Source organism: Haliotis rubra, unplaced genomic scaffold, assembly GCF_003918875.1.
Source record: "Haliotis rubra isolate DU_JTF1 unplaced genomic scaffold, ASM391887v1 Scf1427, whole genome shotgun sequence".
NCBI lineage: Eukaryota > Metazoa > Mollusca > Gastropoda > Lepetellida > Haliotidae > Haliotis > Haliotis rubra.
Genome location: NW_025765367.1, coordinates 96,272 through 168,360, shown reverse-complemented (window position 1 = coordinate 168,360; position 72,089 = coordinate 96,272). Strand labels below are relative to the sequence as shown.

At 41.0% G+C, this 72,089-nt stretch overlaps 3 protein-coding genes across 3 annotated transcripts; 2 read left to right on the top strand and 1 right to left on the bottom strand.

The window, feature by feature from the left end:
• Window positions 1-5,143: 5,143 nt before the first annotated feature.
• LOC124269183 (multiple epidermal growth factor-like domains protein 10) lies at window positions 5,144-16,202 on the bottom strand. The gene is made up of 6 exons (XM_046704194.1): window positions 16,136-16,202; window positions 8,090-8,230; window positions 6,868-7,077; window positions 6,296-6,490; window positions 5,763-5,894; window positions 5,144-5,320 (listed from the first exon to the last, which is right to left on the bottom strand). The coding sequence occupies exons 1-6, from the start codon at window positions 16,200-16,202 to the stop codon at window positions 5,163-5,165; spliced, it is 903 nt and encodes a 300-aa protein (XP_046560150.1). The 3' UTR covers window positions 5,144-5,162.
• Window positions 16,203-21,237: 5,035 nt separating this feature from the next.
• On the top strand, window positions 21,238-44,873 carry LOC124269182 (platelet endothelial aggregation receptor 1-like). The gene is made up of 5 exons (XM_046704193.1): window positions 21,238-21,437; window positions 30,367-30,561; window positions 30,738-30,869; window positions 43,871-44,011; window positions 44,869-44,873. The coding sequence occupies exons 1-5, from the start codon at window positions 21,362-21,364 to the stop codon at window positions 44,871-44,873; spliced, it is 549 nt and encodes a 182-aa protein (XP_046560149.1). The 5' UTR covers window positions 21,238-21,361.
• A 61-nt stretch (window positions 44,874-44,934) lies between these two features.
• Window positions 44,935-63,296, top strand: LOC124269176. The gene is made up of 28 exons (XM_046704187.1): window positions 44,935-45,149; window positions 46,737-46,934; window positions 50,229-50,372; window positions 50,896-51,039; window positions 51,330-51,476; window positions 51,733-51,876; window positions 52,151-52,297; window positions 52,714-52,857; window positions 52,947-53,084; window positions 53,559-53,696; window positions 54,888-55,005; window positions 55,138-55,214; window positions 55,372-55,724; window positions 55,813-55,900; window positions 56,005-56,075; window positions 56,432-56,468; window positions 57,145-57,245; window positions 57,367-57,492; window positions 57,621-57,766; window positions 58,117-58,252; window positions 58,380-58,526; window positions 59,251-59,272; window positions 59,634-59,668; window positions 59,821-59,940; window positions 60,409-60,525; window positions 60,658-60,794; window positions 61,988-62,120; window positions 62,970-63,296. The coding sequence occupies exons 1-28, from the start codon at window positions 44,957-44,959 to the stop codon at window positions 63,039-63,041; spliced, it is 3,573 nt and encodes a 1,190-aa protein (XP_046560143.1). The 5' UTR covers window positions 44,935-44,956; the 3' UTR covers window positions 63,042-63,296.
• Window positions 63,297-72,089: the final 8,793 nt, after the last annotated feature.

Below are 72,089 nucleotides of genomic sequence, written 5' to 3'. Positions count from 1 at the left end.
GTTTGTCCTTCATGTGAACTTGGAACGCATGACCCGGACTTACAGTTCAGCAGCACTCGATGCGACCGTGACAGAAGAGAACCCAGGCAACGTCAGAGCCGTCAGCGAAAAGGTCATTATTCCAGAAGGAGTGTATTCCAGTCGCCAACTGGTCCAGAGACTGAACATCCTGCTTCAACACACCTGTGCACGGCTGTTTGAAAAGCATACGCAAGATGTTTACCAAGAGGATGGCAGAGGACGTTTCACCGTCACAGTGAACTACCCCAAAGAAGACCTCCGATTTGAAATGCGTGGCAAAACGCATGTTAACTTTTATGCTCCCACCCCGAAAGACATGTGCAGAGCCATCACGGGTTCCTCCTGCAAAACCGCAAGCCAACCTGACCACGATAGCATCAGGTCTGCCTACACCACCCAATTGGTGTTGCCTGCTCCTTTAGTACGTATGCTGGGATTCATACAACTCCCCATGGTGGACGAAGCAGAAGAAATAAGCCAAGTCTCTGCTCAGCCTGTCCAGGTGGCTGTGTTTGACCGTCCTCTCATCGTGGGTGAACAGGAAGCACACCATCTGGCTGGTTTTGATACTGTGTACGTCTACTCGGATGCAGTGGAAGATCAAATCGTGGGGATACCATGGCTCCCTTTACTGATGTATGTTCCGTGTCGCTAGCCAGATGATGGAAGACAGCGTCGTGATCAAACCCCTCAGCACCTACGCTACATGGGATTGCGTCAGGGAACCACGGATGCCATTCGAATCTATTTAACGGATGACGTGAGGACGTCTCGTGCCATTCCAGACTGGGAAGACCATCGCGGACACTTCATTTCCGTCCCCGTCGCCTGGGTACGCATTGAGACTGGTAGCATGGTAGGACACCAGTGTATCAGACACCGCAGCAGCAGCGGCTTGGTGGACAGCAGCGGGGGAGGCAGCTTTAACCGCGGTACCGGTGGATGCATTCATCAATGAGGGAGAGGTTTCGGTAACATCTTTGGGAAACTGGGACGTTCAGCACTCTCCATCCTCAAGACGGTGGGAAAATCAGCTCTCAAATCAGGCCAAGATGTTGCCGGGATTGGTGCAAGATATCAGTTCAGGACACCGAAGTGTGGGGGGACAGTTTGAAACATCATGGGAAACAAGCCTTACTTGCCACCTTGCAACAGCACCCACCACCACCACCACCATGATCACCCGCTCGCAAACGAAAACGGAAACAGCCTGTGGGATTCACCAAGAAACGCAAACCCTTGTTTTGAGAGAAAGAGATAAAGAACCACCCCGATGGGAAAGGAGTTCAGTTCAACACCAGACACCGTAGGGTCAAGACCTGTTGTGCAGACCTGTTGTCCAGATCAGTGGTCAAGATGATGCGCCGAGATGCCTGTGAATGCTCCAAGACCCAACTGGATCTCTTTTCTGTGCCCCCTGTGGTGACGTCCGTCCAAGAAGGTCAGTGGATTCGATACAGCCCTCTGGCACCCCCTTCGGTCGCAGGCCCCCTCCAATTTAACATTGCTAACCCTGTGAATGCTTACATCGATTTGAGCCAATGTTACCTCCGCATCTGCCTCAAAATCAAGAATACAGATGGTACGAATGCAGTTCATGATGGCGATGGCGCACTCGCCGTGTCCACGGTGAACAACATGATGCATTCCCTCTTTTCGGTGAAGTCGTGTGCAAGTGGGACACAACCAACTGGAAATTACTCCTTCCATGGGTACCTACCCCTACCGAGCCTATTTGGAAACGTTGCTGAGTTATGGGAAAGCAGCCAAAGGGACCCATCTCCAGTGTCCAGGATGGTACACCGATGAAGCTGGAAAAATGGAGCACTTTAATGCTGTCGCCCAGAATGCCAACGCAGGACTTGTCGCACGACGAGGGGTCATTCTACCCACCCGAGACATGGAACTGACAGGACATCTCCACTGTGACCTGTTTCTCCAAGACCGGTACCTGGTGGATGGAGTCCCCATGAAACTAGAACTGATTCGCAGCCCAAGTGATTTCTACTTGATGAGTGCTGGAGATGTCGAGTGCCAATTTGAACTGACCAAAGCCGAGTTTTACGTGCGCCAAGTCAACATTGATCCTGCCATACTGGAACAACAAGTGAAACACATGTCACCAGGAGTCACGGCCAAATATCCTTTGACCCGAGTCCAAGTCACAGCCCACGACATCACAGGAGGAGGACGCGATTTCCACAAAGATCAACTGATTGGAGGCCAACTGCCCAAACGAGTGGTGTTGGGATTGGTGGACAATGATGCTTTTGCTGGCAGCAAGGAAAAGAACCCCTACCATTTCAAGCACAACAACGTGACCAGCCTCAAGCTGAAACTCAATGGGCAAGAAGTGCATGGCACCGAAATCAAAAGCGACTTTCAAAACAACAGTGCCTCGCTCAAACAGTTGTACATGAACCTGTTCCGCAACACGGGACACCTGTGTAAGAACATCCCTGCAACCTCACCCTGGACGAATTCAGGAACGGATTCACCGTGTGGGTAGTGGATCTGACGGCAGATCTGGGCGCAGATGAAGGGTATAACTACCCACGACAAACGGGCAAGTTGGGACTTGAACTTCAGTTTGCAGAACCCCTACCACATCCCGTCACGCTCGTCTGCTACGAGGAATACGAAAGCGTTTTGGAAATTGATCGGTTCCGCAATGCTCTGATGGTCTAAGGATGGACAACGCCAGTGGCTTGACGACCAGACACTTGAACACCTACGTACGACAGGATCCCCTGCTGCAAGCCCTCTACCAGGGTACCTTTGCCCGAGATCACTTTGCCACCACTGTGCTGTGTGAACAGCAGGAGGGACAATATCCTAAAGCCTACATTGTCAACACGGACCCCAGTCATCTCCCAGGACAACAGTGGGTGTGCGTGTATCGCCCAGCACCAGGTGCCATGGACTACTTTGACAGTTATGGACTCCATCCCTATCAACAGCATCCAGACTTCCGGAATGTCATGACCTTCGCCGGATGGCTCCAACAACAGTGGAATGGTCAATCACTTCAACCCTGGTTCAGTGCCTCTTGTGGGATGTACTGTTTGTATGTACTGGCTCATCGTGCCCGTGGATGGTCTTTTGACGAAGTGATGGAACAGTTTGATCCCTACGATACCCTCGTCAATGAAGAACGTGTAAGACGTTGGTTTCAACCCACACGCCTGACAGACAACAACGCTGACCATGATCCACACCCCTGCCAAAGGACACAACCTTATCGTTCTGATGTGATGATGTTACAGTTCTGATGTTACAGTTATGATGTTACAGTTCATACCGTTTGTAAACAAAAGATCAGGGATGCCCCTAATCCTGTCTCTTTTGTCAAAGTGTTCTTGTTAGCGGGGTAAATAAAACGGTTGAAAAATGTCAACCTAGTGTTGTTATTATTGTTGTTGGCATTGAAACGAAGGCTGCTTTTGAGAGAGATGGATGGCCCTGAAAAGGGCCGTTTTTTTAGAGTGTACCTCACTCCAGGGACCAGAGTTGGCACCTACATTGGCAGGGATGAATGGCCATCTTTGTTTTCACGGGGCACTTGCTCCCATGAGTTAAACGCCTGATATAAGTGTCCTTCAAGACAGTGCCACAGTAGACACATTGAAAGGTGACATTGTATTCGATGGTGCCATTGGCGTAGACAGGTAGACAGCCATGACATCGATGGCACTGCCATGCCGGTAAGGGTGGTGATGCTGTCTCCAAGGACATGAGTTCCAGATCCCAGTTTTCTCCAGACATGATTGCTGGTTGTAACACTGCTTCCGCCACCCCTCTCATCATATATAGTGAGAGCTCAGCCAATCGAAGACCATGGGGGTGCCACCACCTCACGATCATGACGTCACCGGTGCCACGTCATTACCCTCACGCGCGACCATGACGTCATCGATACCACGTCAGCGATACCACGTCATCGACGACACGTCATCGCTGTCTCGTCGCCCATATATAAACTCCAGCATGGATCAGTGAGGGCTATCTCGATGCAACATGGATACAAAAAAGTGGAAGTCATGCGACCTGCGCCTTACAGGAAAAACTGTGGTAGACGACAATGTTTGCGGGTGCAGTCCTACCTTGCAAGGGAAGACTAACATCAAAATGGAAGAGGCAGCAACAACACCTGCAGAACTGATACCCACAACAGCAACAGAAGCAGCGGCAGCCTCACCACCACCACCACCTATGGCAGCAGCAGACACGGTAGTCCCACCACCACCACCACCTATGGCGGCAACAGACACGGTAGTCCCACCACCACCACCTATGGCAGCAGACACGGTAGTCCCACCACCACCAACAACAGCGAAAACATTACCCAAATGGTCATCCAAATGGCGACTGATTATCTGTCCTACCTGTTTTAAAGCGTATCCCTCAAATCGCTTTGATGTCGTGCCAGGAGCAGACTTCTACATATGTCTCTACTGTGGGGAAGGCATCATCAAGAGAGGGCAGCAGCAACACGATGATGTGTGCCCCGGAAAATTTATTTTTCGGGGTCTCCAGCTCCTCTGTGAATGCTAACTTGACTGGCTGGTTCACATACCAACGGCCCTTTTCAGGGCCACCCACCTCGCTCGAAAGAGAACCTGAGTGCCAAAAGCTTCACCCCCTCTCCCTCCCTCCCTCCCTCCCTCTCTCCTTTCCTCTCCTTCCCCTTCCCTCTCCGTCCCGTCCGCCGCTCGTCCGTTCCGCCATCTTGAAAGGCGTCTACGCTCGCGAGATCCCGCGAGAATACACGAGATCCCGCGAGATCTCACGCGATCTCACCGGATGGGCCCGCCCTCTTGAAACGCGTCCGCCATCTTGGCCCGGAGGTGACGTCATCGTCATGCGCGCACCCACCGGAACCGGACGTGACGTCATCGCCATGCGTGCGCACCCATCGGAACCGGAACCCGAGTGATCTCCCCCTGATGGCGGCACATCCGGTCCCCGTGGGGCGCCGCCATCTTGATCAAGATGGCGGCGCCCATGGGGGACCGGATGTGCCGCCATCTTGAAAAACACGCCAGGGTGACCCGGTACACTACTCATGACCGCTCTCTCAACCAACAAACGTTCTGAAATCTTTGTAAACGTCAAAGTACGAAAAAAATTTGAACTGAACGTCAGCATGTACCTTGTGAACAATCCACACCTCTCCAGCCAGGAAGACATCCCATGTCACATGACCCACTGCGGCGATCACATGACGAGTTGACATCAGAACACTTCCTGTCAGTACACGTGTTCACACAGTTGACTCCATAGTGATTTGCGTCACATTCTACAAGAAATTCACAGTTTGGGTATCTCATAGTTTAGATTTGAAGATAAGTTTAAATGCGGAACGTCAATATAATGTCATAAAGGAATCAGGAAAGACTGCTTTATAACTATCAGACAATACGACATACAGCACAACAAGCATTTCAAGCAGCCTACATCATTCATTTGGGACAAAAACCCGTGAAGAATTGGATTTCAGCAACCAATGATTGTTAAGACAGGGGACAAAGAGGAATGGGTTGTCAGGCTTCCCGACTTATGACATGCGTGTCAGCTTCATATCCCAAATGCTCAGATCCATGATAGTGACGGTAATCGCCGGACTGTCGGATACAAACATGATTATTTACAAACCGCAGCCATAAAACTGGAATATAACAGAGTCCGGCGTCAATCTCCTCACCTATCTTATATCAGTGTCTCTTACACCATGTCCTCACCTGTATCACACCTGTCTTCCTGCCACCCTGGTCTGCAGTCTCCAGGACAGAAACCACTAATGTGGTCACACGCCTTCTTAGCGCAGTGACAATATTGATTGCAGGCTTCACCAAACAATCCTGGGCTGCAAACTGAAAATAGGAGATATCGATACGGTTACGCAGTAGTAATGTAAAATTATATTACTTATATAAAGTTTGTCCATATTTAATATATGTCGAGACGTGAGAGGGTTATGTCCGATTATGGTAAACGTATGTGTGTGTCCTGCCATACAAGAATATTATCCATGACGGAAGTGAACACCCAGAGTGTGACTGTTTCTTCAAATGCCAGTCGATTGTGGTATGTTTTCAACACATGATTACATTTATCCATCATCAATCCCCGATTGGAACAGAAAACATGTTTGTGCATCTTATTGATACATTAAACTCATATGTGATTTTTCACAATTAAATCTTTTACGGATTGTTTGAGGCATTGAAACACATGAACACTGTGACCTAGTAGAAATCTAATACACTCCTACCATATATTTCGACCTCACAGAGATTGAGGTGTGTAGTGTTTGATATCGAGAAAAATCTTCCAATGCCATCACATGTTGCACTGTAGATCCCGCCGTTACTGACAGGGATGTCGTAAGGGAAGGCATAGCAAGGGAGGCCCGTGGAGGAGCTCGTGTTACTCAAGTAGAGCACACAAGACCGGATTCTTCCTGGTTCTAAAATAGATTTTTCCGATGTAAGACCGACTAGATATCATTTACACAGACGTGAGTTCATTTACAATGAATTGTTATGTTTGCCTTGGAATAAACCTTGTGTGTCTTTGTCACTGAACTAAAGTAACCAGTTACGTTAAGCACATTGTGTCAAATGCCTCCGTCTCGCCTTCCATGAAGAAATATGAATTAAGTTGATGTATCAGTATATCACAATTATGCAAATTCTTTGGCAGTGTAGGCATTGTCCCCAGTGAACCATCCTGAAACACATTTTGCTGTCTCATCGGATCGTTTGTAATCCATTTTGTCAAAACGTGAGATATAAATAAATAAATATTATTAGAGTAGTCAATGTCAGCTAGTCAAATCCTTACTGTGCGATGGCGGATATATCTTGACATCATGTATCCTGTACTGCTTTCCTAGGTCCACCTTCCACAAACCCCATGTATTATCAGCTGCGTGGAAACAGGAGCCGTTGTACACGTTCTGGTCCCTGTTCCCATCTACAGCTTTGTCCGCGCTCCATGCGTCTGTATACAGCCCAGTAGGGGAGGAGGCCGTTCTTCTGTAGGCAACATTTTCTGTGTCATGAAAATATTTCTCCAATGATTAAAGTGTAAATCATCAAATACAAAAATCCAAACATCTATATATGGTATCTTTAAAGGCAGACACGTCAATAGAACAGCGCGTCAGTTAGCCGTGAACGAGGATTGTGCATTTAGGTTACCGACATCGTTTGTTCCCTGCCTTAGATTTATCGTCGTTAAGAATTTAATTTAGCATCTTAAGAAAGAAATACAGATCGCTCTACCCCTATTTATAGTGTAATAAAGTACACTTTGGCAAGTATCCCGGGCTGTTTAAAGGGATCTCTGTGTCTTCAATGACAGAAGTCCATCAGTGGGTCCACAACACTTCATTCTGGATTCAATATGTATACCTACATGAAGTTACAACAATGACTAGGCGGCATGTCGGAGGCGATGGTCAGCCAACCTGCCTAGTCGCTGTCTCAGGGTCAAGTCTCGACTAACACAAAGCATTCTCAATTTATCCCTAAGGGTCTGATCAGACTGTAACGTGTCGCATTTACGACAGATGTGTGGTCAGCCTGCAGTATCCCGCACCTCATCCACAATGTCATAATTCAGTTGCCAACCAGCATTTGTCTAACTTTGATTATAGGCAGCTAATGACTCTATGGTGGTGGCCATGATAACAATGGTCAAGTTGTGTTGATTTCATTTCCATTGACAGCATGGTCATTACTTAGAGAGATATTCAATTTGCATAACTCAAGGAATATCATAATTATCCCTGATAAACACTGTTCAAACGTGCCTACGATACAAGGTTCTCGTCCTTTAACTATAGTAGTTCAGGGCAAAAGTGTACTTTATTACACTATACAAGGGCGTAGCGAACTGTATTTCTTAAATACAGCGAACTGTATTTCTTGAATACAGCCTTGACCATGTCGATGCTTATATTTCAAGGTCATTGTTAGATGTAGTTATTCAAAACGTATGAACAGTGATTTAGGCAGTCGAAAATATTAATTCAGGACATTAACAGATATTAACATGATACCTTTCTGACAGTTAGCACCATGTCCTCCAACCCAGCCATCGTCACAGCCGCCTCCACAAGCTCCAGTCTTCTGGTTACACGAGTCTCCACAGTGACAGGTGTAGAGGCAGGATTCACCAAACTTTCCTGGTGAGCACGTACCTTTAGGACATGCATGTTCGTGATTAGTAACGGCATATCTAAACATGCCGTAACTATTTCCGCGTAGACATATTCGATGATTCTTATTGCTTATATCTTGAAAACAAAGGGATGCATCTTGTGATGATGAAACGACGAAACAGAATAAGAAATATCTCACGCATCAGTGACAAAGCGATGTCCAATGCCATTCCCTATTTGAACTTGTACTATTCGTTTTCGTATATATTCAAGCGAACAATTGACTAGCATTCCCATGTGTTTATGACTGATGGGCAACTTGTCGTGGTGTTCATTACCACATGCACATGATATAGTAGGAATTGTACAAGCAGAGATTTCTTGTGGATGTAAAAAGCAGTTCTGACGTAGCAAAAATAGCGAAAGTGCAGTAAAAAAGTAAAAAGGCGTACATTAATTTAATGAAAATCACGTCATAAACTCTTTAAAAAGAAAAATAGAGTGTATCACGCGCGAATGATATTGGATGATAAATTTCCTGCTTTAGGAATATACACTGTGAGTAAATAAATTGACGAACGTACTACTTAGCTAAGTATTTAATTAACTCATTAATTAACGGCTAAATCCATTCATTTGTAGCTTCAAAGCCAAGTGCAGGGCATTTGCAAATATGGGAACACAAATTAACAAGCTAAAATTATTAGTCATTGAGACTATGATAGAACAGGCAATACTTTTAGACAGTGAAGTAATTTTCCGAAAAAGTTGAAACGACAATTGTCTTGGCATAACTTTCAAGGTGATTCTTTTAAAAATACTTTATAAGTGATTGCATTTCGCGGCAAGCCATTCCACCCGCCAGTAATACTCATTCCGCCCGCCGGGTAATTCTCATTTACTTAAGGGAAGCAACTCTAGTTTATGGAAACGAGAGGGGAGCGAGAATGGTTCTTATGTTCCAGCAATTTGACAGTCGGGGAAGGGAATCGAATCCGGGGTTTTGGCGTAAACAGCAACAGCTTTAACCACTAAGCCACTCCATCGACCATTGAAATTACTTTTGGCTTACGCCTGACAATGTCGCAATTTAAATATATTCATATTGTGCATGTAGAAAATGATAAAGTTATAACGTTTGTAACAAAAACCATTTCGAAAATGAATGTTCATTTCTGATATTGTCTTGTTCATAGCCACCGTACGCAAAGTTAAGGAAATAGCGTGACATAAACAAACAACAACAATAAAGTCAATAAAGTCAGTGATAATAATGCTCAACGAGCAGGAACTGTGGTGAAGCTTACGAGACAGACAAAAGCTAATATCCAGGGCCTATATTTTCGAAGCTCTCTTAGCGTTAAGATAGTCGTAAGTTAATGTTAATGTATGGCACTTACGACTATCTTAGCGCTAAGAGAGCTTCGAAAATATAGGCCCAGGGTGATATATTATCTTTCCTAAACAACTGGTCTACTGATGATAAGCGCTTGTCCCATTATGTAGTTCAATACCCGCTAGACAGTTACAGTTAAACACCACTGAAGAAACATACGTAAATATATCGAGTTATCCGAGGTTTGAAACAGCCACAAAGTTCGACAATAGGTGTTTGACTATTCTATGCTGTATAAGTCTACAGTATTTCAAGAAGATTCCAGATTGAATATTACTCCAGAAGCATCTAAATATAGTAACTCCAGCACCACTGATTACATTGTAATACATGCCTACATAGATTGCCTATCACAATATTGAGAACGTCTACTGAATCTTAACAGAAACAACATAATACAGTTACAACATTCAATCGCAATTGCATAACCGTATCATGAAACGATGCTTAACAACACACGTCTTTGCTTGAATTACAAGCAATACAAGTAAAATAACTGTACAGAGACACTACATCTACTTAAACAGCATCTTCATCATGATATATGTTCCCATGTTAGCAACTTTCTATTTCTTTAGTCATTTTCCTGATACAAATGTAAACATGTAATACTTTTAATCTTATTTTTAAATTGTCATCAGCAAATATAAACAGAAGCACACGAATAACATTTGGACGTACTCCGAAGTGAGTAATCATAGATAATGGCTGGTTTTACTGGTCCCGACTTATGCCGGTATTATGACTGTTGCCCACTGAGGTACCAAGCTCATTGACACCCAACTCCCTACACTCACTCCAGGCCGGCGATTCATTATAGTTATTCCATCAGCCCCTAGGCACGGTAGCAACAAGTATCTTGTACATCTGTTGTACTAGTGTGTGTGTGTGTGTGTGTGTGTGTGTGTGTGTGTGTGTGTGTGTGGTTGATTCTCAAATCCGCCATTTTGTTTTTATGACGTAACATAGGTGTGACCTTTGTGTGACCCATCCTCCTTCGGGAGTCCCCCTTCCGGTGTGTGTGTGACCTTCAGGTTGAGTCTCAAATCCGCCATTTTCTTTTTATGACGTATCAAAGGTGTAACCTTTGTGTGACCTAATCGATTGTTGAACCCCACCCTCCTTCAGGAGTCCCCTACCGGTGTGTGAGTGTCACCTTCAGGTTCACCTTAGTAGTCTGTGATTATTATTCAATTATCTTATGAGTGGTATGAGTTTGCCGACTCGAGTGTTCACACAGCAAACGTTAGACTAATGCTTAGTATCTGAATATATATAATTTTGATAGTAACAAACAAGCCCATTTAAATTGAAAAGGAGCCCTAAGGACACCAGAGATTCAGAACCTGAGGAAATCTAGACTTGCTTTATTTAGGGTTTTATCACTGCGGAGAGGGCATGTGGCAGTAGGGAAAATAATGTGGTTCAGGGACAATGAGACAGACATAGCATACGTGTTCAACGTAGAATTAATATCACACAATGAGGGGGAATTTAGCTGCTATTTATAAGGTCAAAATATCAGAGCGCATTTTGTTAAATTACTAACCAGATTCAAATACGCTGTCACACAAGGAACAAGTATTTATTTTACATATCTGTCAACAGTAAACGTTTGTAGCTGTTAAAATTCATGTGGGCCCGTATATGCGTGAATGGGGCGCAGTCTATGCACTGCTGTCAGTACTAACTGCAGAATCGCTTGCTCGCTGAGCCGTAACTGAAGAGACATGTGACCGCTGTGATTGGATGAAATAGTGTAAGGTGTTATGTTTGTTAAAATCCATCTAGTCATTAAAACAGACCACCATTTTAAGTATTTCATGCTGTCATTTTTATCACTTATGCTCATGTGTGTACAGATATGTTCAAGTAGGTGGCAGTTGGTGCAGGCTTCGGAGGGTTGATGTGTTTAGCTTCCTGTGTGTGGCATCCTGTGCTCGCAAAGTTAGCCGGTTCAAGTTGACCAGAAATTGTTTTATTGTAATTTTAAGGTCAGACTGTAATCATGTGTACATGGTTGTTGATTATTTTCAGCGTGATGTAGTGTCACAAATGGTCAGCTTCCGTTGTTTAAAGATAAGACTGTAATCATGAGTGCATGGCATGGATAATTTTCAATGTGATGTTGAATGTATGCTGACAAGTGGTCAGCTTCCGTTATGTAGGAAGTGTCTGACCGGAATTAAAGACAGGAAATAGTAAGCAGTTGAGGACTGATGGTCACTGAATATCTCAAGTAGTTGGTTGTACAGTGATGAAATGATTTAGCATTTGTCATATATACTGAGTCAAAAAAAGAAACTTCACATTATTTCTTCATGGCACTATAAAAGAACAAGAGATGGTAAGATTGTTAAATTGTTATTATTTCATTGCTGAGATATGTGTGATGTACTCGATACACTGACAGTGCCATAATCAGTTCCATTAGGCTACACCGCCGTTCCAAAACATGGGTATACAGAATGTCAAGTCACAAGAATATAAATGCGAAATTTCTCAGTCCAATAACGTGAATGGCCGCCCCGCGCAATCACCACTGCCAAACACCGTCTCCTCATCGACTGCCTGATGCTTGTGAACACATGGTTGGGGATTCTGCGCCATTGCTCTTGCAAGGCAGCGCCAAGTTCCTGCAAATTCTGAGGTTGGTTCCTAAGACGACGAAGCCTTCTCCCAAGTGCATCCCAAAGGTGCTCTATTGGATTAAGGTCAGGGGACCTCGATGGCCAGTCCATGACGTTGATTCCAGCGTTTTGAAGGAAATTTCGTGTCAACATCGCGGTATGCGGCCGAGCATTATCATGCTGGAACTGTAGACCTGGGCCATGAGCCGCCATGAAAGGAACGAGTTCAGGGGTGAGCACCTGGTCACGGTAAGCAGCAGCTGTGAGGTTTCCACGGATGACCAGAAGTCGGGAACGGTTGTTCTCACAGAAAGCACCCCACACCATGCAACTTCCGCCCCCGAATCTGTCGACTTCCTGTACACAACATTGGGCATACCGTTCACGACGTCGTCTCCAGACTCTATGCCTGCCGTCCGCGTACGTTACGTTGTGGTTTTATACTGTTTCACATCCTCTTCTGGGATCCATGAATTTTTAGACCATTGGAACCATTTTACTAACGCTTCTTTTCGTATATTTCTGGTCCTCATTTTGACAATGTCTTGAATTCTATACTCCTGATCAGGATTTTCTACCACTGCTTGTAGCTCTGATGAATAAAAAGGCAACTTCGATAGTATCACCACCCCAATCTTTCAATTTGTACAAGTCGTTACCTTGAGACCAATATCTTCTTATTACTGTAAAAATTTCACCAGACCATTTCTCTTGATATTCCCTGTCAAAAGTTCTCTTCAGATGACTCACTCTGACGTTATCCCCCACTTTGAAAGTAAACTCTTTTTTATTGTGTTTAACTTTTTGGGGGTTTAATCAAATACTGAGAGTCTCCCTTCCTTTTCATCTTTCTCAGTCACACTAGCAGGAGACTGTCCTAACATTCCATGTTTAGTGTGATTGTAACTCTTGACTACATCTGGTAAGATATCCACATACCTGTAGGTAAAGTGTTTCAACATGTATCGATACAATCTCATTTTAATAGTTTTAAGCACTCTCTCAGCATAGGGGGCCTTGGTTTCATTCAGTGTAAACAGCTGGGTTACCTTGTGCTTTTTCAAAGAGGCTTTTACCGACCGATTCTTAAATTCTGAACCCATGTTGGATTGAAAAATACCTGGCCTACGATCTTGTGTCTTCCATAAGTGGGTCAATGCTTTCACCACTTCTTGTCCCTTTGTAGATTTGAGTGGATACAACCATAGATATCGTTAAAATAGATCTATGATGACTAATAGGTATTTAACACCAGTGATACCATATCCATCAGATCGGATTGCCAGTGACTGTCTGAACCTTCCACCACATACTCATTTCTTGGAAATATTCTTCTGATTTGATGAGTCATAGTATAGTTCTCCTGACCTTTCAACCATTTCTTAATTCGATGTAAACCAATTTTAAACTGACCCTCTGCTTTCACAGCTTCGTACAACTTCTTTGGTCCAGCATAACTACCAATGGGTTTTGAATCGTAATAGATCCTATTTAGGTATTGTTCCCAAGGTGCTATCTCAAACAAGACTGAACATGTTTCACATACATCATGCTATTTAAACAAAACCCAAGACAAAAATACAATACAAGAATTGTATCTATATCAAGCACAATATTTACAACAACAACAACAACCTTTCACAGACAGGTTTTCCCCCGGCCATTTCCAGGGTTTGTCAATATCAGAATGAGAAACATCAATTCCTATCCCCCATCTTTTATCAAAGGGGCTAGCTTCAGCTAACGGTTTAGGGTAGGATTGAATCAATATCTGTTTCAAGTCACTGTTTTGGGAAAATTTAGCCATTAATGCCTAGTCATAACATCAAGACTGACAGTGTCCCACACTTTCTGAGTAAAGCCTTTCACACATCTCCCAAGACGTTTGCTTAGCAGGAACAGTCTCTTGTGAAATACGACTTGCGAGTGTATGATCACCAAAGTAAATTGCCTTAGAATACATGTAATATTGTTCAGTACAATTGAAGGTGCGATTATCTATGTGTAATGTGCATGAATGAAAATTACTGAAGGGGGACTTCCATCCATTGAAAAATAGTCAGTTACTCCAACATTCATAGTCATTGGGATTACAGAAGGAACACATCTGGTTTTGATGATCGTCCTGAAGGAGACAGGGAACCATGTCTTTGAGTTCGGGCACGAAATCTGTCATCACATCACAACAGTCTCTCAGTTTCTTCCACTGGTCCAGGGACAACAAGATATCCTTAACTGTAGGTACCACTCTTCCCAGTTGTTCATTTTTCTCCCACTGTCGTACATCCACACCACCATTTGGATCCAAAGTAGCATACATATTGGTTCCCACATGAGCATAATCATGGGTCCTTCCTTGATCGATGACCTCCAGAAGCTTGAAATGGACTCCACTAAGTTCCAACCAATGTTTCAAACTCAGGACAATACCACGTTTGGAAGGATAACTTCTCCCACCAGGATAAACATTGTACTTCCTTACATGAATGTTCAGTACATCATTCCACATCTTGGCCATCACAAATACGTCGTTGCCTAAGTCTATATGACAATGAGGATCCTGTAGCTCTGTCTTGTCTGTCTCTAATCCCAACATTGCATGGCCTGCATCTCTCCGCATTCCTCCAAAGCTTTACAGAAGAGGGTGTAGGCTTCTGGTCCCCGCCTGGGAAGGGTATCTAATAAGGCTCTGACCCGGTCAAAGGAGGTTTGTGGTTTTTCGATAATCTCTGCCTTAATGAAGATGGTAAGGACTTTAAAATGTAACAGTTTGTCGACCACCTCTTGTACATGCTGTATTGCTTGCACTAGGCAGGAGTAATTCTTCCTCAGGATATCACGGTGAACGGCTTCCATCTTCAAGGTAAACGGAATCAGTAGAGTCAAGAGCATGCGTGCATTGTCTCTGGCGACTGAATGACATGGGGACTGTTCGGGGGCCTTATATTGCCTGCACACGAGTCTAAAAATACCTCTGGGAAAGAACCACAGTGAGTTCATTGTGGAAAAGAGGTCTACCTGAAGGTCACACACACACACACACACACACACACACACACCGGAAGGGGACTCCCGAAGGAGGATGGGTCACACAAAGGTCACACCTATGTTACGTCATAGAAAGAAAATGGCGGATTTGAGACTCAACCCCCCTAGTACAACATACATCCATTGTTCAAGAGATCATATGTATTCCCTTCTCAGCAGGCGCATGCTTCATCAAGCCGTAATTAAAAGTTACCATCTTAGCACCCCTTTCTCCCTTTGTAAGTGCTATTATTATGGTTACCAGATAGACATGTTTGACCACACCTACACTATAATTAAAAAACCCTGTTGTTGGTAAAATCGGGATTTTCCTCTTAACATCTACTTCCTGCATGTACTTTGACAGCATAGAGCAGATAATACATCTTGAATTATTACATCAGAGAAATTGTCAATGTTAAACGGATACAACTGCGAGGTATAAAATCCTTGTTTTTGTCCACCTCAGACACGTTTGCTTGAATAAACCCAATAAACTAATTGCCTCTCTTGTTTCAATGCAAGCTCCCAGCTAATTCCCCAAATCGAGGCCTCACAGTAGTTTTACCTCACATGGAACAAGTGGTTGTCTTTGAAGGATAAGTCCATATCATCGAAGCAGCATGGATACGGCACATCGGTATTATATCAATGATATTAAACAACACATGTGCTTGTACATTTCAATGCGAATCGTCAAAATTTGACGCTCCAGCAGTTCTTAAACACATATTTGAAGCCTGAAGTTGACCAGGTCAAATTGACTGAAACCTATCTCGCGCTGCAACAGTGTTACCATGTGGTAAACGAAAACGTTTCTCATTAACAGTTGATTTATGAGACAAGTTGACATGCAGAAAACCACACACTGAAAACTAACTGATAACTTACCTGATATAAGCTGTATCAAGTAGGCTGACGACACAACACCGACTGTCAGTATCCGGACACCCGCCATGTTTGACAACCAGGAAGTTGTTTCCGCCTTGCTGTCAAGCTGGGATACATCTATTGCCACAGCAATATCCAAAACGCATGGATTTTTTTGGTCATTGACCATGTGAGTAAAACATCGAAGGCTCCAAATGCAACACAGCATCCGTTATGTCAACACTTCAAACAAAGTACATGTTGGGTGGTCTTCCACTTCTCAGAACATAAGTAATATTCAAGGGTATACAACGTTGGCATTTTTCACACGTTTATGGTCAATTAAGAAATCTTGTTGGTGTGTCATGGTTAGAGTGCCTAGATAAAGGTAGGGTAAGACTTCTGGATGTGACGAGGCTTACATGCTTCCTGAGTGTGCATCATTTCACAACACAACTTGTATAAACTTCATTGGCTGAACTGGTCTTTGATGTCAATGGCACTTTCATGCAGGATACCTACGTTGTGTGAAGCTCCTGGTCGGACTGTGTGTACATCTTGGACTGCAAAATCTGATAGGTTCGGATGATCTATGTTTCACATATTTTCACGAGTGGGACAAACTGACTTGTGGTGTAACATATTTTCCATAATTATGCCTTCAGGAGTAAGTGGGTTTACATGTTACACCGAAGGGGAAAATACTCAACTCGGCTGAAATATCCCAGGGGTACATAAAGAGGGCTGTAGACATCGAGCTGACACCCTGTTTGAGATAAAGTACAGGTAAAAGCAGCGCTGAACCGAACACCTAATCATTACTGCGCATGACTATAACTCCTTTTTCGTGACTCAAGTCAATCCAAAGAAGTCATTCTGGGGATGTAAGCTCTAATGACTATGTAATAATATAGACACACATAAGGTTTCTGACTAATACCTGGGGGTGATTTGGATATCAGACGTTACATTGTTATAGCATATACATGTATATATTATTCATGTACATATTGCTACAAAGTGATAAAAACCCATTGTGTTATTATGACGGGTGTCCCAACATTTATCCTTGTTCCTGCGCCTGGTGTCATCCAGTATACAGTATTTACTGCATTGTGGTTCATTCCAAACGAGTTTTTTTCTTATTCCTCGATACAATGTAAATGTCTCTTTTCAAGCCTTTCATAATGTGTGCACTGCATTTCAACACTGAAATACCACAATGAGTTTTAGTATAGATTCTGTGTGAATCCACAGTTTGACTAGCGACGTAAGCACATGCTTTCCCAAATCAGATACTGCTGGGTGTATTAGGGCAATCGTGTTCAAGTTGTATATTTCCTGTCACAAATGTGAATGTGAAATGTTGCTTTTGAAAACGAGCTTTTCACAAGTTACGGATTTACGAGGTCATATTCATAAGCATATCTCAGTTACACAATATGCTGATATGCTGATATGCTAATATGTATTTTGAGGGCATCCATATTTTCAATAGACTGACTGACTGACTGAGTTTGGTTTTACGCCGCTTTTAGCAATATTCCAGCAACATCACGGCGGGGGACACCAGAAAATGGGCTTCAAACACTGTACCCATATTTTCAATAGAAGCGACAAAACCCTTTCCACATTCATAAGAAATATCTGACAAAAGCAGAGTCTATTGTACAATTGTGACTATATCATGAACAGCACTGGTAACGAAAAGCTGAAATTATTTACTTTTATTTGTTTTGATTTCTGTTGAGAGGAAGGTCAAGCCGACATTTTGACTCGACCAAGCCTGTCGATAGATAATCACGCACATTTTCAGATTTTCTGTTTAGACAGATTTTCTATTTAGTCTCAATTTTGTTTCATGCATGCTATGTGAAACGACTGTGTAACTCTCTCAGTAATCAAATAATAAAAAATGTCGAAGTCTTAGGGCTGTTCGTCCGACCAAGGTTTTACAGAAGCAATGGGTTGAGATGCGAACGGTAGCCTAGTCGTCTGGGGTGACGCATATTTATCTACAGAGTTACCGAATCCTGTGATCAACAGTACACGTGTTTCTCCAAAAATACATGTCAAAGGTCTGCCTTACTACCGATACTACGCCAAGGATATGTAGGGATATTATTCATGTATACACTCGTTCATACAGACGCTGGGTACATGCATGAATTCGTGTTGTTGGAAGTGTAAATACATTAAGTAATGTTTATCTAGCTTTGTGACAGGCCGTGTTATTCTTTCCCTGTTAACGTTATTAGGACATTTCATAGTGGCCTAGACCCTTGTGAATTGCCTATGGAGTTGAACAGCCTCCCCGTAGTCACCAATGGTGAGTGTGTAGGTGACTTACTTTCAATGTGGTAGCATCAGTCTGCAGGTAAACGTCGGTTTTTGCATAAATAACCCTCTGTCAATAACTCCCTGCAATAGCGTTGTGATTTCTACCACCAGAGATGGTTGTGTAAATTCTAAAATCATACTGCACAGTAAGACCGCATTTGTTTGATACCTATGATTACTTCCAATCAACACCACAACGTATCACTCACAAAGCATATGCGTTCCCAATCTAACACACTTACAATAAAAGAATTATGGAAATTCTTTGACAATCCGCTCTTACAAAAAAATTCGAACTGTTTTCAAAGCTGTATACCATAATACACTTATCTCAACATGTGTTATGTTTGGGTACAACCACCGCGGCTTCCACGACTGAGCGGGTTATTCTAATGTTTATTCTAATGACAAGGCACAAAACTTGTCATGCTAAAACGTTCATCACTGTTGAAAAAAATACAAGGAAAAAACCTACAATTTGCTGGCAAATATGGATCTGAATCTAAATGCGTGGGTCGATTCTGAAAAGATTCAATGCGATTTGTATTCAAACTGACATTGAAACTTGTTAGTTGACACTGAATCTGTTCGAACCGACGACAACTCAATCACGAGGCTGGGCAAAACGTATTTATCATTTTTTACAACACCCAAGACGTTTTAAAACCACTATGGGAATTTTTGTGTTAGGTTTAGCGTAGTTAATACATAATATGTTTTCGTAAAGACTTCTGGGTTAACTGTTCGGTTTAATCATGAATCGACAATTAACACTATTAAACTTATTCCTAATAGATTAAGATTGACATAAACTAGACTATGTAATTACTGAAACGAAGTTCTTATCAGCTTAAATGAATTATGTTGAAAACTATATCAAAGCAACTGTTGTCAATATCTAAATAACAAGTTTCAGCTGGAACAATATTGTCTGTTGTTACAGTCGAAATGACTAATGATATCGGTTTGCATAAACATTGAAAAAGAGCAATATTCGCTAAAATGGTGTCACAACTGTTGAAAAAATATATTTTAATGATATATTTTCAGATGATCTTTGCCTTCAGTTTTGACAAATTGTCTTTAACCCCTGAAGATATATATGTGAGTAGCACAGTCGTTCTGATGAACACGTCTTGTGAACCGGTTGTCGCATATGGCCGACCAAATCGAGTTTTGTCATTAACGTTATTTGTCTGTCTCGAAATGGTGATTATAATTCACTAATTACCGTCTGATAAACGTTAAGAGCTCTTGCCAAAATATGTCCTGTTCCAACTTCAATTTTGCCAGTTGCACGTAACGTAACAGAGGCACCATCTCAAAAAACGTTTAACTGAGTTTCAATTCAACAGTCAGTCTGTTTTTTATCTCTGAAATGTACACGCAGCCACAATAACACGTTTCACGCGTGTACGAAATTGGCCTGTTTGCGCGAAATTCATAACACATTGTGAATGAAATGTTCCATGTATAAATTGTACAACTTGATTCCCAAATAGTATCCCCCCAAAATGGCATGTCCCCTGGTTCTTTCACTCTATATTTAGACGAATAAAAAAAACTCGTATTACGGGTTAGCTGTCATTTGAGGGCTTACAGAAATAATACACTATCGCATGACGTTATCACTCTTTGGTCATCCTCCATTTTAACATGATTCATGTTTATCAATTACCACTTTGTTTAAAGGTGGGTTCATTCTGTTACATGTTCAGTTCAGAAATAAAGTGATAGTGAGTCAGTCCACAACAATAGAGGATATCTGCCAATAGCAGAGTCGACTGTAAGATACGGACTACAACATTCACATGTTGTTTATGAATCTCTATGAAATAGTATTGATACCACTAGTTCGGAAAAGGTGAGCGTAATCGTGGCACTGGTCATGGCACATACGTGGCACATACATGCAAAGGCTAATCAATGGTTCACCTCGAAAAACACACGGAAATATATGGTACAAGTCAAAATAGGCAGTTCCATATGTTTCCATATGTCTACTATAAAACTTTTTGAAAGGTTTGAAGCATTTGAATGTTGTAACAGCATCTGAGCTAAAATGCTCTTTGAAATCCTGGTGAAAATAGCATACTCGATTGTACCTGCGCGGTCGTGAAACGTCAGTTGATGTATCACGTATAATGGGTCAAGCACTTAAGCAGACCAGCGGTTTAGGGGAGGTATTATATCACTCCTTATCAAGGATATCATGCCTTTGTCTGTTTCGGAGGTTTGACCACAGTTTCTGCTCGTTGAATGTTATTATCACTGACTTTACTGCTTTGTACCTACAAAGTTTTGAAAAGTCAGTTATTGATGTATTACGTTGTTTTGGAGGTATTATTTGCATTATTCATAACATATGCCTATACGACAAAAGCTATTTTCTAATTCTTCACATCACGAACATGTGTGTCACAAAGGAGAATGCCAACCAGGAAAGTTTGGTGAATCCTGCCTCTACCCCTGTCACTGTGGAGACTCATGTAACCATCAGACTGGAGCTTGTGGAGGCGGCTGTGATGCTGGCTGGGTTGGTGGACATGGAGCTAACTGTCAGAATGGTCTGAAGTTAATATCTATACATTTTACTGAATGAACAACACTGTAAACTTGTCGACTGTTAAAGCACTGCTTAAATGTTCAGAATAAGCACAATCAGAGCCACCTCTTTACTATATATTAAACAACAGAATGAGACGCCATGCCAAAAATATGATAACAATTGGTTGCAGAAATAGTTCATCTAATTTACTTTCCAAAAACGGAAAATATTGCCTACAGACGAAACGCCTCCTCCCCTACTAGGCTGTATACCAATTCATGGTCTGCGGACCAAGCTGTAGATGGGACCAGGGACCAGGATGTGCACCACGGCTCCTGTTTCAACGCAGCTGACAAGACATGGGGGGTTTGGGGACCATGGACCTGGGAATGCAGTACAGGATACATGATGTCAAGATATATCAGCCATTGCACGGTAAGGATTTACTAAATGATATTAACAACAACTATTTGTAAGATATTCACTTTTTGTATTTCTCTAATTTTGACAAAATAGGTTACAAATGATGCCTAAATAGTAGCATTTACATGATTCTGATACATTCTTATATCATCTTATCTAAATAAATGTTTCTTGGAAAATGTCAAAACTGAGACAATAGACACACTCTTAAACTTCACTATTTTCTTTCGTTTAATGTATGAATGCAAATATCACTAATTGTAAATGAGATTAAAAATGTATAAATAATAGCTGGTCGGTTTTACTCCGGAAATATCTTTTAAGATCCAGGAAGAATCCGGTCTTATGTGCTCTATTTGAGTAACAAATCCTCAGCGGGCCTTCCTTGCTATGCCTTCCCATCTGACGCCCCTGTCAATAGTATCGGGGTCTACAGTGCAACATGTGATGGCATTGGAAGATATTTCTCAATATCAAACACCTCATTCCTCAATATGTGTGAGGTCGAGATATACGGTAGGAGTCTACTGCGGTTCTATTTGGTTACTGTTCATATGTTTCATAGCCCCAAGCAATCTGTAAAATATCAATTTTCAAATAATTTATGAATTTAAGGCTGTAATCTATAAGGTCATGGTCTTTTCTGAGCCTTAACAGATAGATACAAGTTTAATAATTACGTATGTGTTGATGTATGTGAAGACATCGTCAGTGGACTGGGCGTACATCTGTGAACGATGCTACTTTTGTATTACAGGCCACATACATACTTTTGCCATAATCGGACATTTATCGACCATTTGCTAATGATAAAATGAGCTTGGCTTGATTGCGGTAGTTGTCCATGATATAGGTGAATTTACATCAGCAGGATATTGTGTTTTCAGGAAGTGTACATGTAAATGCAGTGTGTCTATTTTCGGCAAATTTACGAAGTTAGCAAATCGGCTATAACATTAAATGAAATGGAATACCTCCATGAAATTCAATTCATAGATGTGTTCATAATATTGTATTCATCAAATAACATTTACAGACGGCATATACAACTGAAGGAGTTAATTTTTTGAAGGTCGGTAATGTAGTCGGCATGGTATCTCAGTGGGCTAGCACTATAAAACCAGCTTAAGTCTGGGCTAGAACAAGCAACCGCACATACAAATACACACGCATGCACGTCGTCATATGAGCGAAATATTCTCAAGCGCGACGTTAAACCCAATTTCACCTCACCTCACGAACCTCAGCCTGAATTCATAGTACACGTGGTAGGAAGATGTCATCGATCACGGAAGCGCTGTAACCATTCACCTAAGGAGGCCAACTATCACGCGGAAATATATAGAGGTTGTGACAGATATGATTGACAGTATTAAACCAAAGAATACAAATGTCTGCAAAAGGAATAATTTTCTTAATTGCCAAAACATTAATAATAAACTCTGTCAAAAAAGAAACGCAACCCCTGTATTTTAGAGATTTTGATCTGAAGTTTTAGGACGACACGGCATTTTTATTATTTAAGACAGAAGTCTGAAATTTGGCAGAATAATAACCCAGATGGGCATGTTTAAAATTATCATTTCAAAGGTCATCTCACAGACACCAGTTTGTCACCAGGGGGGCGTCTTTCTCAGTATCTCGTATGAGCACCACGCGCTGCAATCACTGCACGGCATCTCCTTGGACAAGAACGGATAAGACGCCGGATTCTTTCCTGGGGAATGGCTCTCAACTCCTCCTGCAGTGCAACGGCGAGCTGTTGCAGCGTCTGTGGCGGCGGCTGACGTTGACGTACGCGTCGATCCAGAGTATCCCACAGGTGTTCAATAGGGTTGAGGTCTGGTGATTTAGAGGGTCATGGCAAGACATTGACGTTGGAATTCTGCAGAAAGTTATTGCACGTGCAGTATGAGGCCGGGCGTTGTCCCGTTGAAAAATCTGTGTCTGTTGGTCAATAATCGGGAGAAGGTGAAGCTCTAACACGTGGTTGATGTAACGTTGGGCTGTCAGGTTCCCTGGAACGATCACCAAGTCTGATTTCTGGTTGTATGAGATGGTTCCCCAAACCATGACGCTTGCTCCGCCAAATCTGTCCACCTGTCGGACGCAGATGGGCGCAAAACGTTTATGACGTCTCCTATACAGACGCTGTCTTCCGTCGTGACGTTGCAAAAGAAAACGTGATTCATCAGAAAACCAGATTCGCCTCCAGTTTTGTAAAGTCCGTATCCTTACGTTGTTGCACCACCTGAGTCGTCGGCGTCGATGTACGGGGCGTAGTACAGGTCCAACAACTGGTCTACAGGCACGTAAACCCGCTTCTTTCAGACGGTTCCTAATCGTTTGAGCTGACACTCTCCTCAAACCTGGTATTTGTGTGGCAGTCACGGTTGGTAGGGCATGCCGATTACGCAGGTGATGGACCCGATGTACCGATCTTGAAGAGGGGTCGTGATTCTGGCCTTCCACTTCTCGGGCGATCGTTGGTCAAATTGAAGTTGTTGTAGCGGCTCCAAAGTCGGGATATCGTTGTTTTGTGAACATTTAGGTGCCGTGCAACAGTTCCAAAAACTTTCTCCGGCTTGAACACGACCAATGGCGATATTTCAGTCGGCAGCACTCAATCGTGGCATTTTAACACAGCTTTTCGGCGACAAATGAATGAATATAATACGGAAGCACATGGGCTTTTATACACCCCTACATTAACTGCCATTTTCATGATTTGCATGTGGTTTTTTTGTGCGAAGTCACCATGAGGGTCATTTCATGCGTTGTGACGGAATAAGCAATAAAATACACTTATGCGTACAAATGCAGTTGTTTGGATGGCAATCTTCATTAATTACGTGTATCATTTCAATACATTCGAATAAAATTTAGTTTGGAAGCAATAACTTCATTCAAACGAATTTTTCATATCTGAGGACAGGGGTTGCGTTTCTTTTTTGACAGAGTTTATTATTTGTCAGTGACCTAATTGTCATGGCGGCTGAAGGTGTTATTTCATTCCCACTTTTTTTTAATTCTGCAAAGCAAACCACTTAAATGAACCATACAGGAGACTTAACTGAATTGTAAACTTCAAATTCACTCTTTTGGCAAAATAAAACTATTTGGCTGGATGCCATGCACTAATAATTTCCGCCAAATGTGTGTACGAAACTGGTAACTGAATTCATACTAAAAAAGTAGGAACACGTCATCGTAAACGGAATATGCACTTCACACAAACCAGCGGAAAAATTGAAGTTCTGTGAACGGTATGACTGCCAACCAAGGAATAAACAGTGTCTGCAAAATGTCCTAAATTGTCACAGTATATCAGTGACCTAATTGTCATTAAGGGTAAAAGTGTTGTTTCAGTTCCAGCGTCTTTACCTCAGCAAAACAAGCCAGTCGGAGGGGAGGAAATACTGATACCTGCAGTGACAGTGACAGCAATCGTAGCAGCAGCAGTTGCCGTCGGTGTTATCATCTGGAGAAGACGAAGGTAACGGATTCCAACCATATTCAATTATCTATTACATTTCCCAAACATGAGTGGTGGTACAACGAGTAAAAAAAGGAAAAGACACTGGATAGTAATGCAATTACGCTATTTGTGTTTTAACCTAGGGTGTTGATGTGAAGAGGCATGAATTAATGTAGAGACGATTCTGCTGCTGATTGTTTATGTCTCCTTATGTTTCAGAGCAGCATTGCAGAGACCCGAATCTCACGATTACTACAACACAAGTCATCTCTCGAAACCTGAAACAAAACAATCATGAGAAAACGAAGAAACTAACCTTGAAGCAGGAACGTATGAGTGCCTCAATGGAATGTCAGATAACAATCAAGGCTATGCAGAGACATATTGCACGCTCAACACAGACATGCTAGGTGACGGGGCATCTGATGAAGTGGCTGAACAGGAAGGTGACGACATATACGAGCCAACAGAGCCACGCACGTATGAAACGCTTGTCAGCACATCACGTGACATGGATGGTGACTATACTAAATTGAATAACGATATTAATACGACCTAATACCTTCACTCGTCTCACTTTATCTGTGCCGATAAGGAGTGAACTGGAAGAGGACTGCTTTTTAAATCTGGTCTCGTATCTCTATCTATTGATAGAGGTCTAGTTGTTGTCTATTTGTTTTTTAACGCAACACACAGCAATAATCCAGCTATATGGCGACGGTCTGTAAATAATCGAGTCTGGACTAGACCACCAAGTGATCTACAACATGAGCACCGATCTACGCAATTGGGATACGATATGTGTCAACCGAGTCAGCGAGCCTGACCACCCGATCCCGTTAGTCGTATCTTAGAATGGGTACAATGTGTGAAGCCCATTTCTGGTGTCCCCCGCCGTGATGTTGCTGGAAGATTGCTAAAAGCGGCGTAAAACCAAACTCAGTCAGTCAGTCAGTCAGCGTATCTTAGAAGCATGGGTTGCTGAAGATCAATTCTAACCCGGATCTTCACTGGTAATTGATTGAGATCTAGTGTATGGACAATATAACACCATTGACATGCATGTCGCCATGTTATCATGTGACTTTGTAACACTAGTATTCGATTCCATTAGTATATTTTGCTTTGACAGATATACTCGTAGTTGCCTATGTGGTTATCCCACGTACCAAAATCCAAACCTGTTTTAAAACATAATTTACACCGTCACAGTTGAAGATTTGAGGTTGTCGTTTTGAGACGACATTAAGTATGATGTTTATCGAGATATTGACAGTTGTGTATTGACATAGAATCGGAAGATTATGATAATTGCCAAATCTTGTTTTGGGACGAAAATATTCTCGCTGGCTTGCATCAGAAGTTTACTCATATAATCGTCTTTTCTTACACAAGGAGAAATTAATAAATATATGATAAAAAGGCATATAGAAACATAATTCAACATCATGCACCTAAAACCATTAGGATGTAATGACACGGGAGATGTATTTACGCACGTTGCCAACTGGTGACGTGTTATATAACAATTAAACTATACGTAGTGTATTTCTTGATATTTAAGCTCACGTAACAACACTTGTCTTCACTATTGTCAATGTTGACATCCATGCATCCTTTTTGCATTTGTATTATAAAGCAATATCGACGCAATATCGTGTCTACTTGATCAGCGTTGATAATTGTAATTGAGTTGGTCGCCTCTGTTTGGTTCGTTTATATTGTCACATGAAAATGTATTCATTTCACTAATACATCGTACTATAAATGGCACACAATTCCTAAGGTATGTTTTACGAATTGGTTGTGGGTGTCTGAGTGGAGTGAGCTGTAAGGAGGGTCTCTGATTGCGATTCATCGCATTCTCCTTGGACATGATGTTTTCTTGTGTTATTATTGCGGATTTTCAGACTTTCCCCTTCCTATTATATGTTAGTTTGCTCAGTACGAATATGTCGACATATGTATATTGATCATGTAATGTACAAAAGATGGTGCTTCCAAGAGCTGTTGATTACTTTCCTCAAGGCGTATACACCTGAAGTAACTCATGTTATCACTGTCCAATATTTACGAGATAATTCATTCATTTATGCTTGTGTATTAGGCAGGATTTTGTTGTCACACCAAACACGGGGAACTCACCGCACGGGGAACAACAGAAAGAATAAGTATGCAAATAACATGGTCAATGTACTATTGGAATAAAATAACTGTGCATTATTTCATGTTGTGCCATTTTAATGCAAAAAGATAATAACACACTTTGTGGTGTTTTCCTTATAACTTTAGTTTATTTGTTATATATCGAAATCTGTATGATAATAATAACTGCAGAGAATTATTAACCTTTGTCAACTGCACGAAATGAATGACGTCGTTCTGCGCAGTAATGCTACAAGAACAAATGTAAGTTGAATGGCAAATTCAACCCCACCACACTGCCATCAGCTAGTCAGAAAACAGTAAAGTAGAATGAGTGAGTGAATGGGTTCAGTTTTACGCCGCTTTTAGCAATATTCAAGCAATATTCAAGTGGGGAACATCAGCAATGGGCTAAACACATTGTACCCAATGCAGAGCATGGCTGCTGAGCAACCTCTGTGTCGTCAGATCTTTTTTCAGACCTTTGCAATTGAGAAATGGCCTTTGGTTGAGCTTCAGCAAATAATTCCTTAAATTGGATGCATAGGTTTTCAGGTGCAATTTCTTGATCATGTGACCTCTGCTAATTTCACCCGCCCAGTATGACATTAATATGAATTATACTTGAGCATGTGCATTATACTAAGACTATTAGTTATGTCGTCCGTAAAAACTATATCCAATTTACACAAGCCTACTTCGATGTGCACATGAACTAGGTTTTTGATCAGGTGATTGAAAAAACGAAACTTGGAGTTATCACCCATGGACCACATAAGTTTACGTTGAAAGTTTCCAAATGACATCTAGACCCATTCGTTAACATTCGCAACTGACTTTAACCAGCAGAAGACGCTTTATGGCTTTGTGAAAAACCTCGACATGTTCGATGATTGAAAATGGCGCACAAAACAATAAGATGCAATAAGACTGTTTGGGGACAAAAAGGTATCCAAATGTACTCTCACGTAAATTCATGACATTTTTTGAATGCTGAATGTCATTAGCCCACTTGATTCAAGTTTGCATAACGGGCACGGATAAACATGCACTTCAGATGTTTACATTTAATGTAATCAAATCCCCCGCTTATAGACTCCAGTGTGTATTTTGACGGTGAGCAACATTAGATCTACCCAGGAAATAGTTTGTGTCCCAGCCATACAGCCAAGCGGAAATAACTTCCTGGTTGTCAACATGGCGGGTGCGTGGATAATATCTGGCTTCCTGGTCACATTAGCCAGCCGGATACAGTCAATACTCGGCCAGTGTCACTGTATGTTTCCTTTGATGTTCTGTTCTTTATGTCCATCTTTGTCATTGCGTTGTCGTATTGTACAGCATTGTTGCCACGGCTGTTTTACCCTCGGCAGTAATCACTGATCATGGACTACTTAAAAGGATAGTAAAATTGTATGGAACCGTGATATACAGACTGTGTATACATGTTGTAGACATGAAGATATACCCACGTTGTATAATTTATCCTATACCAACATGACATAAAAGATGTCATGCTAAAACGTTCCTCGCTGTTGGAAACAACTGAAAAAAGATAATTTGCTGACAATTATGGACATGAATACACAATGCCATTTACAAGGTGGTGAAATGTATCTTATGTGGGTTACTGATTGACTGAGTGGGTTAGATGGCTGACTTGTGTGCTGGTGATTGGGTGCCTGACCCTGAGAATGTGAGTTCGAATCCTCTTCTTCTTCCATGGTATATGTGGATGAATAATGCTTGCCATCGTATTACGGATTACATAGTCTCTTGAGGCTTGCACATGACCTTATCACTCGTTGGTCATTTTCCATTTTACCATTCGTGTTTATCAATTAAATTTAATTATTGCCATTATATTTAAAGGTTGGTTCCGTAAGTTAAATGTCCAGTTAAGAACTACATGAAAAGTGAGTCAGTGATCAGTCAGTCCACAATAGATGATATCGGCCAAAAGCGGAGCCACCTGTAAGCTACGGACTACATCACGAGCAAGCATTTATTAATAACTATAAAATAGTGATGTTACCAAGTGTTCACGAAACGGTGAGCGTATCCTCGTCTACCGGTGGCACCAGTCACACAGTGCAAAGCTTAATCAATGAATGACCTGGAAATAACATGAACATATATGGTACAAGTTAAAACAGGCAGTCGAACAATATTCGTTTCTGATGCATCGAAATTCCAAATGTCTACCATATAATTTTTGGAAATCTTTGAAGCTGAAGTTGAATATTGTAACGTGTTGGTCTGAATTATGATGCTGTTTGAGATTTTGGAAAAATTGGCGTACTTGATTGTACCTACAAAGTTTTGAATGGTCAGTTATTGATGTATCACGTTGTTTTGAAGATATTATGCGATTGAATCATTGAATATGCGACAAGAACTATTTACTAAATATTAAACACGAACATGCATGTCCAAAAGGAACATGCTCTCCAGGAAGGTTTGGTGGATCCTGCTACTACGCCTGTCACTGTGGAGACTCCTGTAACCAGAAGACTGGAGTTTGTGGAGGAGGCTGTGACTCCGGCTGGGTTGGAGGACATGGAGCTAACTGTCAGAAAGGTCTGTTGTTAATACCTTTACATTTTACTGAATTAACAACACTGTGAACTGCTTAAAGGTTTATAAAATACTCATTTCATAATCACACCTTTACTATATGTAACAAATAGAATATCGCAGTGGCAAACATATGCTAAAATTGGCTGCGGAAATTATTGCTTGAAACATTTGTTTTTAAATCAGAAAATGTTGCCCTCAAAAGAAACGCCTCCTCCCCTACTAGGCTGTATTCAAACTCATGGTCTGCGGACAAAGCTGTAGATGGGAACAGGGGCCAGAATGTGCACAGTGGTTCCTGTTTCAACGCAGATGACAATACATGGGGTTTGAGGAAGGTGGACCTAGGAAAGTAGTACGGAATACATGATGTCAAGATATATCAGTCATCGCACAGTAAGGACTGAAGTAACTGGCAATTGGCTACAGTAGTTTTGAAATATTCTTTTTATGTATTTCTTTCATTTTGACAAAATAGGTTTCAATAGATCCGATGGCAAGATGTGCATCAGAATAGTTCATTCTGGATAATACCTGAAGTAATCATTTAGACGATTCTCATGCATTCTTATTTCAACTAATCTACTCTTTCTAAGGAAAGTGAAAACGGGAGACAAAGGACATGCCTCTCTAAAACTTCACTTTTTTTTTTTCTTTAATGTAGCAATAAAAATATCATTTATTGTAAACGAGTTTACTGTCTGCAGATATGAATAATAGCTAGTCGAAAATCTATTTTAGAACCAGAAGGAATCCGGTCTTGTGTGCTCTACTTGAGTAACACGAGCTCCTCTACGGGCCTCCCGTGCTATGCCTTCCCATACGACACCCGAGTCAGTAACGGCGGGATCTACAGTGCAACATGTGATGGCATTGGAAGATATTTCTCAATATCAAACGCCACATACCTCAATCTCTGTGAGGTCGAAATATATGGTAGGAGTGTATTAAATTTCTGTACGGTTACTGTTCATGTGACAAAAGGCACACATATTTTTATGCCATAATCGGACATAGACCCTTCATATATCAACAGGTATCCGACATGGACAAACTCTCATTTGTAATGCAAATCTACATTGTTATTGTGTATCCGTATCACCTATTTTCAGTTTGCAGCCCTGGGTTGTTTGGAGAAACCTGCTGTGAATTTTGTCACTGCGCTGAAGAGGCTTGTGACCGTGTAAGTGGTTTGTGTCCTGGAGACTGTAGACCAGGGTGGCAGGGCAACAGGTGTGATACAGGTGAGGCGTAATACATGGTGTAAGAGGAACTGGTATTAGACAGGTGAGGAGATTCAGTCAGTGAATCCTGTAGACTGTAGGCCAGGATGGCAAATAGACAGGAGATATTTTTATGGGTCTGTGATAGAGGTTTTATCGTCCAAAAGACAAAAGGATTGGACACAAGTGCACCACTTTTTCTGTGTCTTTCGTCATCAAAATTAATTAAAACCTCAGAATAGTGACTTCCTGAAGTCATAATATAAAGTGCATTAAAAAAAGAAATGTAATGAATTTTTACATGGCGCGCCACATTCGCATTCAATAACATCAGATAGGTTAACCCGCAACAGGTCGAAATTTAGTGTGCTGCAACTGTGTCTCAATCTAGTGTGCAATACGTTTGTGTATCTCTAACCGCAATTATACATCGGTGGAAACGCGGACTGCTCCGATACGACAGTTTTCAAACGGACTATTCCTTACCTTTGACGGTAGACTATCCCATTGGCCTAATGTATCGATAACATATGATCTTTTATTCGTAGATGTCCGTGCAAATAGTGCAACAAAATTATGACAATGGTACAGGTGAAGAGAATGTGTCCCAAATGACACTAAACGTTAAACAAAATTTCATGAACCAATGAGGATGTTGATGTAATAGTGTAATGGTTAAATACAAATCGAATCCTGTTTATTCCAAGACCGTGTTGTTTTAATTACTGCTTTAAACCGCTGACATGTAATTATGACAGTATTTAAGCAGCAGGCCCTTACTATGATTATGACTTCAGAAAACCCTGATAAATCAAAATTGATGTATGTGGGTTGAAATCCTGATACGGTAATATGATAGTTATGAATCATATTGAAAAGAAAGTTTTTTCTTCATTACTGACTTCACTGTGTAAAATACATGAACTGTCATTTGTGAACGTCCCTTTTGATTTTTTGTGCTGATCTATTAACATCCCATATGATTTCTTTTCAACATGATAAGAACATAATGCATTAAAAAACTTCCCGAATCAAAACTATGAATATTCGTTTTTCTTGTACATACATACATACTAACATTTGTATAGAGCCGATATCCAGCTGTGAATATCGATAAATTTACACTGAATACTCCCGTTTGCTATTGTGTGAATATCCATATAATATGTCCTCTTGATCACTGTATGTCAGTCTCAACGGCACGTCGTATTATCAATCTCAACTCCCTGAGGAGTATACAACTCTTGCAGCCACTAGGCGCACTGAGTTAGTGTGGCTTTCCCATCCATACGCGGTATCCATTCACAGCTGGGTGGGACATAGTCACAGTATTTTGTCCAAGTTTACTGCATGTTGGTGTACCCGCAACTAGGTGTTTGCACGTATTCATGTGGCCACCATCTGGTCATATACCAACGGATTCGTGGGTTCTTTTAAGTGCACAGGGTTGTGTACTGTACACTAGGGGTTGTGACAACACTGAAAGAGTCTGCACACAAAGTTGACTCCAAGGATTTTACACCCGGTCACAGGTGGACTCGATCCCGTCTCCTCAAGCTCGCTGGATCACTAGCCTGGCGCTTTAGCCAGTTCGCCCACCACGCCTGTAGAATGTGACGCTAACCACTACGGAGTCAACTGTGTGAACACGTGTACTGACAGGAAGTGTTCTGATGTAAACTCGTCATGTGATCGTTACACCGGGTCATATGACAGGGGATGTCTCCCTGGTTTTGACATTTAGATCAAATTATTAATTTTCAGTTATCTGTTATCAGAACTTTGTTATGGCTAACTATTACATTTTGCCTAGGATCCCTAAAATTGTTAGAACAAATAAACCAAGGAGACTCAACCTTTAGCTTAAAACCATCAAATGAAAATGGGCGTTTTGCAATATGTTCACGTCATTGCGATATCTCCATAGAGTGCACAAATGGACTCTATGGACAGAACTGCATCGACTCTTGTTCTGACAGGAAGTGTGCAGGAGACGCGCCTTTTGATCACATAAGAGGGGCTTGTGCGTCTGGCTGTGCACCAGGGTGGATGGGTGAAGACTGCAGAGGAGGTAAACATCTTCACAGACATCTGTATTTACTTTTGACAGACAAACTTCAACATTATTTTCAAGCTTTAAAATCTATGATCGTACTATCATACAAAGCCAGCCTTTATCATACAATGATGTACTCTACACATAAACCAAGATTGAATAGCGATTAGAATATATACTCAACATGCATTATAATCCATGTACTAATTATTTATATATACAACAACATTAGAAAGGTGATACATTAATTGTGAGTAGAGTCATTCTTGTCGCTTCGTGTTGTGCCACACACGGCAATGAAACGTTTGAACATGATCTGTAGATTAGCGTGAAACACAACTATCATATGCAACGAGTCACGTGATTACCTCAGCGATTTGTACATGTACATTTTGCCTGAAGCATGGTTATTCTTTTTGAAGTTTCATTTCATATTTCTATCAAGACTAATAGGAAATTTGCTTGCTCATACATGAAGACGATTAGATTACATAGCTCAAATGGTATCCTATTATAGCATGAAATATATTTATATGTGTAAAAGTGTTCATTAAATACGAGCAATACACTGTAATATATGTTCATGCAATTTGGGATTTCTCAACAGTGTGCTCAAACGGAAGCTAGACCAGGGTTACAGGGAGACAGATGAGATACAGGTGAGGACATACAGTCAGTGGTGTGTCCTGGAGACTGTAGACCAGGGTGACGGGAAGACAGGTGTGATACAGGTGAGGAGATCCAGTCAGTAGTGTGTGTCCTGGAGGCTGTAGACAAGGGTGGCAGGAAGACAGGTGTAATGCGGGTGATGTGATCCAGTCATTGGTGTGTGTTCTGGTGACTGTAGACCAGTGTGGCAGGGAGTCAGGTGTGATACAGGTGAGGTGATTGAGTCAGTGCTGTGTGTCCTGGAAACTGTAAACCAGGGTGACAAGGAGAGAGGTGTGATACACGTGAGGAGATCCAGTCAGTGGTCTGTGTCCTAGAGACTGTAAACCAGGGTGGCAGGGAGACAGGTGTGATACAGGTGAGGAGATCCAGTCAGCAGTGTGTGTCCTGGAGACTGTAGACCAGGGTGACAGGGAAACAGGTGTGATACAGGTAAGGAGATCCAGTCAGTGGTCTGTGTCCTAGAGACTGTAGACCAGGGTGAAAGGGAGACAGGTGTGATACAGGTGAGGAGATCCAGTCAGCAGTGTGTGTCCTGGAGACTGTAGACCAGGGTGACAGGGAAACAGGTGTGATACAGGTGAGGAGATTCAGTCAGTGGTGTGTGTCCTTAAGACAATAAACCAGGGTGGCAGGGAGAGAGGTGTGATACAGGTGAGGAGATCCAGTCAGCAGTGTGTGTCCTGGAGACTGTTGACCAGGGTGACGGGGAAACAGGTGTGATACAGGTGAGGACATACTGTCAGTGGGGTGTGTCCTGGAGACTGTAGACCAGGATGGCAGGGAGAGAGGTGTGATACAGGTGATGAGATCCAGTCAGTAGTGTGTGTCCTGAAGACTGTAGACCAGGATGGCAGGGAGACAGGTCTGATACAGGTGAGGAGATCCAGTCAGTGGTGTGTGTCCTTAAGACAATAAACCAGGGTGGCAGGGAGAGAGGTGTGATGCAGGTGAGGAGATACAGTCGGTTGTGTTTCTTCTGGAGACTGTATACCAGGGTGGCAGGAAGACAGGTCTGATACAGGTGAGGAGATCCAGTCAGTGGTGTGTGTCCTGGAGACTGTAGACCAGGTTGGCGGGGAGATTCGTGTGATACAGGTGAGGAGATCCAGTGAGTGGTGTGTGTCCTGGAGACTGTAGACCAGGGTGACAGGCAGACAGGTGTGATACAGGTGAGGGGATGCAGTCAGTGGTGTGTGTCCTGGAGAGTGTAGACCAGGGTGACAGGGAGAGGGAGGTTGCGTCGACAGTTTCTGTTGCCTGATACCCCGTGTCACCCCATTTAAGTATGTACCTAACTGTGATGAAACGTTCAAAGTCAAAAGATAGAACGAATGTAAACCTACTTAGTTGTGATATTTGGAGTGAGTGAGTGAGTGAGTTTAGGTTTACGCCGCACTCAACAATTGTCCATCTATATGGCGGCGGTCTGTAAATGATCCAGTTTGGACAAGACAATCCAGTGATCAACAGCATGAGCATCAATCTGTACAATTAGGAACCGATGATATGTGTCAACCAAGTCAGCAAGCCTGACCACCCGATCCCGTTAGTCGCCTCTTACGACAAGCATGGGTTACTGAAGATCAATCTAACCCAGACGTTCACGGGTTGTGATATTTGGAAGTCGCGGTACAGAAGAATCGATATATCCGATTGGCACCGAGCAAGAAAATCATTCCAGACTCCTTAAATTCGGCTATTGTAATTTATAATAATAATAGGTCATTTGTATAGCCCCTGGTATCCATCTGTCTAGTTGCTCACTGGCGTATATGTAGGAGTAGTAGAGTGAAAGGGGGGAAATGGCAAATATTAGAAGCAGTTCTCAACAGAAAAGTTTGATTAGGCTTTTAAAAGTGGATTCACAGATGGTGAATCTGATGTAAAATGTTTCATAATTGAGGTGCAACAATGGAGAAGGCTCTGCCACCCCTTTTGCTTGTGGAGACTGGTTGGGGCAAGAGGAACTGATCGGAGAAGCTTGCTGGTGAGCTCTTTAAGGTAGAGATGGCTGTTTTCCCTGTAGAGGGCTCGATGAGTCGGTAACAGAATTTTATAGAAGATACGCTGTTGAACTGACAACCAATGGAGAGATTCCTGAACTGGAGTGATGTGGTAAGTGCGTAGCTTGCGTGTAATCATTCTTGCAGCAGAAATCTGTACTCTTTGCAGACGTGATAGAATCTTTTTTAGGGAGGTTGACAAGAAGAGAGTTACAGTAGTCGAGACGGCTAATGATTTGCGTCGATCGAGTAAATACAGCCATAACACAGGGGTACAGGGATATCTACACTGCATGAAATGTTAGATACAGTAAGGTGAGTGATTGAGTGAGTTAAAATTATACATCGCCTCGGCAACATTACAGCCATATAGCAATGAAAACAAGGTAATCATTTTAAGATATATGTCGACAAAGGAAGTAAAACCAACTCGACTATCACAGATATATACTTAAAACTAGTAATTAAATCTAAAATACTTTAACTATAGAGGACGATACAATATAAAAACAGGCTACAGAACAACTGAGGGCAGATCACCATACTATAGTTTGGCCTACCTTTTTGTACAAGGTTTTGTTTATTGGTTGTTGGTTTATTTTTCACAATTTGCAGCACGATGTTTTTTTTCATGCCAAGAGCAAAAGTTGTACGTTTCATGTAATCCGACACCTTATAAATCGGTTTGCTACGTTTGCTCTCTTTAAAAAAAAATTCAACACGTTTCTAATTAAACGTTTAGCATCATCTGAATAAGCTTTCATGATGACAGCTAGAAGTAGTCAATGTGAATGATCCAAACGGTCTATCACTGTGCAGTGCACAGGTAACTATCATGAACTGCACGTGCATTTACCTTTATGACCCAACACTGCCGCTGTTACAGGTCATTGGCTCCCTCCCTCTGCAAGCAGTTTCCGTTCTGCTGTTTATTTTGTTGACAGTTACATAGACAGATTCTTTAATACAAATGCATAAAATCGGTGATTTACAATGTGATTAGGTTGTCTGACAAAACATCCACTTGCACAGTTTGAGATCGACTGGGTCATTGGATGAAGAGATATTTACAAAAAAACGGGTCCACATGCATTTCATGCCAAACTATAGGGACCATGGGGGCTTACTGTACCTTTCCTACCTGCATGGACACCGGGAATAAGGAAGGTAAACCGCTGAGTACACAGCGTCGTGACACGTGATCCTAATTTACAAACTCAACTCTTTTTTAAAATAAACTAATGTCAATACACTGACATAATTCGGAACTTTAATGCACGGTTTGTACTTCATGAGACTGAATGCCGAGTAAACGGACAGCGGAAATTAGGCGTGTTCATTTCATACTGCACACACAGAGGAATATTTGTATAGAAAAAGCACGAACAAATGAATCCCTATATTTTTTGGCAGTTGCTAAAGGTTGAACGTGATATATAGGACATACAACAAAATACATCATTTTAATGTGGCACAGATAATCAATATCGCTGACTGGTGTATCCCAAAAGCGTACATTCATTGCACTGACGCTCTTCACACTAGAGAAACTGAACAGAAAATATTTTACTGAATGAAAAAGAAACCTGACTCAAACCTATCAGTATATAAATGTCAGATTTAAGGTCCATAAAATGATGGGTTCTATGTGCGTTTACTTTAATTTATATTGAAAGCAATAGGTTTTGCAAACACTTCTTAAAATAGTATTATACGGCAGTTGCAACCTCTGTAATGCAGGGTAAATGAGTATTGCTTTCACCGTGAATTTTAAAAAACCAACCTTTTAAAATGGATGAAATGGCGTCTCCCCTTGGGATAACCCGCAAAACACATCTCTTGGTAGGGGTAACAATTTATGTGTGGCAATGAATTGCCTTGATAATATACCGTGTGAGGGTGACAAAACACGTAGTACGCACTAATTGCACCTGTTTAAATGCAGGCGTTATGCGACCTAGTCCCGGGGTATATCGCTTCCTTGTTGTCCAACATGGCGGATGTGAGGACACTGCTTCTGTGGGCGTTGGTGACAGAGTGTTGGATACTGTTTATACTGGGTGAGTTTACCCCACTGCCTCTGTACTGATTCAATCTTTCTGTTTGCCATGGTTTGTGCATATATGTATTTCTATACAACATCACTGTCACTATCTTAAGTGAACACATTTATAAGGAATGTTCCTATTTTCTTCCTCCATTGATATTTACAACCATTTTCGGTCAGCTGATCTGACATAGCTCTACGGTAGGAACGATTTAATGAAAATTATCCGTGCATTATCGATTAAAATTTTGATATATTGAAATAATGGAATGTACTTTTATGGGTTACAAAATACAAAATTGAAAGTGTGTTAAGGATAGACGATAGAATCTCAGTGTGTATTTCCAGATTTATATGGATTACAGAGAGCCTGAAAATGCTTTTTTTATATACAGCTATGACGCATCAGCATTAGCATTATTTATGTGACGCAATACGAATAATAGTAACAAATTACATTGTTTAAACTTGGTTAGGGATGCCAAACTTCATATTGCCTTTCAAATTATCTGTTATGTACCCTTTCAATACCTGTCATGATCATAGATTCTTTAAACTGTAGTTGATACTCGGAAATAATTCAAAATTTCAAAAAATGTGATCGATATTAAATTGTAGTAATAGTTGCATGATAGTAATGAACGAATTGGAAAGACCTTCAACACCCGGTTGTGCAGAATGACAGTAGATGTCATGATCGCCAACAATCTTGAAGGACGTCAGTGTTAAGGTGGTAAAACGACGTGAGGTTGATGGATCTGTTGTTCATTCAATTTTAAGGCATACCGCTTTAAATTCGATTTTAAAGCAGTCTGCCCCATTCCTCAGTCACTCGTAATTCAACCAAAGAGGTGATGAAGCATGAAGACGATTTCTAAACATGATGATATTTTGCACCAGTTTTATATACCTGATCTTTGGAAGAGCCTGATTTCCAATCCGTACTACTCTCGATGACGAAAAACGGTCTGGACAGGGTCGATCATCAACACGTTTGGTTTGTTGATACCTGTTCCAGATGTCCATAGAAACATTGAACATACAGGTCACTGCAAGCTGTCATCTGACTTTACTGACTTCCGCCAGCTTCCATCATGCCAATAGCCCGAAGACGCTAGTTCATACACACATAATAAACTCAGTGATAAGCAGCGTCAATTAGATTGACATAAAATGTGGTTCACAAACATTTGTCGACCTCTATGTGTCACTGAATTTATGTGAGGAGTTAGCGTTATATTAGGTCATTTGGTACAATTGAGAGAAACCTGCTGTGTTCTCATTTAAGAGCTACATATCAATCAATCAATCATACAATCAAGCTATATTTAATACTGAAAAGCCTTAGGCCTATAGTACAATATATATTAGTATAATAAAGAACAGTTTTATAAATGATATTGGTAATATGTTCTATACAATTATGACGTTCAGACGATGTTCTGTGATTATTCTTTTCTGAGTTTCATAGTGTGACATATAATCATAGGAACATTATAAGTAATATCATGATTGTTACAGTTTGATAAAGAATACAATATATAGATCTATAGATGGATGGACATAATAAAATTCTTTAAGGTACTTTCTATGTAGTTTATCATATAATGGACATACGAGCAAAAAATGGTGTTGATTTTCTAAGACATTAATATTACATGATTTACATAATCTATCTTCTCTTTTTTATCATCCGCATAAATCTACCTTTTACAATCCACAAATGATGTGATGAGCAGCGAAAACGTGCTAAGCTTACTCTATTTTTTTATCATGATACATGATAGATTAATACTCAGTATAAATTCTCCGGTATCGCTGATAATCAGTATTCCTTCAATGGAATATAAACTCGCCATTGCCCGTCATAAATGATAAACAGTATCACTTTTTATAATGTCTCCATTGTTGTTATTATACGCTAGTTGTTGGTTTGCAGAATGCCGAGTTTGAATAAATAATTCGTGAACATTGATTTTCAGTGATCCATTCACATATTTTTCATTTTCACTTTCCTTTGTACGCCCCTTTGAATGCGTTTCGACGAAAATAAATCTGTTATCTCAGTTGTACCATACGTTCTCGAATTATTTCAGGTGGACAACTGACTAGACTTTGCATATGTTTTGACCGGTGAACCTTTTCGCGAACACCTGGTATCATCGCTATCACATAGTGACACATGCTCTGTCATCTTATAGCACGATGACAATCACTGGATTGTCCGGTCCAGACTGAATTTTTTTACAAGCAACATCATGCAGGGATGATGGTATGAATAATAAAAATGAGTCTGCCCAGAGTCGGTCATTTGAGGAGAAGCTTTCTGAGAAACCATTGCATCGTGTGTACATGCAGTGTGTGGAACAGAACAGCAATCCCACCGAACCCTTCGCCTGGACGAAGTCGGCTGGTCTTAAATGTGAAACTGAGGGCTTTCGTTTTGCTGCTCAAGACCAGTAGCTTCCCACTCGCAATCGCCAAACTGTGATTCTTAAAGAAAATATTAATATGAAATGTCGATTGTGCAATGAATTTACAGAGACTGTCCAACACCTTGTCAGTGGATGCCCTTCCTTGGCATAAACAGCATACCTTAAGCGACATGATGACATGGCTCGTTGTTTCAACTATCGTCTTTGCCATGCCTGTGTTTTTTGCTGTGAGGTCCATCCATGGTACGACCCTGACTATGTACAGGGCGTCATGGAAAATGATGCTTTCAAACTTCTGTGGAATAGGCCCATATACAGCCTGAGAAGAATTCCTGATCGTGTTCATTTTGATAAAGCCAATGAATTTATTTATATCATTGAATTTTATGTCCCTTTTGACAGCAACGTAATTGGCAAGATTCAGGAAAAGCATTCTAAATATGCAGACCTCGCCTTTTGAAATGTCTCGCTTGCATCCGAAAGTGAACACTGCTCAGGCGCCCCATTGTTCTCGGTGCTCTGGTTTGGTACTTCTCCTGAACTCTTGGCGCAGATCAGAGAGTGCCCGGGTTCTCCACTGGGAGCACAGCCCTTCTTCTGAGTAATGCAGAAGGCTGCAGTGTTGGGGAGTCTACATATTCTCCGGAAAAACTTGGTGGGTTCGAATAGGGCAGTGTTTCCTGGAGAAAATCCCATTCGCTGTCTGGACTGCGTGTAGAGGGCAAGGGCCTTGAGCTAATGATGAGCCTTTACCAGCCTGACTTTGCCAGGATCACCCGAACCCTCTGATGCATACTATTTTTAATCTGTAAAGCATAATAATAATAAAACCAAATTAAAAACGAACGAAAACAACACCAACATCATACAGCTGTAATACTGCTGAAACAAATATCTGCCTCGCTATTGTCACAATTGTAATAATCGACTCTGCCTTTGGACAGAGATTTCATGAACGTGGAAAGGGTTTTGCCGCTTCTATTTAACACATCATGGTTATTATCTAGTCTTATTGAATAGATATTGAGGAGATACCGTGGAAGAATCTGGTCATAAAATGAATATATAACATTGTCAGTACGTATTTATGAACGTGGAGGTTCCGGCAAACGGTGAATAAATATGATCAATAATAAGGCTGTCGGTGACATGTTTGGTTGAATGTCATCGTGTGTTGGAGACATATCAAAACCTTATTGATTTGCAAGTATGATATGTACGGTAAACAACGTTTGTATATATTTAACGCGAACTGACGTACATGTCTATGCAGAAATTGGTTTTGAGTTTAACTAGTTACGGTTGTAACGAAATAAAATAGTGGTCTCTTTCAGTTCGGTATAACCGTTGTCACCTAGTATATTTAGTCAAGAACTACATATGTAAGTAAGAATTTATCATTAAACAAGTCAAAGATATTTTTCACAAAAAATGGTACTTTCATGAATAAGGATTAAAAAGTATTCGAAAACACAAAATTTCAGCTACGTTGCTCAAGACAAACACCAAACACCATTCTGCTCTGATTTCATGATAATCAGGTCTAAATACAGAAATCATGATCTAATCCAACCTTATTTCTAACAACCAGTAATTGGTAGCATTATTTACATTTTTGTTAGCTCAAAAATTGTTTCCCTGGATTTGAAACAAACATAAAAGCCTAACTACAGTTTTGATCATTGTGTTCAACTCATTTGCTGTTAAACCCTCAAAATGTTATTGCACAAAAAGCAACAAAGGTCCTCGAAAGAAAAAGCTTTCGTTGTGGATTCAGTCAACGATGTCGTCAGAGCATTTTGCATGACGTGAACTTAAATCATCTCAACGATCAGAACTGTATCTCTTTGTTATCAGTCGGAGAGATACTAAAACTTTCAGGAAAGAACAATGCAACTCTCCACTGTTCACAGTGGAAGCACCAGTTACATCTGTACAAATGCTAAGACTGCGTTTGGAAACAGAAACATACATGCTTGCGCTCTCTGACACACCTATATAGCACTAGGCGTTATAAATTAGTTGAATTAAGGTAAAATAAGTAGAATTGTGTATCGTGATTCTTGTAGGCACACCCACATTCCTTTATTTAAAAATCCAGGACACGTGGGTTTGGAGCAGGGAAATATTCTCACCTGTGGGTCAACTGTCTCCTTCGTAAATAATCTCCCAAATGGCAAACGAGACGACCGAGAAAGTGTTGGAAAGATTATGTCTGAATTATGCAATCAAGGAACCAGATCATCACAGATAAAAAGAAAAGTTTACATATTGAAAGTGGAGATAGAATTGAGCACATATGGGGAGCAGGGAGAAGTACTTATTGTTCACCACTTCAAAAAACAAACAAACAACAACACAGAATAGTAAAACGACCTTTAAAATGGTTCTGGAGCATAGAAATGAATATTTGACAATGTTACATTTTCAGATCAAGCCCAGTGCATTCTTTCTACCACAGAGGTTACTTGTCATATCTTCCTACGAACCTCCTGTTGTTCTAATACGGCCATATTTCCCGGTTCTCGTAAAATCCCCTAGCGGCAAAAGATTGCAAAACGAATTATCTCCTACTTTCTATCCAATCAGAACACGTGTCACATTGACTTAGATTCAACTTGATTAACACAAGCAAATGGGGCCCGTAAATATCCCCATCTGCCGGGGACTTGTGTTGATGTTACACACAATACGTTTAATGGCAAGCTTGTCCGTTGTCAACGAGGTCGATGGAGATGCCACTGATCCGCCATAACAAGACTGAGTTCTGTCTAGAAGAAACGTTTGCGCATCGCGCAGGGGAAAAGGTTTAGTTTTCTCGAAGCATACGGAAATTACCGAGGCCTTGCGAATGATCACTTTTGAAACAACGTCGCTGATTGAACAACTAAATCTGATTGCCTCCTATCACCAGTCTCGAACGCTCACACCATGAAAGGGCCGTATTAGAACAGAGGTTACGTAGGAAGATATGACAGGAGTAACATCTGTGGGAAGAGAATGTGCCCAGTGTGGCTACATTATAAACTGCATATAAAGTTTCACATATACATGAGTATAAATCAAGCATCATCCACTTCAATTTATATCAGTACCAAAACACTCAAAACCCCACCAAAACTACACTGGTAACTGTAGCATATATAAGCAAAAAACACCACAAAGTGGTAACCGTAAGACAGTTTACTGTGACTGAGACAAAAACCAAAACTGAAATTAAGTAATAATTGACTTGCAACCTGAGAGGAATATACGAAAAGATAAATATCAATATTGTAGGAGAGTATGGTCACGATGAATACGTCACCAATCTGAATCTGACATAGTTCTTAATAGTGATTGTTGTGATTTTATAAATCACCACTAGCGACTACATAAGTACCCGAGAACCAGTCCCGCCACCCCTTGATAACATCTGCAAGTCTCTTCCCCATACCAGCAGTCAGCCGTCGATTCTCACCACCGCGACTCCATTGAGCGCTTGCTACAATTCATGCTGATTTTGAACAATAGGGACACTAGCTCGAACACGAAGGTTATTTTTTAGCACTGTCATCTTTTAAATCAGTTCGGAAACCCAAATGTCCTTGGCGTCATAGGAATACTTGAACATATAGCCCATAGCTTTGAGACATAGAGTATAACATGTGTTTTACGTGTACATTCCAATATGCAATGTATGGTCGCTTGCTGTTTTGTTGCTTTAGGTAAGTAGTCTTTGGTGGACAAACATACCTACCAAAAACAGCTGCAGGAAAATAATTCGTCAAAGTGTTTATGATCGTTACTACCAACACTTCTCCTGTCAGGGTCCTGTCCAGCAGGGAAGTTTGGAGATTCTTGTAGCTACAGCTGCCACTGTGGACAGTCCTGTAACCAGACAACTGGAGTTTGTGGAGGTGGATGTGATGAAGGCTGGGTTGGAGGACATGGAATCGCCTGTCAAAAGGGTATGGCGTTTCGATATTTGGATAAAAATAGAAACAGTACTCTAAGAATTGTTACATCTAAACTGGCAAAAAGTGTTTTCATTGTGATTTACAAGTATACCATCGTGTACGTGTTGCTATGACAACACAGATATCGTACCCAGTGCCACGTTGCCAGCGCCTCACATCCCTAGCCCAACATGGACGATTCAGTCGATGCTGACAGTTTCTGTGATAACATCTGCGACATTATCACTCCGCTGTTAATAGACTTACCCTTCAACAGGTATTCCACTGACAACCTCAGTCTCAATCATACATGCACTTGCGATTCAACAAAAGATTCCACTCACCGCAGCATAAAGGCTATACATGGTGTTTTGGCAACATGGATATACTACTAGTATTTGTGACGTTTAAGTCACAACCAAAACACTTTTCAAATTATTTACTGTGGAAAATCACACCAAAGCAGCAGGGATGTATTTTCTTTTTGTACATTGTTGCTTTTCACGATTTCAAAGAACCGATACAACTTTCACGACTGCTCCTATACCCATGCGACCAAAAATTATAGACAGGTTTTATTTGCATGATATAGCGTGGTTGATATTTGAAAAAGTGAATAAGGATAATGGGCATATTAAACTAACATCATGTTTGGAACTGTGGGGTTGTTATGGCCATATGGGTGACATTTGGACGCCGTGTCGGCGTCGAGAGACAACATTCAAAAATCAACAGTATTCAACACATTGTCAAAGGTTTTGCTGATACTGAAAATATGTCAGGTGTACTAAGTTATGAACAGTTGAATATTACAATTACATTTAAAAAACATTATGGATATATTAAAATGAACATACATCTTGTTTTAGGGTGACATTTATTATTATTGGTAGTTGGGTACTTTTGGTGAACATTCGATCATGTGATGTATCTTTTCAAACAGAAAACATTGCCTACATGAAACGTGCCACCACATCTTCTGGGATCTATAGGGATGTCTGGTCTGCAGACAAAGCTGTAGATGGGAACCGGGACCAGGATGTGCACCAGAACTCCTGCTACCACTCTCTTAGCCCTCGAAGTGTGTGGACAGTAGACCTGGGACAGCAGTACAGGATACACGACGTCAAGATATACAACCGGGGTGGATGTATGTATCCTTCTCAATATATCATATTTACATTAGCAAACTGTTAATTAAGTGAAGCAAACAAAACATGATTTAAGTAGCCACCCTGTTCTGTCATCAAAGGATTGACTGATAATACCACCAGTTGAATATGCAAACTCTATGAATTAACATTACGGAATCTGACATGTTTTCATTGAGGAATGAATACGTTGTCACTGGGTCTTAAGACCAGTCTAGTCACGATCTACTGCCCGCAAAATTCCCTCTCCATCAACTGTCAATCTTCCGTCGCCGTTCGGCAAACTCCGCCGGTCGTCGTGGGTGATTGTATTCATCGTTGGAGAATTGGTGACATAGATTTCCAATATCTAACTGTATATTCACACACTTTTATCATGTATGCATTTCATATGTCATAGATCTCATATATATTTACCACCTAATTCATGTATTTACAATGTTTTGTAAATTTCATTTTTAATCCTTTACAGGATGCTCAGCGATTTTAGGGGTATTATCATCTTCCGTAATAGTCCGGGTTTTTCTTATGTTAAGAAACACACTTTTTCTTTACCAGGCCGACTCTAAAGGGCAGGTTGTTCCTCTGACGTATGTGGGTTAAAACCCTTGTCCAAATCTTATGTCGTAACGGCCCACTGTGCTAATGAGTGGTTAGTAAATAGTAATGGGGTAGTTTCTCTCGGATACCGACTTTCGTTGGAGATAATTGTTTTATTGACATTCAAGAAGCTTGTGAGTAAATAATTAAACATATGACTTTATGGATAGCTTTTTGCTTTTAAGGTGTGATATTTAGGCTGATATCAAGCTGAAATAGTTATGGTCAGATGTATCGCAATGATGTAACTAAGCATCGTTTATATTATCCCATAACGCTAGTCAAGAGTTTTATCTTCTGTGAGAGAAATTTCTAGATTACATTATTAAATTCTCAAAAATATATTTATTTGATTGTGACGTTGTGAATTAGTTCCCAAGTGTTCTTGTCATTTCAGCCTGGGGAAATACAAATGATAAAACGTTTTCCTCGTGGTAAAATATTTACCACGAGAAAAACGTTTTATCATGTGTGTTCCACCAGGCTGAAATGACAAGATGCCTATACCCTCCACTGAACCTGAATAGAAACACTGTAATACAATTACAGCACTGTTTTACATTCAGTAACAATGTACATACAGACACCTCCTCAGAAGTTCAAGTCTGGCGTTACAGGATCAAATTCGATGTCTTAGATCACCTCGTTTATCCCTTTTCAACGATGTTCTTGTCACTTGAACAGTTAAATTGTAATCGCTTACAAAAAGTGATGTTTCCTACATCAACACCGTCAACCGTTCACAACGTTGTGCCATCGTATGTCAGTGTTCACCATGCTGCGTGCTGTTACCTTTAGACACTACCCTGTGAATAATTTGTTATAAAAACCATCGTGTGACGAAAACACGATTTAGTCCGTTTTTCATAATTGTTATCAAAATCAGACATGTTCGGTAATAACTATAATGCTAAATTTGTAATGATGATGATTTGCCTAATGATGCAGCTCCACCTTCTAGAATCGTACATCGATAATTATTTCAGATGTTGACTTAATCCGATCCGCTGTCCTCTCTCTGAGTAACTCCAGCAGCTCCACACCTGGCGTACCTTGCTACACCTTCCCCAGCAACACTACAGCAGGCAACTCTGTCTACGATGTCATCTGTGATGGGAGGGGACGATACTTCACCATCACACACTGGACAGACCATCTAAATATCTGTGAAGTGGAGATCTACGGTATGGTATGATTGGTTTGTCTTTATTCACCTTTACAAACCAAATCTATGACAACAGCTCTCTTTCAAATGATCCGTAAATTCTCCCGAGATGATAATTGTTTGTCATTTACTTTTGATAACAATATCTTGAAACAACTGTTGTAGACATAACAAAGGATTTGTTTATCCTTGTGCACAACTTTTCTTCACTCTTTTTATCACCGCAGTGTTGCTCCTTGTGGTTTTTTGGCGTCTTCCTCGTTGTCGTCGGTTCAAGCTAAAACATGAAAGATTTCCTACTAATTTCAAAGATTTACCACCCAGAAACATTCCCCAAGTAACTGAATAAATGTTACCCAGTAAAATAAAGTATCATCGGATTATTTGTGTGTCATAAAATTCATTTCCTTTGGCTTTAGTTGCGACAAACAGACATTACACACACTCGTGTAATGGCACATGTTTAAGTAAAAAACAAAAAGATTAATAGGTTCATGACAAGTTTTAAATTGTTTCTACAAGAATAAAAAAGAAGAAGAACAGACAACAACCGAAATCCCTACTCATTCAAAAACCCCAAACATGAGGATACTGTTCACATGTTACAGTCACATACACACACACACCAAAAAAACAACAAACCAAACAAACAAACAAAGCGTGACACCGTTTTAGGCTAACCCACGTGTGTTCCTAACCTGAACATTTAAGGCTTGATTTAACAGGTTTATGTATATTATGTAACTTTATGTTGCTTACACTACCCATCAAAAGTTTAGACTCACTTAAAGCGCTCACTATATCTTACGTACTGAACCGCAAAGGAAACGCCCACCGATAGAGGTTTCTTAAACCACACTCTTTAATTCGCTCTAATTAACAATCAAAACGGAGGATTGCGTTCAAACTTGACAACTATCATGGTTAACACATTTTCGGGAATCACATTTACAGTTCACACAAACTAATTCACCAAAAATGGCACCACTAAAATATCTCAAAGTCAGTATCGTGTTGGCCTCCATGGGCATCGATGACGGTGTTGCGTCGTCTGTACATGGAATGAATTAGCCGGTTGATGAAGGCCATAGGCACTTTGGTCCGTACTCTGCGAAATGCCTGATCGAGTCCAGCCGGAGATATCGGCCTTGGTTGGAGGTCATTCAGTCTTCTTTGAATCTCGTCCCACAGGGTGTTTTATTGGACTTAAATCCGGACTGAGTACAGTATAGGGTTTGGATGCCATGTTGTCTTAGGAAGTCCAGTGTTGCTCTGGCAGTGTGGGCACGAGCGTTGTCTTGGTGGAAGATATGATTTCTGTGACGTTCAAAATGTGGTACAACTTGGGGTCTTATGACTTGGTCCAAATAGCGAGCAGCTGTCGCGCCATTTCTTCATCCTGGACCGTGATTCTGGAACACCACGGGGCCAACTCTCTGGTTCAGACAGATTGCAACCCACACCATGATGCTTGGACCACCCCGCGAGTCTCTTTCAACAATACACGCCATGGAAAACCATTCCCCATGCCTTTGCCATACTCTCACTCTGCCTGCCATTGGCTGTCGAAACACAATATCGGCTTTCATCAGAAACAAGCACAGTTCTCCATTGTCGATAACGACAATATCGATGCTGAGTTGCCCATTACAGTCGGTCTGTGACAGCAGATGTTTCTTTCGCGCAAATGTCGACGCACTGTATCGGCACTAATGGGTCCCAATGCTCTGGCGAGCTGTTTTCGTGGCTCTGGTGAAGCGATTCTGCAGATGGTTGCGCACAATCTGTCGGTCTTGACATTGTGATGTTACTTCAGGTCTTGGATGCTGTTAGTGATCTGATACCGCTCCTGTGGTCGGTAGATTGTCCTGACATGAATATTGAAATGACTGGCTACCCTCCGTGCAGCCTGGTCAACTGGCAATCGTCTCAAGGCTTGGTTCCTCTCATCTCTCGTAAGTCGTGGTATGGCGATTGTGTCAACACAAGAATGATTTCAGGCAAGTTTGGGACTTGCATTCATTGGTAGGGTTGTCACCATCTGCACGTGCATTTTCATTTTCACGAATGTCATGCGGAACCTTTTACAAAATCTGTCTTTTTAGGTACGTTAGGTCGATATGCTTTATCATCAGAAAACACACACTGATGTTAGTAATAACTGTCAATTTGGATTGAAAAACATGTTAACAAAACGGTACAATCCTAATAAAACAACACCTTGTAAGAACAAAATCTTGCATTTGGTTTTGAAAGTCGCGTTTCTTTTGGGGATCAGTATATATATGGGTACATTGAAGATGAATTTCTCCATTAAGTTGGGGGAACCAACTGCAAACCTTATGCAGATGAATTGCACGAGGATCATTTATCAAATTACTAAAAAGCATGTGCAAATATCGTGCATGTGAACAACTGCGTTTTGGTGTAAAGTTTTGATAAGAATTCGCCAATTAGACATCATACACATACATCATAACGGTCAACTCGTGCAAAAACAAAATTTAACTTTATTTCATTAACCTGCATTTCCCATCGACAAAAATTTGTCTCCCAATTTTTCGAATTCGCAACAGTGCCATTTGCACTTCTAGATGTCTTCATGTCTACTGAAATGTGGATTGTGAGACATAACTTGCAGTCGAACACCAACTTTGAGTGACCGGGCACTGAGCTGGCGCCTTTTCTAGCGAGCGGGAACCGGACGATATTAATCCAGACATCGACCGGCGCCTGTTCGGGAACCGAACAATTTGGTTTACATCGGAAGGATACAGTCCGGGTATCAGGAGTTGACCGGCTGATTCCAGCCAGATGACCCGTCAGTCACTTGACGATTTTAGCCTTCCAAAATACTTATGATAGCCTGCCATCCTCCTGTTAGTGACTGAAAGGGTATCTTCTGATCATCCTTGATTTTGTGACGACTGCACGAACCGATGTGACACTGATGTGGCAACAATCTGTCGCATGCAGTAACATCGGTGAAACCGACTTTTGAAACATTAGGTAGATAGGTGATCTTGGCATTGAGCTGGGCCTTAACATCTTACTGTAACATGCTTTATCGACCCAAGGACCACTTTCTTCCAAAATACCTTCTGCTTGAGTAATTCCCTGGCCCGTGTTACTGTGTAATTCATGACAAAGAGTACATCAAAGCTGGTCAATATTGTGGTTTATGAAAGTAGTACATGTACATACTGGCTAGTTCGTCCATATAAACACGTAATAGGAACAGTGACAAGTCTCGTGTTAATATGTGTTTGGGTTTGGGTTTTACATGTGCCCAGCATTGGCTGTATTCTTACAGAATGTTCCTCACGGACCTATGGACAAAACTGCAGCAAGCGATGTACTGACAGGAACTGTGCAGGAAACTCACTATGTGATCATGTGACAGGATCATGTGTGCCCGGATGTAAAGTAGGGTGGATGGGTATAGACTGTGTGGAGGGTAAGGGTTTAAAAGCATACCACTTATATGGTAGTCTGAAGGTGCATAGTGACTGTTTCCCATTGTTGAATACACAGTGAAACCACACTGAAATCGTAAGATATTACTTTTCGTTTGCAGAGTGTGATAAAGACCATTACGGTGTCAACTGTAAAGAGACATGTGGCAACAGGAACTGTGCCAGAAATGCATCGTCATGTGACCGGTGGACTGGGTCATGTGACACCGAGTGTCTCCCTGGATGGACTGAAGTCGACTGTACACAAGGTATGATCATAAAACCTACAAATCGCCGAATCAAGATATGCTTGACAGTTGCATATTTGCACACGGCTGTCTTGTTACCTATACCAATGTGTAACATGGTTTTTGACTCTTCATTTAAGCTGGGCCTAAACATCTTCCTGTAACATGCTTTATTATCACAAGGGCCGCTCCAAAATACCTTTGGCTTGTGTAATTCCCTAACCTGTGTTACTGTGTAATTCATGCCAAAGGGTATATCAATGCTGGTCTTTTACAGAATGTTCCTCACGGACCTATGGACAAAACTGCAGCAAGCGATGTATTTACAGGAACTGTGCAGGAAACTCGTCATGTGACCACGTGACAGGATCATGTGTGCCCGGATGTAAAGTAGGGTGGATGGGTACAGACTGTGTGGAGGGTAAGGGTTTAAAGCATACTCACTTATATGGTAGTCTGAAGGTGCATAATGACCCATTGCTGAATACACAGCTTACTGTAATCCCATGTACACCGCTGACAGAAGTTGTCGATGCAGAGGCGGAGTTGAAACTTAGCCATTTTATACTCATTTTTATTATATACTACTTTGTTGAACATGCGTTGATACCACCGTGTCATGAATTGATGAGATTAACTCGTTGCCTCCTGTGCAAGATGATTGAAACCACACTGAAATCGTAAGAATATTACGATGACTTTCGTTTACAGAGTGTGATGAAGACCATTACGGTGTCAACTGTAAAGAGACATGTGGCAACAGGAACTGTGCTAGTAATACATCGTCATGTGACCGGCGGACTGGGTCATGTGACACCGGGTGTCTCCCTGGATGGTTAGAGGAGGACTGTACACAGGGTATATTCATAAAACCTATAAATCGCCGAATCAAGATATGCTTGACAGTTGCATATTTGCACGCGGCGGTCTTGTTACCTATACCAATGCGTAGCATGGTTTTTGACTCTTCATTTAAGGTGGGCCTAAACATCTTCCTGTAACATGCTTTATTATCACAAGGGCCACTCCAAAATACCTTTGGCTTGTGTAATTCCCTAACCTGTGTTACTGTGTAATTCATGCCAAAGGGTATATCAATGCTGGTCTTTTACAGAATGTTCCTCACGGACCTATGGACAAAACTGCAGCAAGCAATGTACTGACAGAAACTGTGCAGGAAACTCGTCATGTGACCACGTGACAGGATCATGTGTGCACGGATGTAAAGCCGGGTGGATGGGTATAGACTGTGTGGAGGGTGAGGGCTTAAAGCACTCTCTGACACATGGTAATCTGAATAAGTGACTTGACCCTGAAGCTGAAGACACGGGTTACTGTGAGCTAACGCGTATTATTGACAGTGGCAACACGAATAGACAAGTACATTCTGTCATTTTGAATATTTTGTTTTAATCATAGTATACTATTTTACCGAATAGGCTTTGATATCTCTGTATCATCAATTAATGAGAACTACCATCCACTGAAACCACACTGAAATGGCAAAATATTACCATGCCTTTCGTTTACAGGGTGTGATGATGACCATTATGGAGTTAACTGTAACGAGGATTGTGGCAACAGGAACTGTGCTACTAAAAAATCGTCATGTGACCCGCTTTGTGGGTTATGTGTCACCGGGTGTCTCCCTGGATGGACAAAGGTGGACTGTGAAGAAGGTACACAATAGCAAGAAGACTATAACAAAATATTCCATTGCGTTGCTTCTTCACATAGATACATTCTACATAGGGTTACAGGTGTAGCATGTCTCCATATCCCCATGTCAATATTTGAAAATTCCATTCTATTTATGGCACTCTCATTTTAGTCTTGAGGAGATGTAACATTGACTGGTGATTGAACCTAAGCTAAAACACAATAGCATGCTTTATTACCACCAGGACTATCTTATTCTAACTTACATGCTTATGTACTTCATTGACCACTGGATCTGATCGTGGGAATTATGAAAGTAGTACATGTACATGCTGTCTAGTTCGTCGATATAAACACGTAACAGGCACAGTGACAAGTCCAGTGTTAATATCAGGGAAGGTTTTACATGTGCCCAGTATTGCCTGTATTTTTTCAGAATGTTCCCGAGGGACCTATGGACAAAACTGCAGCAAGCAATGTAGTGACAGGAATTGTGAAGGGAACTCGTCATGTGATCATGTGACAGGATCATGTGTGCCCGGATGTAAAGAAGGATGGATGGGTATAGACTGTGTGGAGGGTGAGTCCTGAATTAGTTCTTACCTCTTTGAAATGCATCATTGGTACCAATTCTAAACAATGATGCTTTGACATTTATACATGTTGCAGCTTGCGAACCCGATCAATACGGTCCAAACTGTACAAAGACCTGCTCCTCCAGACACTGTAAGGGGAACTCTTCCTGTAACTCAACAGGGGGATGTGAGAATGGGTGTGAGGAAAGGTGGACAGGGACTGACTGCACAGGTAACGGTGTTTGTTAAATTGTATCGTTTATGGTGGTTGGTTTACTGGTGATGCTGACATAAGACGTAACTTCGTGACCAGGTTTACCAGAACGGGGGGTGGTCAGGCTCGCTGACTTGGTTGACACATGTCATCGGTTCCCAATTGCGCAGATCAATGCTCATGCTGTTGATCACTGGATTGTCTGGCCCAGACTCGATTACTTACAGACCGCCGCCATACAGCTGGAATATTGCTGAGTGCGGCCTAAAACTAAACTCAGTACCAGAACGGACACGGTAGTAAACACTATAATATCCCTGAGTAGCCACATGTGAAAGAAGCGTATGGCACGATACAGGTCGCACACGGGTGTTGGACAGGGCACTTAACGATCTTCAGGTTATGATTCTGTCAGCAAAAGATGCCAGTGGATCTTTCAGGCAGTTGATATAATCCACCTTCAATACTAAGTGGAGCATCTTTCCTTGGTAGCATGCGACAGTCAACGGTATGGATCAAACTGCACCAAGAACTGCACCTCCAGACACTGTGCGGGTGATTCATCCTGTAATTCTAAAGGGGACTGTGACAGCGGTTGTAAGGCAGGGTGGATGGAGTCAGACTGTACAGGTATACTCTTTTGTTTTGTGAGGGTCTTCCAGGCAGTGGACAACACTAACAAGAGGCAAGACGTTTCTCTTATAATAGATAATGTATCATGAGTTGTGTCTGTGATAAAATAACCACATAAAAATCCAAACGATCCTCGTTGCTACACATATCACTGATTCCAAATGTCAAAAGCAAAAAAACCCAAAAAACAAAAACAAACAAACAAACAAACAAAAAACAACTTTATGTTAAGTGTGTCACTAATATCACACTCCACGTGTGACCCACACGTGTCCCTCTGTAATTAATTTAGACCGAGAAACGCCAGACTAAAATATCAACGAGAATGTGAAATGTATGCACGGTGTTTAAGGTTTGAATTGATATATTAGTTTTATATAAATATAGTTTCGAAACTCAAAGCCATGTGTAATTACATTACCTGAGGGGCCATTGGGTAGCCCAGTGGTTAAAGCGTTCGCTTGTCACGCCGAAGGCCCGGGTTCGATTCCCCACATGGCTACAATGTGTGAAGCCCAATTCTGCCATGATATTGCTTGAATATTGCTAAAGCGCCGTAAACTCTAACTCACTCACTCTTTAAAGAAAAATTATGAAGAGCACTGAAAATCTCTAATGCAAATCCGCAAGTGAGTCAGAGAAAAGACTCAACTTAGTAACTCTTAAAGGGGACTGTGAAAGCGGTTGTAAGGTATACTCTTTCATTCTGTGAGGGTCTTTCGGACAATGAACTGAACTACGGCCATTGATGGGAAACATGACAGCCGTTATATGAACGAACGCACGTGTGTGTATTTGAATTTTTCAATCTTTGAATTTAGGCCTCACGATTCTGTTAGCTATGTTCTTTGTAATGTCAAATTGACGATAGATATTCACTATTTATTAAGCAATGACATAATAGCACAAGCGGTTTAAGTACTTTACAGGGGCAAGTGGTGGCGAATATAATAAAATCATATTTATGCATTTTTAGTTCTTGAAATAACTTTTTTATTCATTTTAAAAATGTTACTTCATTCAGCCGTGTCTAACGGTCCTCAATATCAATATAAGTAGAATTTCCAAGCATGCTTTCTGCATTTATCCCTATTTCCTGTACGTGTGCTTTTGTTGGTGTTTAAACATGTGGATTTGTTATCGAACTGATACGTATTTGTTGAGTTTTCTTTCATTCATAAATGAAAGCGGAAGTGTTTCAAGAGGCCGTGTCATCTGATCTCCCTGTCTCTATACCAACATATGCTGGAGTGGTGGGCTTTGTGCTGGTTGGCCTTGTGCTGGTTCTCATCTTTGTCTTCATCAGGTTAGTACCATCAATAACACATGGATAATAAATCGTTGTTTAATCTAGTGAGGTAGCCCAATAAAGACGTTATTCATTATGTATGTATACCCTATGGAAAATAATGCTTGAGATACCATTTTCATTGCACAGACGAAGGAAACTCTCGAAAAGGAAGCATGGCGATGCTGAACTGGTCTCAAAGACTGTGCAGAGCTCTCAAGATGAAGGTCGATCAGATGATCATATCCTTGTTTTTTAACGGTTCAGGTTAAAAAAATGAAAACTTTATCTTAACTACAAAAGTAGGTTTAAACCGTGCTCCTAAGTTCATAAATCAAATAATGTGATTTCTATGTAACATCTCTTTTTTAAAAAACAATGCAGGCAATGTCTACATGAATGTTGGACATGATGAAGAGAAGCAGTCAACAACAGCTTCACGGAAGAGGCTAACACAGGTTCAACCTGAAGCCCCACAGGAGGAGGAGAAGGAAGAGCAGGGAGGGGAGGAGGAGGGGGAGCCGGAAGAGGGGGAGAAGAAAGAGGAGCCGGAAGAGGAGGAACAAGAAGAGACCTATGACACAACAACACAACGAGAGGAAGCAGCGGAAATCCCTGACAGAAACTACTACAACCTAGAGGAGGCTGGCATTGGTCGTGTGATCCCTGTTTCTACATTACAAGCAAGAGCTCGTGAATTTGAAGAAACACCTGAACTTGCAGAAGATGAATTTAAGGTTATATTTCTTATTAACGTCAAATACAAATTTACTATAAAAATTGAAACATGAAAATGACGAATTACAATCAATTCTTCTTTCACAGCGTCTACCGGATGGCTTCATTCATCCTTATGTGGACTCACAGATGCCAAAGAACAGCGGGAAGAACAGATTCAAAGGATATTACCCATGTAAGCTGGATCGAAACGAGTTTGTTGCTGTTTTTTAACTGTTCATACGTAGACTGTAAATCGATATGAAGTTTATGCTTATGGTCAATACTCTGCATCCACAGATGACTACAACCGTGTTTTGCTACAGGATGGCGCTGGTGGGGGAGATTACATCAACGCCAGCTACGTGGATGTGAGTTAAACGAAGCAAAACATAATTGATATTCAGTGTTGAAAAGTATAATGTATCAGTTATATCTGAAGAGGAGTAAATTAGTCAACGTATGGTGATAGTGGGAGAGTAAATTGGGTTTAAACCTGTTTGGTCGTGATTTTAAGGTAGTCTAAAACTGAAGATTAGGTACCTCTTGAGTTTTGTATGTGAACCGGATGCAAAAGCGATCCAAGTGTATTACATGTCTGATTTTGTCATGGCAACTGCTTTAAGTATTAGTATACATTTCGGACCAAAATTAGTTCAAGGGTAACAGGGAAACTTTCCAAATTAGTCATGTGCTTCACCATCCATGGCCATATTTTTTCATTCAGGGCTACAAGAAGGACAAGCGCTATATAGCAGCACAAGGTAACCCCTACATTCTTGCAACCTTGCAATGATCAGCACTATGCTAATAATGTACTGCAATGTGAATTTACTTCGCTGTCAATGTACAGCACTGTCAATCTACGGAATTATCAAAGACGCCGATGTCAATGCACTGCTCTCTCAGCATATTGCTGTCAATATATCATATCATGTCAATGTACTGTTATGTCAATTTACCGCACAGTCATTGTAATATCATGTCAATGTACTGTCATGTCAATGTACTTTCATGTCAGTGTACTGTCATGTCAATGCACCGCGCTGTCAATGCGCCGCACTGTCAATGTACTGTCAAGTCAATGTACTGTCATGTCAATGCACCGTGCTGTCAATGCACTGCACTGTCAATGTACTGTCATGTCAATGTAAGACACTGTCACTGAAACGCCCTGTTGATGAACAGTGGAATGAGCTGGAATATTACCGAGTGTGGCGTTAAACAACAAACAAACTTATTATAGATAAAAGAAACCTTGTTTTAAAAGACAAATGGCGATTTTCAGAACGCTTCAAATTTGAATTTTGGAAACGAAACTTGAGGTACTGATCGTTCAATCGCTTAGTATTTCAATAAATACCTTCAGTGTGAATATTTTGTACAAATCACTTTTAACATCAAGCAATTTTACCTTCTGAAAACTAATGTATTCTCCAGGTCCCTACAACAATCAAGTGGTAGTCGACTTCTGGAGAATGGTCTGGGAGAAGGAATGCAGAACTGTTGTCATGGTAACCGGGCTCGTTGAGGCGGGCAAGGTAACTATATTTGGTGACATTGTATAAATGTTAGAAGGACCCGACCGTTATGCACTGGTATACATAATGTAAGTGCTAAACCAACGAAAGGTAGGACTGTTATTTTGTCTTTCTGTTTTAGGTGAAGTGTCTTCGATACTGGCCTGAGAAAGGCACCAAAAAGTATGGAGATGTTATGGTTACAATGGTATCGGAAACACGGCTATCGAACTACACATTTACAAACCTGTCTGTGGAGAATGCAAAGGTGATATACCGCGTTTATTCACACATGCAAAAACATACATCCATAGCTATCCGTGGGTTTTGGTCAGTTGTGCTACAGTAATGAACACTCGTTCAGTCGTGTGTCATGAAAATATTTGTTATGACCAGGAAAGGAAGAAATGGGACGTCAATCACCTCCACTTCACCAGCTGGCCAGACCATGGTGTGCCGGACGCTGCTGCCCTGCTGGACTTCATGTGGAGGGTCAAGGTCATATCTGGACAACAAACTCAGCCGATCATAGTCCACTGCAGGCATACTACCACTTTTTCATCTTTTGAACTTTTAGAACGAATCCAAGAAAAATTTGCCTGAACTGAGAAGCGACGATATGGATAATCATTTTTAGACCGCCACCAAATCGATGAACCATTGCTGAGTCCATCGTTAAACATTTGTACAAGAACATCTTTCCATCTACAGTATAGTCTGTATATTTCAGTTTCTCATTAGTTTTTCTCTTCATGTAAAACTTGGTCATGAAGAGGAGAAATTCTCAGCTAAAGTTTATACAAACGTTCAATTACATTGCTTTCAGAAACATGATTGTCAACGTGAAACAGATAAATATTTCATGAAAGTGTTTACTTACTTTTCCCCTCAGTGCTGGAATAGGGAGAACAGGAACGTACATCGCAGTCGAGAATCTCGTGGAGCAGGCAAAGGCAGAGGACGTTGTGGACGTCGTCAGCTTCGTCTCCAACATGAGAGGGCAGAGGAAGAACATGATACAGACAAAGGTATTTCAGATTGGTAAACTCACAGAGCATTGTGCAAATACATTCGGCAGTGCTAAAATTGTTCATGAACAGTGTAGTTCCAGTGGATATGTCTTGTGTATGCCTGTGTGTCTTTGTGTGTGTGCAGGAGCAGTACATGTTCGTGTACCAGGCGGTGGCGAGGGCGGTGACAGACGGTGACACGTCAGTGGACGTTGACGACATCAGACAGATGGATCTTGGCTGCGTGTCTGATATCACCTTTGGGAACAGGACTGTGCGACAGCATCTTGAGGTGTGTATGTTGATATTAACAGATGTGGAATGGGGAGGGAGCGTGAGTGAGTGAGTTACGTCACCTCGACAATACTGCAGCCATATAGTGACAGAGAGAATGGTGCATGTTGTGAATGATCAGGAAAACTATAGCACTATCACCATTATTTTACATTTTCGGTGTAAATGAGTTTAGTTTTACGCCGCTTTTGGCAATATTACGGCAGTATCATCGCGAGGGTCACGAGAAATAGGGTTCACACATTTTACTCATGTGGAGAATCGAACCCAGGTCTTCGGTGTGACGAGCTAACGCTTTAACCACTAGGATACCCCACCGTCCCTGCATTTTCGGAAATGCATTGTCGGATATATCATGGCAAAATACAAAACTGCCCAAGCAAACTGTTGATCTTTCTGCGTCTAGTGTTCAAACGTTTGGAGTTGTTGTAGAAGCTGCTTTCAAAATATACGTTTATCTCATCAAGTCACCCTGACAAAATGGGTGCTTTCATGACTGACGTAAAAATGTATCAATTTGTAAAAAAAAGACAAATGTTCTGCTCATTACCTGTTTTCTTACTGAGTATGTGTATTTTGAAAATGTGTGGTGCAATAAGGTCAGATTAAATCTTTCAAAGCATACGGTGCTTGTGTCTGCTCGAATGAAATCTTGATTATATATTTTCAACAATGCATTGTGTTTCATCACTGGATGTATGATAATTGTTAATTTATTACAGGCGTTGCAGAATGTACAGCGAGGTGAGTACATGTCAGAACAATGATCGCTATTGTTTATTGGCTTCCTTACGGGACCACAGAGCACCTCCAACTCATTAATCATAAGAACTATCTGAAGAAAGCATACGGATTATGCAATTCCTTAAAACTGGTGGGTAAATCAGCAGAGTCATGTGGACTGATGTATATGTCAACATTGCCCTGTTTTCCGTACTGTTATAAATCGATGTCACTCTGTGTCGGCCCGTTGATATATACTCTGATCTGTGGGTAGTAGGTAGATACATAATAATCCCATCAATCACAAACTGGGATATGTTACTTTGTCTTCATCATTAGTTATTAAAAATCAAGATATCTAAGGTTTTCTGTTCATTTTTAGGAAACCCAGAGAGTTTCGGCGTCAGAAGCGTTCACGTGAGTGGGAAGTTGATCGCTTTAAATGTATATTTATATGTTGAGTTAGGTTTATTTTCATATGTCTCAGTTGACAAATTCCTAATGTTGAATAATATACACATAAAAGGAGGAATAAATTCATTATTAGTTTTCCTATTCTTTTCCTACAGTCTTACACAAAGAGCAATGGCTTCTTCATAATGACGTCACATCCGGACAAAGAGGAAGTGTGGAATCAGGTTTACAACAGTGACTCAAACAGCCTGATAACATTTGCTGTCGGTGATCTGGTTGGTTTTACTCTCTGAAACCAGCTTAGCTAAACATTTCAGATGAGAACAAGTTGGATTAATGTTATTGAATAATGTCACTGTTACATCACTGTTTTTCAGATGTAAATAATAAAGGATACAGCTTAATGGATAACAACGTTTATTGCACAGAGCGACGTTTCGGTGTAGGTTTTTCAAGCAATTTCGTCGCTCTGTGCAATAAACAAGTAGTTGTTATCCCTAAACTTGTATGCTTTATTATTTACTTCATTAACTTCTAGAATGCCGATCAAACAATTAGTTTCAGAAGTAGTTATTTGGGTATCTCGATGAACTGTGTCGCATAGCAACAGGAAAAACTTTAACGTTAACTTGTATAATTGTATTTTGGGTGAATTAAAACAGTTAGTCCGAAAATGCATCAGGAACCAAATCAAATGCATGGTCAAAAATTTCAATAGCTCGACATATTTATCCTGTTTTTAGAGATATCTACCATCCGTTGATCATCCCATTACAACCAAGAGCTTTGCAGTGAGCATGCGCAGGTCAGCAGCCTTGTCCAATGGCATTCTGATGAATACAATTGACATCAATTTACTGGTAAGTGTGTGAAAAGATATTAAGTTGTGTAAGTTACATGATTTGATCATGGATTATTCGTTGGTACTAAAACTTTATTAAGTGAATACTTAGGTTTTTCCACTGAACAAGTCCGGGTGATCATTATTCCAGGACTGTGACGATACCACCTGCATACAGCACTATCACATCGCAGGAAGTGTACGGGACCCGAATATCAACTTGATGATTGACAGTTTCCTTACATGGACCAGTGATCCACAGCGAAGTTCAAGCACTGTTATCTCTGAGTAAGTGCATCTGCTCCAATCTCCCGTTAAAAACGACAAAATATTATCCCTTTTATGTTTACAAATATATACTGAAAGGCAAAAGCAACGTCGTAATATTGGAAATGACATTTAAGTATCAATGGAATATCTGAACCTATTATTTTGAAAATATACGCCACTGAAATGCAATACCGACTTTCATCAGAGAAGATAACCCCCTATCCATTGTCTCCCACGCCAGTTTTGCCGCTGTTGTGCCCACTGGAGACGTTCTCGGCGATGACGTCTCCTGGCAGGACGTGGAAAAAACAGGTTCCTGGCTCGAAGACGTCACTCAATGGTTCGGTCACTGTCTGGTCACTGGTGGTTTCCTATGGTCACCCGAGCTGTTTGTGTGGCCCCTTGCGAATCGGTCTTGCACGTGTTGATGGACGATATGACGGTCCTGGCGACGTGTTGTTACACGGATTTGACCACTACGTGGACGGTCATCAGTGCTGTTAGTGGCGTTGTATCGCTCTCTAAGACCTTCTATCGTTCCTTCTCTGCAATTGAAGTCATTAGCAATGACTCGAGCACGTTGACCAGCATGTAGACGTCCAATGGCTTGTTGTCGTTGATCTCTCGTTAACCTAGCCATAGCTGCTGTGTTAAGAAAACAAGTGACTGATTGTCATTCAAGCCGGCAATTTATGCCTGAATGCATGCATGATGCACGTGCATCTCGATTTCAATGTTGTGTTTGTGCGAACTCTTCCCTCTCCATAGACAAAAATATTTCTATCCTCAATCTCAAACAATACTTTACTGGGCAAAACGGGCTATACGACCACGATTCATGTTTCCTCAAACTTGACTTAATGTGTATATGTAAAAAATACTAGGTTCAAATACTCCATTGATACTCAAATGTTATTTCCAATATTACGACGTTCAGTATAAATAAAGATGTATGTGGTTAAATTGCCTAACTTTATCAAATATGTATTTGATTATTGAAAAATTGTATGTAAAAAAACATTGGTGCAAATAAACGTGTGAAAGTGGAGAAGCTATTCTTGCACTTGGATAACGTAATGTCATCATGATTGGTCGTGAAACTTCTTACCGCTGTTCAGTTTAAATAGGCAGCACTGAAAGCACATCCAGATGCACCCAGTACAAATGTCCACAGAGTCGTGTTTGTCCTAAGAAGTGTTTTCTTGGCCCAGTTCTTTGACTGACTGTCGTCTTCTGGTGCTCTTGGCGAACATTGCCAGCAGACTGCAAGACGACGGTAGAGTGGACGTCATCAACAGCATGCGACAGCTCTACACACGTCTTGGAGGTCCGCCATTTACTGAGGTAGCTAATGCCCCAGTACAAACAGTGCACGCCTGTCTACAAAGTTCACTCATTAACATGTGTAGATAGTAGAATGTGTGATGTTTTCTGGGACAGAAATTGTCCTTCATTATCTAGCTTGTCCTGGATGCAGTTATATTTTCATTATGTCCAAAACATGTATTAGGTTTGATTCAACTGCTTAAACGTAAATGTAAAAATATAATTACATTAGCATAGTTTATGCAAGTGGATTACTTAAAATTGTCATTACGTCAGTATATGTTTTTAACGATTCCATCGGTGCAGAATACATATAACCCAAATCAAATTATCACAGATGGTATTGTTAGTAAGTTGGTCATTGTGACAGCACGCTGTACAACAAAAACTTCAAGTACAACATCGAGGTAAAATCGGTTAACGACTTCAAAACGCAAAAAAATTGTCACTGAGCAGTAGTCATCAATCAAAGTTGTGTCGAATAGGCACTTGAATACATTCATTGATAGCTGCAGAAATGAGGCAATTGAACCACATGACCAATACGAAAATCTAGAGGAAAAAAGTGACAACGTGATTGTTTACGTACATATATGTCTCGGGCTTTTAAACGTTATAGAGTCCCAGGATTATCGTTATCCGGAGTAATGGCTGGGAAAACTGGAATACGATCTCCGTCACAGGCTTATGAAAGTCTGTTTCGGGGTCCTGTCTAATTAAGAACTGATTGTTAGTGGTACCTTTACTATGAATCCGATTAAGAAAGTATTTTAAGTAGAAACGGGACACCACAGAATCAGTGGTGATGAAGAGGGTAGTACTAACCACCTTATTACCTTCCATGAATGTAACTTTCCATGATTTCAGGCTGACGTTTCGTTCTGTCTAGAGTCTGTCCAGCGGCAGCTGGAGTCAAGCAATGTTTACGTCATCTTCTGACAGCTTCCAGAAGGAAACAACACATTATATGACATTACAATTCCACCCCGACATACATGTCTGTGAAGAAAGCAAAGAAATATGACCAATTCATATCCCATATACATCATTCTTGATTAAGCTGGATGTAAATCGTTCACAACAAGCATATTCATACATCCTGAACTTGGGAAGAACACAACTGCTTCCCCACCATCAGACTTAATATTTGAAACCATCAGACCAACATATAACTAACAAAAGCAGGATGCGGTAAATGAAGGAAAACTGATTTCTATGGATAGTCAACTTCTTTATTGCAATGAGTGCGACGTTTCGGTGTAGGTACTAACACCGTTATCAAGCAAGTGATACAACAACTGAGGCAAGGAGAATATATATATAGCTGTATAGTAAGTATATACAATTAACAAGGTTGATGTACATTGGGTATTTGATAAGTGATTACAGCATAGGAGGTTGATGTACAGAGTGATTGGTTGTGATTAGAATAAAGTTTATACAGTTGATGAGTTGAGGTACAATAGTTGTGATTACAAGCACAAAGGAGGGAGCATGGAAGCCCGATGGACAAAGGAGGTAGGGGGGGATTACTGGTGGTGGTGTTTGATTAGGTGGTGATAGGCTGACGAGATGAAATAACCTTGATCTCGATTCATGGTGGGGTTGTGGCGTTGGATGTTTATGGCTTCAAGGAGTTTCCTATTTTGTAGTCTTGTCTGTTGATTTCTAGGATATCGATGTTGTTCCATAGGATGGCATGGTCAGGGTTGGCTTGGGTGTGGTCAGCTATGGCGGATTTGGAGTCGTTTTTCTGGACTGAGGCTTTGTGTTCCTTGATTCGTAGTGGGAAGCGGGCGGGATGTTTCACCAATATAGAAGTCTCCACATTGACAACGAACCTGGTAGACTACTCCCGAGGGGTCATCTTTTGTTGTTGACGGTGGTTTGCCTGTGGCTTGGAGGAGGTTCTGGATGGATTTGCCTTTTTGGAACAGGACGTCTATGCTTGCTTGGTGCTGAAGGAGTCGTCTTATTTGGTGGCTGACTGCTGGGACATACGGGATACTTATTACAAAGGGTGCTGATTGCCGGCGGGGTGGTTTATCTCTTGGGTTGAGGGTGGTTGTGATGATATTGTTGACTAGCATACTCCGCCTAATGGACAAGACATGGCGGATGTGGTTAAGTTCCTTCAGGGCGTCAGTTGTGGAGCAGATGTTCTCGACTGACCCATAATCAGTTCCTGCATCCTCAACCTACTTCACCTGGTCAGATAAGATTTACCAGACAAACCCATGGGCTACCTACTTTACCTGGGTTCTCCAAACCCATGGGCTACCATGGGTTCTCCTCCCCCTATCATCATACATGACGGAACTAGAAGACAAGGCCCTGCTGACATCACCCATTGCACCAATTTGCTGGTATAGAAAAGTAGATGACACCTTTGTTGTTCTCAACCCCAACGACAACCCTGAACACCTCCTCAACCACCTGAATTCTCAACATCCCCGTATGCAGTTCACAATGGAAGAAGAATCTGACAACAAGCTCCCTTTCCTCGACGTCCTAGTAAAGAAAGAAGACAACAAGCTCTCCACTACTGTCTACAGGAAACCCACCCATACCGACCAATACCTTCACTTTACCTCCAACCACCCGCTACAGGTTAAGAAAGGCATCATATCCACTCTCACCCGGAGAGCTAAGAACATCTGCTCCACAACGGAAGCCCTAGAAGCGGAACTTAACCACACCCGCCATGTCTTCGTCCATTATAACCAGTACCCCCAGAAACTAGTCAACAATATCATCACAACCACCCTCAACCCAAGAGATAAACCACCCCGCCGGCAATCAGCACCCTTTGTAATAAGTATCCCGTATGTCCCAGCAGTCAGCCACCAAATAAGACGACTCCTTCAGCACCAAGCAAGCATAGACGTCCTGTTCCAAAAAGGCAAATCCATCCAGAACCTCCTCCAAGCCACAGGCAAACCACCGTCAACAACAAAAGATGACCCCTCGGGAGTAGTCTACCAGGTTCGTTGTCAATGTGGAGACTTCTATATTGGTGAAACATCCCGCCCGCTTCCACTACGAATCAAGGAACATAAAGCCTCAGTCCAGAAAAACGACTCCAAATCCGCCATAGCTGACCACACCCAAGCCAACCCTGACCATGCCATCCTATGGAACAACATCGATATCCTAGAAATCAACAGACAAGACTACAAAATCAGGAAACTCCTTGAAGCCATAAACATCCAACGCCACAACCCCACCATGAATCGAGATCAAGGTTATTTCATCTCGTCAGCCTATCACCACCTAATCAAACACCACCACCAGTAATCCTCCCCTACCTCCTTTGTCCATCGGGCTTCCATGCTCCCTCCTTTGTGCTTGTAATCACAACTATTGTACCTCAACTCATCAATTGTATAAACTTTATTCTAATCACAACCAATCACTCTGTACATCAACCTCCTATGCTGTAATCACTTATCAAATACCCAATGTACATCAACCTTGTTAATTGTATATACTTACTATACAGCTATATATATATTCTCCGTGCCTCAGTTGTTGTATCACTTGCTTGATAACGGTGTTAGTACCTACACCGAAACGTCGCACTCATTGCAATAAAGAAGTTGACTATCCATAGAAATCAGTTTTCCTTTATACTGTAGGGAACCGATTTCAAACTGTGTGAGAAATATTACTGGAACATATTTCATGTGTGTGAACGGCTCCCTTGGCTTAGCTACGAATTCGCAGTGCCTTTTTGAGATTTGTTGTACATTTGGAATTTCTCAGTAATTTACACTTGTCAGACTTTTGTGGATGATTCGTTGGCTGAGTGGGTAAGATCGCTGACTTTGTGACTCAACCCGAAAAGTAATACTGTAATTATTTTACTGTGAAAGTGCGTTCCAAATTTAACATGTTACAATTGGTCACTTTCTGAAAGGCATTGTGAGTTAATAAATTTGCATATTCTGCTGTTACATACTTGAAAAGTATGTTATGGTAAGTTTAATGTGCCACGTTCCACTCAGCCAGTATTGTCTCACACACCTGTATCCGAAAACTCGCCTGACCAATTCCAAAGATATGGAAATAATGTACACAAGCGTTGTTTGACTGACCAGATTAACTTCATGTCCCTTCTAGGCCTTCGACTGATAAGATTATAATTCTTATTGCAGATGTGTGAAAAACTTGAACATACCTCTTTACCATAGTGGTTAGGGACACTTATATAACATGTTCAGTTTTACTTTGGCCATAATGACTCACGAGAAAGAAACAGTTTGACGTTAAATTGTTAGATACGTGGGATGATAATTGCTGAATGATTTATTGTGTGAAACCCATGCCACCAAGAAAATCAAACCTTGCAATGAGGGAATGCGTTGCGGTTGGATGACCTTGTAGCTGTGAAACTGTAGCCTTATTGTTCATTTCATATCCATGTTTTTGTTTGTTTATTTTATTTGTCATTATATGTAATTTTGTTAATATGTATATCTTTGTAATTTTTCATAACGTTTTACATAATGCGCTTTGTACCAGATGATATTTAAGACTTTAATTTCTGCACTTCAACGTCAAACATGATCACCTACACAGAAAATTAATTAAGCACCGCAATGACCGTCGTCACTGTTCAATGTAACACACTGAACTGATACTATTCGCTGTCGAGAAGTATCAGAAAAACTACTTATGATTGTATTCTTTAGCATATTACTTAAAAATAGAAATGCATTCGGATTTAGGGGGAGAACGAAACGTGTTTATTGCGATCGATTGTCTCAGGAACCAAGGATTGAACGAATTTGTCTTGTAACACGTTTCTGAATAAACTGCAATGATGCAATGCTCGTAAATGTCTTATATCCCTCAAACATGAAAATACATTCACTTCGTAAGAGACAAAAAGTAACTCATCTGGGATTTGTAACCATTATATTCATTATGCTTCCATATACAATATCATTTTCATGGCTGATATCTATCTCAAAGAAAAGAAATGGCGCTCTGTTTAACATTGAGATAACGTTCAACTTCAGACTGACACTTCACACCTCCAGGCGTCGATTTACGGCATGTGAGTGTGGTTACACGTCGCTTTTACAAAATTCCAGCAATATCACGGCGGGGGGACTTCAGAAATGGACTTCACACATTGTTCCCATGTGGGGAATCGAACCCGGACCTTCAGTTGAAAAGTGTGCGTTTTGACACTTTCACTGAACATAAAGGATCGTTCTATCTTAAATCGGTAACTCCAGTTCTGATATCAAGCATATCTTGCGTCTTTCCATAAGTAACAATGCGTTTCTGTTTCCGGAGAGTAAAGTTATGAAAGTGTCATTGAAATACAGCAGGATATAAAACGTCAGCACAAAAAAATACCCAGTCTTGTAAAAGGCAAAATAACTCTGAAATTCATAGAAATGAACCATTGAAAATCAGTGTCCCCAGGTGTCTGTCAAAGGAGAAGCATGTCTTACTCTACCAGTAACAACCGCCGTTCACACAGTTTGCTTGAAACACAAGTACATGTATGTTAAAGCACACAGCAGTACTCCAGCCACGCAACGGTGGCCTGTGAGCAAACCAGACAATCGAATAAACCAGACAATCAAGTGATTGATGAATCAGAAAACCCAGCTGTAAATTTTGAATTACAAATACGGTGCAGGCGTTCAGAGATTCGACTGCTTACAAGCAAAGTAAAACAATTTGAAAATAGACTCGTTTTACAACACAGAGGAGGTCAGCTTTAAGGTATAAGAATACCCAGTCTTGACAATCCTTAGAAACAGATATGAGTCGCGTGCATTAGTGAGCGAGTTTAGTTTTACACCGCTTTTAGCAATATTCCAGCAATATCTCGGGGGACACCAGAAATGGGCTTCACACATTGTGCCCTTGTGGGGAATCGAACCCGGGCCTTCGGCGAGACGAGCGAACGCTTTGTGCACTAGGCTACCCCACCGCCCCGCGTGTATTAGAGATATAATTAGATGGTAGGGCTTGCTGTTATGATCAATCAATATCTGAAAATGCGTGACTACGGAATCTGCATGTCGCCAGAGACATCCAGTTATCAGTTTCCTCATAGAAGAAACTTGCAAACCCTGATTTACCTGTACATGTCAACTATGTAGTATTAATGACGTGTTGTTTTCCCAGTGTCATATATAATCACGTTACTTGCACCTAAATTGTCAAATGATTAATTGAAGAGTGAGTGAGTGAGTTGAATTTTACGCCGCACTCAGCAATATTCCAGCTATATGGCGGCGGTCTGTAAATAATCGAGTCTGGACCAGACAATCCAGTGATCAACAGCATGAGCATCGATCTGCGCAATTGGGAACTGATGACATGAGTCAACTAAGTCAGCGAGCCTGACCACCCGATCCCGTTAGTCGCCTCTTACGACAAGCATGGGTTACTGAAGGCCAATATTCTAACCCGGACCTTCACGGGTCCATCAATTGAAGAACATCTAACTGGAGAAGTGTACTAATTACTTATGGGTCGATTAACATGAAAGGTCATGGAACAGTTTAATATCGTGTGTTGCCTAAAAGCTTGGCATTGCTGAATGACACTTTCTTGGATCCGTCCAAAGGACTGAACACTAAGAGTATTAACCCACGCATTGGCAAATGAATCATACATCTGTCACGGGACCCTTACACGTCCGATTATGATTGGCGTAATGTATTTACATCATCAAATTCAGCCATACACGGGAAAATATCCTGTATTTAAACACATACATTGTATTCCACTAAATCGCGATTCGTGTTTTGACTTTCATCTCCTTCAAAACTTCAATTGTATGATTAAAAGTTCGATTTTAACATCCGCATGATCAACACTGCATCATCATATACAGGACCAAGTGTGATTAAATTAGCTATGAAATAACCACCACATACCATTCCTGGTCTGCCATGAAATACCCTCCTGTTTCAAGATTAAGGACACTTTTATCATGTTTGCCAAAGTGTGTCCATAAATACAACTAGACGCAGGATTGCCACAATGCAGTGAACGCCACCGTAAAGGTATAACTGATTCTCAACCATATCGTATACCAGGTGAGTGCAATGTGAGACACAGAATTTTCTTAAAGCTTTAATTAGAACTTTGGTAGTTGAAAGTATAATGCATTGTTTGATGTGTGACAGTGTGATCTAATGGACAGGATAGATACTGGACATGATATATCAACGGAATGGCCATATGATAAGGCGCCTCAACAGAAGAATGAACATAGTGTGTGTTACGTTGACTGCGAGTTGTGGAATTAGTTACAAAAGTCCGTTTGAGTCAGAAACGGACTTATGAATTGCAAATTTTATATCTGTACAAAATTGCCACATTAATATATATAAATAGTACACATGTTTATCATGTACTAATACCCAACAGCTTTCTTATATTTGAAAATTTTCCGGACTCCACCAAAAAAGTTGTTTAAGAAACTATCATCATCTGACTCAAACGGACGGTTAGACTACCGGTATAAAGAAACACTCTCTTAATATGTTTGCGAGGTACAGTAATTTGTTATAGTGTGATGATGTTACTGGCAGTAGTTTAACCTACTCCCAAAACTATTCAGTTATGATTATTCGTTAGGTTTTATAACACATGAATGTTTTTTCTCAAAAAAGCGACGACCCTTTGTAGTACTTAATAAATCACCAAAACGCCATTGATGAAGTTTATTGATCCCAAACTTCAGCGAGCTGAAACAATGTGGATTGTCCTTTTGCTGGTCTCTTACCTCGACATGGTTGGTGCTTTAGGTAGGTGTGCAATAACATGTTATTTAATGTATTGTTTTTAACTGGGCGTGTCCGTACAAATCAAGAACAACTGGTGGAAGATGACACAATCCCAATTTACTCCGACGTGCTTGTTGTTTACATCTTAGTTCATGATCTGTTACTACGGGAATATGGCATCATATTAGCCATACACTGGTCGTAAAATAGCCATAAACTGGTCATCTACGTTGCAAACCTTGAGGTATGTAGATGGATCTTGGGTATCAAAATGGTGGTTAGTTTTACAGCCATACTTCTTGATGAACAGTAATGGATGCAAAATTCATCTGCTATGAATTTAAAGATTATTCGATTGTGATTGGTCAGTCAGAGATTACCCAGTCACAATAACTTTGATTGGAAAAGGGGAAGTTAACATTTATAGAATAGTATCTTTATAGGATAGTAATGAGCGCTATTAAATTTACTGGCAATGAAGTAGCACATTGAAACCACAGAATTTTATATCTCCTAAATGAGTTACAATATGTCTAGTTTTAGAATGAAACATTGCAATACACGCTGATGTGGTAGCAGATTCATACAGTAACGAGTTATATTTGTGGAAATTGTTAACCTCCACCCACTGTCTGTCATCAGAGAACTGTTCGATGACATTGACCGACAGTCAGGGTCAGGTGACCAGTCCCGGCTACCCTGGCAACTACAGCAATGACCTCAACTGCACGTATGTCATCGAGGACATCGATGGACATTTTCAGACTGTTACCATAGAACTCCTGGACTTGGACATAGACATTGTCAGTGGCTGTCTATACGACTGGCTCGTCATCAACGGAGGGCCCAACATTTGTAATGGAACCTTCACGAAAACATGTATGACTATATCCTACGTACTTATGATATTTCCAGGTGTAGGCATGTAGGCATAGCCATTAAGCAGACGCGCAGTATAAAGGGTTTACACATGTTGTCGTGTTTTTGAAGAAAAATGTAGTAACCTTCCTGCACTCCTACTGAATTGTTGTACATGCTTTCACTCACTGCTTTTGCTAAGTCCACACCTCTGATGCGTCTTATATTTCAGATTTGTTCAAGACACAGTTCGTAATCCAGTTTATAACTGACAGAGTAGGCGGTAATAAAAGAGGCTTCTCACTCCACTACTCAACCGGAATGGATTCAAATCGTGGTATGTGACGTTAGTGTAATTGAAATATATGTCATTACGTCATTTTGTTTTACATAAACAACACATTCATCATTACAAGACATAGCATAATTATTGATGAGCATGCATTTTACATCTTATTTAATTGATTACCAAAATAATGAGGAGCAATGTCAGTCTGATAGCATTGATTTGTTACTGACATGTTGGATTCTTTATTCACTAGCACATGAACTTCTTATTATCTATGTTTCAACCATTCTACAAATTTTGAAAGGTAACAGTTGATGTGACAGTTTGTCTTTGTTTTGTGTAAACGGAATAGATTTAAGAATTCAACTTTAGTGTTTAATATATACTTGAACCGAAGACGTTGAGAATGTCACGTACTATAAAAATATTGCGATGTTGCTCCTATGAACTCGTTAAGTTTGTAACTGTCATAGATATTACCTTGCAAGATCAACGTGTAAAATTCGATACTATCTGATCAATGGTCACTTTGGAAAACCGTGTACAATGAAAATGAATAACTGAATGAAACTGAATGAAACCGAATGAATGAATCAGAATGTATGAAGGAAGGAAGGAAGGCTGGCGAAGCAAAATTTATTGCATGATATCGGGAATATTGTCCATACACAGCAGGTAAGAACTTTGACATATAGAGATCATTAACACTGTCAGCTGGGTTCACACCACAGGTATGTCTTTCCGAAATTGGGTATCAATTTGTCACAGCACTTTACTAATACAAGCACTAATAACCTTTACGTTTCATCCGTTGTTTTCGTATTAGACTACGCATACAGAGCTAATATTTCTCGAGAAAAATGGATGCATTAGATTTTTGTGTTTGTTTTGCTGATAAATGACGTCTTTGCTGATTGTTGTCGGAACATTTTTATCGGTAGTTTGCCTTTTACGTCTCATGGGCTCGGTTTCAGCACACAATCGCCGAATTTGGCACTCTTATAAGCTATGTCTTGTAGAATCATTCTGCCTACTATGGCTGCTGTATCTTTACTGCAAGTCCCTGTGTGATTA

Coding starts and splice junctions, on each gene's coding strand:
- LOC124269183 (XM_046704194.1), bottom strand. CDS start 16,202: ATGGCGGGTGTCCGGATACTGACAGTCGGTGTTGTGTCGTCAGCCTAC. Junction 6,491..6,867: donor GATATATCCGCCATCGCACA/GTAAGGATTTGA, acceptor AATCTATTTTAG/AACCAGGAAGAATCCGGTCT. Junction 5,321..5,762: donor GGAAGACAGGTGTGATACAG/GTGAGGACATGG, acceptor AATTTCTTGTAG/AATGTGACGCAAATCACTAT.
- LOC124269182 (XM_046704193.1), top strand. CDS start 21,362: ATGGGGGGTTTGGGGACCATGGACCTGGGAATGCAGTACAGGATACAT. Junction 21,438..30,366: donor GATATATCAGCCATTGCACG/GTAAGGATTTAC, acceptor AATCTATTTTAG/AACCAGAAGGAATCCGGTCT. Junction 30,870..43,870: donor GGGCAACAGGTGTGATACAG/GTGAGGCGTAAT, acceptor TTCTCCTGTCAG/GGTCCTGTCCAGCAGGGAAG.
- LOC124269176 (XM_046704187.1), top strand. CDS start 44,957: ATGAAACGTGCCACCACATCTTCTGGGATCTATAGGGATGTCTGGTCT. Junction 57,767..58,116: donor CCGATCATAGTCCACTGCAG/GCATACTACCAC, acceptor TTTTCCCCTCAG/TGCTGGAATAGGGAGAACAG. Junction 59,669..59,820: donor TCGGCGTCAGAAGCGTTCAC/GTGAGTGGGAAG, acceptor CTTTTCCTACAG/TCTTACACAAAGAGCAATGG.